The sequence below is a fragment of the Corapipo altera genome, unplaced genomic scaffold, assembly GCF_003945725.1.
Source record: "Corapipo altera isolate COAL_440 unplaced genomic scaffold, ASM394572v1 50, whole genome shotgun sequence".
NCBI lineage: Eukaryota > Metazoa > Chordata > Aves > Passeriformes > Pipridae > Corapipo > Corapipo altera.
The window spans coordinates 10902680-10974358 of NW_020884889.1; the positions used below are offsets into that span (position 1 = coordinate 10902680).

General features: G+C 40.9%; 3 protein-coding genes across 6 annotated transcripts in view; 1 reads left to right on the forward strand and 2 right to left on the reverse strand.

Moving 5' to 3' along the window:
• Positions 1-2769: 2769 nt before the first annotated feature.
• SCG3 (secretogranin III) lies at positions 2770-31488 on the forward strand. Of its 2 annotated transcripts, none has more exons than XM_027644436.1 (12): positions 2770-2980; positions 3677-3729; positions 4280-4325; positions 4420-4635; positions 5694-5836; positions 7026-7187; positions 7509-7686; positions 9532-9648; positions 21122-21205; positions 21794-21922; positions 23951-24019; positions 28194-31488. In XM_027644436.1, exons 1-12 carry the CDS (start codon positions 2896-2898, stop codon positions 28310-28312), a joined length of 1401 nt encoding a protein of 466 aa, XP_027500237.1. In that variant the 5' UTR covers positions 2770-2895; the 3' UTR covers positions 28313-31488. The 2 variants fall into 2 exon arrangements, with proteins under 2 accessions (XP_027500237.1, XP_027500236.1); XM_027644435.1 differs by having other exon boundaries at positions 2771-2980; positions 23951-24031.
• Positions 31489-34778: 3290 nt separating this feature from the next.
• Positions 34779-47374, reverse strand: LYSMD2 (LysM domain containing 2). 2 transcript variants are annotated; one of them, XM_027644507.1, is made up of 3 exons: positions 47018-47374; positions 41655-41992; positions 34779-35573 (listed from the first exon to the last, which is right to left on the reverse strand). In XM_027644507.1, exons 1-3 carry the CDS (start codon positions 47213-47215, stop codon positions 35522-35524), a joined length of 588 nt encoding a protein of 195 aa, XP_027500308.1. In that variant the 5' UTR covers positions 47216-47374; the 3' UTR covers positions 34779-35521. The 2 variants fall into 2 exon arrangements, with proteins under 2 accessions (XP_027500308.1, XP_027500309.1); XM_027644508.1 differs by lacking the exon at positions 41655-41992 and having other exon boundaries at positions 47018-47323.
• Positions 47375-71377: 24003 nt separating this feature from the next.
• Positions 71378-71679, reverse strand: part of LOC113947672 (tropomodulin-2) — a 33709-nt gene continuing 33407 nt past the window's right edge. For both annotated transcript variants that reach the window (XM_027644493.1, XM_027644492.1), the window contains exon 10: positions 71378-71679. This exon is cut by the window's right edge and continues 3161 nt beyond it. The gene's annotated coding sequence lies outside the window, so the exon portion shown is untranslated.

Consider the following 71679-nt stretch of genomic DNA (forward strand, 5'->3'; position numbering starts at 1 on the left):
GTTTGGTTTTCTCCTGCTTTCATCTGCCTACTGTTTTCATCAGCTAGATGAAAAACCTTGAAGTGTGGTTATAAAACAACTGCAAAAATAGCACTGAAAGGCTGATTTTCAGTTATTTCTCTAGGCTTGATATCAACTGCTCTCACCACAGTAAGAAACATTCTAATTGTCATTCCTGCAAGTTCTCCTTGGCATCTGATAGCCAAGTGGTACTCTTTCTGGCTCATGAATCATCACTGCAAATAAATTAGTTCTAGAATAGAAAATAGGTTGATTCTGTATGAGCCAAAATAGAATCCAAAATAGAAGAGCTTATGCTCTGCACCAAATTGTCTCTGTGCTGGGCAGAGGAGTGTATAGTAGTAGATGATAGAAATGATGCCAAATGAAAACAGATGTAACGAGAAACAAAGACAGCACTTTTACCCATTTTTTTCTCTGATGATTAAACCTATTTTGTCATAATTAGCAGAGATTTTGTGTTATCTGTCACATGTCACACAAGCTCACCAGGGCCCTAGTGAGGAGCTCAGTGCCAAAGCAGAGCGGGGCAGGGCAGGTGTGCTCTGTGCTCACAGCTGTGTCTGTGAGTGCGTTGCCTCTCTGTGTTCTCCATGAACAGGGAAAGGGGTCATGTCCAAGGTTTTAGTGATGGTGTTGCCGGTTTCCAATTCTCTTCTCTCCCCACCATGTGTCCAAGCCCTTACAGAGTCCTTCTGCATCACTCCTTGTTAGAGAGGCTTGGCAAAGCAGGAGCTGATTTAGTGCTAAGGAAATAAACTATGGATCTGGGAAATAGTATGGAAAAGATTTCACAGAAATAGAAACATTTAGCACGTAAACAGAAGTATATCCTGCAAAACAAACACATTTGAACACAATAAGATGTATCATTACACAAAAAGCCACATGGAGACATATCACATAAACAGGTGTATTTTTGACCTGCACCTTCTTTGTGCTGTTGTATCCAATGAGAGTTCCTTTTCTGATCTCATGGCTTTACAGCTACCTTGATTCCAGCAAGGTTAAAATACATTTATTGCTTTTGTATTGTACAGAACTTTTGTTCAAATGACTGAACGGGCAGAGTCTTAGCACTGGATGCACATTTACAATGCGTTGTGGGAAGTGTTTGAGTGGAATAGAAGTAAATACCAGGAAGGGTAAATGGAGAGAAAGTGCACATTTTTGTAGCATTGATAACATTGAACAGGCAATGAACCATTGAATCAATACCAAAATAGGATAGAATATAAAGCCACATTGAAGTAAGAATTGATCTTTTGATTTGTCTATATCAGCAGTATCCTGTAGTTTTGAATTCCTGCTGCTGTACATACACATCTGCTAAAGATGGCAGGGGAAAAGGTTACCCTATGCTTCCTTGTAGAAGCTGCCCATCTTCTGTGCTTCTAAGGTGAGGGAAGGTTTTGGTTAATATAATAGTTTTCCTTGTAAGTTACCAAGCAAGCTATTTTTTTCTTATGTACAACACAATGCTTGAAATGTTTTTATCCAAAATACCCTGTAATTCCTAACTCTGGTACAGCTCCAAGAATAGAAGCCTGATGATAGGTAAGGATTCTGGGGTTATCAGCACATTTCTGAGAGTTATTTTCATTGCTCTGGATCTGTGGAAGACTAATTTATAGAAGTGAGTCTGATGTAAGGTAGAGCACTATTTCATCTAAATTATATGCAAAGGCTTGACTATGAAATAGTGGTTGCTAACAGGGGGCAAAAAAGCAATTTTTTTAGTGCTTGTGGTCCAGTTAATTATCATTCTCCTACTTTTTTTGTGTGTTCTCCACAGCTTATACTACAGTAATATTATATATTGATAAGGGATTGAACAGTTCCACTGAGTTCCTGGCTCTAAGCTGAGAAAGCTCTGATCCTTTCCATCTCTTCAAATAGTGTTTAGCCATTTTTTTGACAGTTAGCAAGCACTGAGATTTCTAATATTCAAGTGTTTTCATCTGCCCACTGCATGTATGCATTTGTGACTACAAAACCATGAGGTCTTTTCTGAAGAAAAACCACCGTGATTTATTTTGGAAGCAGACCCTGTAGTTCTGAAGAGCTACCACTGCGATCCTTTGTTCTGCCGTGAAACGGCAAAAATGTCTTCCCCCGAGCCCTAGGGATTTGCTGGTGTTCTGTGCTTGCAAGAGCTAAACTTTAATATTGAAAACGTTGAGAATTATTGTCTTTTAATGATGCTTATCGTCATTTGCGCTACTGCCTTTTTTTAACCCTAAATTTTAAAAGAGTGAGACGTGCTATGATTAAACTTGTGATGTCCTCTCTTCGTAGTGAAAAGAAGATGATGATGAAGATTGATGACGGTGCCTTTGCTGGAAAGGGATGAAATAGATGGAAGTGATTCACAGGCCTCCCCTGAGGGGACGAATTCCACCCCTCCGGCTCCAAGCGCGGGTGCAGCGCAGCCCTTGGGGGCTGATGGCGCTGCCGGGGGTGGTCGCGCCGGGCGGGTGTTGCCACAGCCGGTGGCCGGAGCTCGTTCCCGGAGCCCTGCCCGCCCCTCTCCGCGCACCCCCCGGGTGCCCCACAGCCCCCCGGGTGCCCCACAGCCCCCCGGGTGCCCCACAGCCCCCCAGGTGCCCCACAGCCCCAGGGCCGCCCTGCCCGGCCCCGGCCCGGAGCTCAGGGCCGCGGGAGCCGCGCATGCTCCGCGCCCGGCCCGCCCCCGTCTCCTCCCCGCGCCCGGGGCCGGCGGCGGGGCCGGGCTCGACCATTTCTGCGGGCGCGGGGACGCGGGGCCGAGCCCCGGGCAGCGCCTTCCCCGAGCTTCAGCACCGCGGGCCGGACAGCGCCCGCCGGCCCGAGCGGCTCCCGCGGGGCCCCGCCGAGGGCCTCGATCCCCGCACGATGTTCCTCCGGCTGGCGGTCGCGGTGCAGGTGCTGTCGCTGCTGGCGAGCCGCGCTCACGGCTTCCCCAGACCCGCGGGCAAAGGTGAGCGCCTGCCCCTCAGAACCCTCTCCGCGGGTCTGCGGGTGCGGGAAGTTCTGCGGGTGCGGGAAGTTCTGCGGGATGTAGAGGGAGGGGAGAGAAAACTTTCCTTCCACTCGGAGAAAAGCGACGAGGTCCTAAAGGGACAAAATTCCCTACTCTGATCGCTGAAGTTGCAATCTGATATTAAAGTGAAGGGATAGGTGCTGGTAGAGGGAAAAGCTCTGAATTTTTTCAGTCTTCTCCAAGCAGTGTTTTCATCCGTTCTGCTGCAGCGTCTGCACGAGTCTTTCTTGCTCCCTGTCTCCCCCGCTATTCTGGATGGAAGAGATTTTTAATCTCTTGGTTGTGCCAATCCGATTATTGCTATTTTAGTCGATCTCTTCCAGCATTTTTCCCCAATTCGTGAGTTTTCTCATCAGAAAGAGGTTTCTGAGTCTGTATCTCTATATCTTGTGCAGACCTTCTCCCTCTGCCCCAATCACGGTTTATTTAAATGTTTGACTTTTTAATTGTGTTCTCATTCTTCTAGGAACACTGATTTTTTTTTTTTTTTTTTTTTTTTTGCAAGAACCAGCAGTTGTATCCTATTTAAGACACTGGTTTTTATGGGAGAAAACTATAAATTAAGAAAAAATGTGCCTTTTGTAGTTGCATGTATCATATAACTGAGTATATACATGTGTGTGTTTGTTCTAGATAAAGCTATACACAACAGACAATTAAGTGTAGAAAGACCTTTGGAGGAACAGGTGAGTGAAAGAAAAGATATTTACAATGGTTTTTTTATTATGGTATTCCCATAATATTTTGAGCCTTTCAAGTACCAAATCCCTGAATATCCCTGAGTTAAAAGTAGATATGTCAGAAAAGTGATTGTTTATGGTGTTGAATACAAAATATAGTTTCAATAATTTTTAAAAACTGGGATATGGAGTTTCACTGTCCAGCATTCCAAAAGCAGATTGTTAGCTCCAACAGCTCACAGGTGTGCCACCCCTTTGTATTGACATCCTGTGGGAATAAAGCATGAGCTTGGAATGAAGAAGGAAAATGTAACTGGCATTTGTCTTAAAATGGGAAGTTTGTTGCAGCTTCTTGTAGTGTGTGATTCTGATCAGAGATGGGGGGTACTGACAGAAAGTGCCAAGTGCTTAATCCTGTTCTACTTATTCAGGCAAACTTCTTAATAAGAGTGAAAACCAGACACTAAGGCTTCTACTGGTATTGATAAATTAGGAGATCACACATTTTATTTCTTCTGCCTGTTCTTGTTTTATTTGTTTTATTTTTGTGTATTAGATTGCTGAAGCTGAGGCAGACAGGAATAGGAAAACAGCTCCCACAGGTAAAATATCTTTCCTGGTTTTATAGCAATATTCGTAATGGTATTCAAAGAGGTATAAGGTTTTATGTTATGTGTGCATTGATATATTTTCCAGAAAATAAGCCAGAGTTCAGGAATTATTCCTTTGTTGATGACCTGAACCTGCTAAAATCAGTAGCAGAAAGAGAGAGGAATGAAAAGGAGAGGGAGTCAATTAGAAGCTCTTTGTACGAACAGCAACTGGCCGTTGATGATGCAGACTCCACCAAGAACCGCAGGCTAGTGGATGACTATGACTCCACTAAAAGTGGGCTGGATTATAAATTCCAAGGTATTCTATAATCATCTTTCAGTGACTTCTAGGTTAGACTTCTCTTGCAAAGTGACTGCTGTCATGAATGTTGTACTCAGCACCAAACGCGAGCTCTGTGTGTTACTGGAGTGCAGTTTCAATTATTTCCAGTTGTGGAAGCTTTTTGTATTGCAATTAGGTTTTGAAACACAGTACAAAAGAATTGCTGTTGCTTTTCAGTCTTCTTCCTTGGAGGAAAATCTAACTGTGTAATTTGTATTATGTGTTTTAGTAATTTAGATTTGATGGAAGGAAAATGGGACATATTTTTAAATGAAACAATATTTATTCTGGTTTGAGAGGAAGAAGCACCTTTACATGCAGCTAAATCACATATATTTATTCCAAATGTTACGTGCAGTGTTAGATAATTCTCCTCATCATAAAACTAAAAGAAATTACCAAAGGCAAAAAAATACTTACCTTTGCTACAGGAGTGTTTAATTGATTTGTAGTTCAAGTGAGTCCTCTGAGAGTTGTAAGCAGCATTTAACTCAGGATATTTTTAATTATATCAAAGTATCCTGTTCACAGATCAAAGCTTACTCATCATGTTCTCTCTCCCATTGTCATTATGATATTATTTGCCATAAGTCATGATTACATAATTAAAAGTTTATTTTCTTAAATTCAAACAAGAAGATCATGTACATGATTTGATTTCATGATTTGATTTCATCTAAGTGGCCATACAATGAAATTAGATACCAGGAAGGCACATATAAGTGTATATGGGAGCAGTGCTCTCTCATTCTTACAATTTTTTCTATAAAGAGGAGAGTATGCTGCTAATATTCATCTCAGCTTTTTTGACAGAGTCAGAAAGATATTTTTCAGATGTGGAAAATGGACACAAAGAACTTTTCACTGTGACTGATGTAATGGCTTGCAAAGTGGGTATCAAAGTATAGTCCTAGTGTGTCTAAAAAGTGCAGCTTTGTTCTGAAGAGAAGAAGACGTGGGCAGATATTTTTACAAGATGTTTAATCCAAATGAGTTAGGATAGTCAGCACACAGTTAAACTATAATCCTTTCAGATGATCCAGATGGCCTCCATCAATTAGATGGCACTCCTTTGACTGCTGAAGACATTGTTCAAAAAATTGCTGCAAGAATTTATGAGGAAAATGACAGAGGAGTGTTTGACAAGATTGTTTCAAAACTTCTAAATCTGGGGCTAGTAAGTATCTTGTTAATACTTATTAATAACACTGTAAATATTCATTTAGCAGTGTTGTGGGTTGGTTTAATGCTCTTTTAAAAAACAATTTGGACAAACACTGTGTGTAATACTGACTTGAGTGAAAATGAATGGGATTCAGGCTCTAGGAAAATTTCTGTATTCATTTGGGCACACTGGTTTAGTTCTGCAATAACATTGTTGTTCCTGTGATGGCTTTGCAACAAAATAGGCCAAACTGCAGAATGTTTCTGATGCTGAGAAAACATTCACTGATTGTACTCCTCCCATGTCTGCCCTCATTTTTACTTTAACTTCTCTTCCGATTTTCACTGAATTCTTTTGTATTATTAATTTCTATATTTAAGGGGGAAAGGTCTGAGCTCATTCCTATCCACCTACTTATTAGTGTCATCAGCAAACATATAATGTTGCTGGTTTGTTGAGGATATATTATGTTACTGATTTGTAGCAAGACTGGATTTGTCTCTGACCTCTGGATGTCTCAATGGCTTTAGCCATGGCCATATGGGATTCTTGTATCTTAAAGTATTGACCTGATGTTTTCTGCACTAGATTTTGCAGTTAGCTATTGCATGCTGCACCCCACTGATTACAGAGGGAGCTGTGGGACAGATGCATGGTAGAGTTCTTTTTCAAGAGGCAGCTGTTACAAAGCAAAGACAAAACATTTTGATGATGCCATAGAAAGCTATTTGCTTTTTTCCCCTTCTAAATCACTGTATGTAGATGTACATAGATGTGTTGCAGAACACACATACTTTATATACACAAACATGTACACACATGTAGGGGGGTATGACACACTTGCAGTTCAATCTTTCAAGCTACACTCCATTGTGTTAAGCCCTAAACAGATTTGTTTTCCTGTTGAAGGCTGTATCTGTGGATGGGTGGGTTTTATGTACACACAACGTATTTGGTGTGTGTTTCTATGTGTGTATATATGCATGTGTGGGTGTGTTTATATAAATATAGCATGTATATATGTCTATATATATACATGTATACACACACATTGGTGAAGATACCACACCTAATTTGCTTGTGCTTTTTGTGAAGCAAACATATTTAAAGCAATCTATTTGCAAAGCTAGGGTTTTATATTGATGTTTCATCTAGGAGAAGCACAGTATTCTATGAGTACTTTGCACAAATATTTCAACAGATCACAGAGAGTCAGGCCTATACCCTGGAGGATGAAGTGGCAGAGGTTTTACAACAGCTAATTGCAAATGAAGCAAAGGAACGTGAGAAGGAGTCTGAAGATTTTGATTACACTGCAAGCAGAGCAGACAGTGATCCAAAGGAAAAGCAACAGGAAAGAATGGTAATTTCTTAGCTAATGATTTTGTCTTCCTTGCCAAATGGTACTAGTAAACCAATACACTGCTTTCTTTAGGGAATAATTAATTCAATCTGGAAACTAAAGGTGTTCTTAAAGAAATTCTGTTAGACACAAAATGAACCATGAGTTACTTTGGGGCTTAAGCCAGACATCAAATTGAAATAACTTTGACAAAATAGTATAGCCTTCACCTTGCAATTAGGAATATGTTACCATGAGGCTATGACACAATTTCTTGCTCTAGTAACTCTCTCACCAAAAGCAATGTGCTTATGGATATCTTTTTTTATATCTTTTGTGGAGACACCAAGCAAATCTTATCAGGATAGTATCATTAATGGAGAGATTGATGACACACTGGATAACACATGGTCATCATCTAATATCTTGGAAAGAAGAAATGAGCTGCCTTCTGAAGATAATTTTGAAGACCTCCAATACTTTCCAAATTTTTACACACTATTAAAAAGTCTTAACTCAGGTGAGCTTGTCATGTATTTACAGAATTATTTAGGAAAAAAGAAAATTAAGATTGTCTGTGTTTTCTCTTTCCCCTTTCCCACAAATTCCCTAGTTGCAAGACCACGTGCTCTGAAAATGTTCTCTAAGATGTATAGCAGAAACTAATTTGATTAGTAATTTTGATGGCAAAACATTGGGAGGAACAGCACTCAGAACTGCAAAGAGTATGACCTAGGCAGCCCTTCCCATCTTGTGCTGTGTGATTCAGGAGTCCTGAATTCTTTTCATTCCTGTAAGAACATGGTGAAAAACTGGCAAACTGTTTTCTCCAGAGATCATTCCAGTAACATCTGAGTCTTCCAAGCCAACAGAGGTACAAGTAAGCCACAGCAGAATCCTCACAGTGATGGTACCAGTAAATGAGTCTGAGCCTTCCAGCCTTTTCACAAACCACAGGTTTGCTGTTTATTGCAGTGAAAGCTCTGCACGTCTCTCCCTATTCCGGTGCTGGACATCACTGCCTTCCAGTCATTGCAGGCAGGACTGTGGCACCTTGCCACAGCCCTTTGTCAGCACCCACTCTCTGCAGCCACGCACACACACACACATATATTTATTTTTGTGTGTATGTGTGTTTATTGTGTAGATTCCCTGTCCTGCAGAAGCCTTAATATTGCTTCAAACTGTCCCCATAAACACCTGAGCAGAGAGCTAAAATGAAAAACCTGAGGGCATATTTTGCTCAAGTCCAACCCACAGACTTCATATTCTTCCTGTTCTTTTCATTTTCCCATGGTGGTTTTGCATGCTAGCTCTTCTCCTTTTTCTGCTCACAAAGCAGAAAGGCATGTTGGGTTTAGCAGGTTATCAAGCAAATCGAGCCAGGTCCCACTGGCTGCACATCCCTGCCTTGCCTCCTGCTTTATGCTGTTCACCTGTCGGGTCGTATCAAGCTGGAGGAGAGGGATTCACTTGCATCCTACAGCTGTGTGTTAAATTGCAGGCAGCAATAAAAAGCCTGTTCAGCAGCTCTCAGAGTGGCTGGCCCTCTGCCAAGGCTGGGAGTGTGTTTCTGGCTGTCCCTGACTGACAGTGCCCCTGGCTCTGTTAGGTCCTTCTGTGATAACCTGGGGAGTGGGGACAGCTTTTGCAACTGTGTAATGGGGCAGTTTCATGCTGCTATTGCAGAAATTGCAGTAACATTGTTCAGCTAAACAAAGGTATTGTTCAGGTAAACACAGTGGTAAAAGCAAAGCTAAGAAGCAGGTAAGCATGGGCAAGAATGGATTTTTATAATAGAAAATAATTGTTTGTATCACTTCCTGAAGTCATGATCCTCTCAACCATGTAATATTACGTTGTCCCAGTACATGAGTCATGGACTTGTGCGTGGTAACAATCTCATTTGAAACACTTTATATTTTTATCATTGAACCCATGGATCTTGTAGGAGAAAGGATCTCTGAACTCATACAGAGCCAGACTGCTCTACAAAATAGTTCACAAACAAATAAAAGAAAGATGAAAGAAACTGTAGAAAACTCTACCCTCTGATCAGCAATTTGGACTGTCAGGTCACTTCATCTCAGTGTGTTTAGTGTTCTTAGCTGTAAAATGGAATGACACAGCCCTTCAAGACACAAAGCTGTAAAGAAGAACTAAAGCCTGAAGCTTTAAAGTATATTCAGCTGTGCTTTGCAGGAACAGTTTATGTGTAAGTTCTCTTTGCTAATCCAGCACAGCATTTTCTCTTTCAGTGAGTAGTAGGTCATTCTTTATGCAGGAAGTTTGCACAGTTTGCAGAACTGAGTTTTCCCAAGTTGCCTGAAGTCTCTGACTAATTTTGCTTCATCCCCTCACACAGAGACAGAGACAAAAGAGAAAGAGACCTTGATAACTATCATGAAAACCCTGATTGATTTTGTGAAGATGATGGTTAAATATGGAACAATCACACCAGAAGAAGGAGTTTCCTATCTGGGTGAGAATGCTATTTTCTTACTCTAACAACAGTGATAACTATCTTCTCATCTTCCTTGCTCTTATAAAACCTGCTTCAGCTTTGTTCATTCTAAATGTTTTAAAGCTGTACTTCTAAATGATTGATTATTCACTATAGCATGTTTAATTCTATACTGCTTTAATATTTCCCTCTAATGAAGGGAAGGTAATTTATGTGGTATGTATATAGAGGATTATTACAGTTTCACACCTGTGAAGCACAATTGATTTCAATGACTTTATGTCAGGGTAAGATCAGGGTTTTCTGTGTTCTGTTGAGGTGAATCAGGCATCTGCATTTTCCAAAGACAATCCAGCACTTGTAGGTAGCCAGAATAGATGGGACCTAATGCTATGGTTGTCTACCAAGTAAAACTCCTTCCATCTATGAAAAGTGTTACATTTTGGCACAGGAGTAGATTTTGAAACACTCTTTCCTGGATCCATTTTAGAGTCTGTGGCTATGTAGGTATTGTAAAATCGTTGTAATTTCCTGAAGAGAGAATTTGGAACAGCCTGGTTTTGTTCTTGGTTTGGTTTGGTTTGGTTTGTGTCTCACACACCTTTCCTGGCTTTGACAAACTCTCATCCATTTACTGTTGGTAGCCTTTCCATGTAAACAAGCAGACCTAAAGAAGAAGGGCTCATCTGCATAAACTCTGCACAGTCCTTTCATTTTTCTGAAGTGTTCCTGGTCTGGCTTAGTCTGAAAAGTTTTTGTTTACATCAGGGTGATGTCTCAGCTTCATAAATCAACCTGTCACAGAGACAGAACTGGCAATGATCTTTCATGGCTTCTCCAGGCTTGTCTGATCTGAGCCATTGCAGATACATGATTGATGGATGCAACTGTAACTGTACAGATTGATTATCACTTACTTGGCTACAAAAGATCCAGTGCATCATGACTCACATCCAGTACATGATTGTACTTCCTCTCCAAAGAATTCATTATTTCTCTGACCAAGACTATCCTTTTATTTTCTATGAGAAGTCCTTGAATTTTGGAATACTTGGACAAGTTATGCTACAGTTCAGCTCTTTATTTCTCTGTCTTCCTGTGCATTTAAAGAAAGATGCACATAAAGAAATGGTGGATTTTAAGCACAGTTTTTTCAGTGTCATTCTACAAATGAGGATAGTATGACTTGAGCAGATATTGCCCTCACTGATAGTGTTGTGCCAAAACTTAATAGGCCACATTCATCCCTGACACAAGGCCACTCAGATAATGGAATTACACTAGGGATGCATTTTTCCTACTAAAATTCAGAGCAGTTGTTCACATTGGCTTTACTTTGAGTAAATAAATACTGTAACCCTGGAAACAAATTACCATGATGACATAGTACAGAAGGCAGGGATTAGGTTAAGAGTTTCAGAGGTCTGATTTAGTCTGGATTTAAAGTAAGACTATCAACTGATGTATCCAGACTCTGCCTTGCAAATGAGTGATTTATGCAGAGATGGATTTTTTGCTCTATCAAAGGAACTTACTGTAGTGGAAAAAGCTTTCTCATAGGTCTCAAGTTGCTTCTGTGGTATTCTTTTTTTAGACTTGCTGTTGAGAAATTACTTTAAAGCTGACCTTCATTTATTGAACTGATATTCTCAAATACTCAAGGAGAGCATCCACAGGAGCTTGTTAGCTTCTTGCACTATCCTTGAGCATGGCAGCAATTTCATTGCCACTCTTATTCAACTAAAAGTTATATACACTAAGTAATACTTAGATATGTACTGTGTATCTTGGTGCAGGTTGGGTCAGGGAATTGATGCTCAGCTGTGTTTACTTATAGCAGATAAGGGAATTAGTATGAATATGTCTCAGAGAGAAGAATTAATTTTAAAAATTGGCAGCTTTTTGTTGTTCTCTCAGTCCAAAATCAGTGAGCAGATTCCATGCTAGTTGATGGAAAATACCTATTGGGTCAATGCAGATGGATTGTATCCTCTTGCCATTTTATTAAAGTAGGAAACTGCCTAAGTTGATTTTTCCCACTCTGTGTCTGAAGCCGTGCATAAGCTATGTCTGTGAATTATACATTCAAAAAAATAAATCATTCATTGAATCAAGTCACAGGCCTTTTTGCCTTTCACAGGGGTGCAGAGACAGTGAATTTGAATGCATATACCAGTAACAGCTGGCTTGGGATTTGGAAACCACAGCATTATGTCATCATTGTATCTTACTCCAGGGGAAAGTATTTTCCTGCTGCAGTGACTGATGTTATTAGGTTTAGCTTAAGGTTACAAAGGATCTAGCTGCAGTGTGGTGCAGGAAAAGCACCGATGCACACACATGAAAACACAAGGAATAAGTTCATTTTTTAATACGCATATTCAATATTACATAATAGATATTTAGAAGCTTTCCATATGCTAAATGTAATCTGTAGCAGAACACTGGAAGCCAAAACCAACATATTCATATATATGAAAGACAAGGAGAAATAATGCCTACATTTCCCAGTATGTTTTCAGAAAGTATAGCTCTGGAAGCATTAAAGAGAGACCCTAACAAACTGATATAAAATGTGTGTTCAGCTGAAATGCATCAAATTTGATAATTTCCCTGCTGTGGCAAAATGCCACTATCTTCAATCACTATTTACTTTCTTAGCTATGAATGCTGTATCTTGATGTACAGGGAGCAAATCCTACTGTGGAGTGGAAGTCTCATGTTTCTAGCCTGCTTAAAGGCTTTCAGAAATCTTTCTAGAAAACCCATCCACCCTTTGAAGATTGAAAGCTGCTTTAAAATCACTTTTGCAATTAAAAGAATGGACAAGCATTATTGGTACAGAAAGCATAAGGTAATAAGTCATGACACAGGATCACAGTTACACAGGTGGCTTATGAATGAGATCCAACTGTGGTATCAGTTTACCCAACTTTGGGTTTGTTGTCAGGATCCAGCAAACTCTGCCCAAACAGCTGAACTCCCCTTGTTTGTCCCAGCCTGCTGGAGGCACAGACTGTTATCACTGAACAGGCTGAGTGTTGGGAAGGACTCAGGACAGTTACTGAAATGATGTGGCTGTTGGCAAGGGTGCAGTGACAGAGTGGAATGGAAGAGTTGGAATAACTCCACATAGTGACCAGCAGAAAGCAGCAAGAGGCTTTCAGATAAGTTATGACTGATTCAGCATAAAATATTTCATTACTCATGGCATCCATACACCATTTATGTTGCATAAATAGCTGATACTGATACATAACTAGCTGATACTCCATGCAGAACTGAAAGGACTGTGTCCTTCACGGTGCTGAGTGCTTGAAGGGAAAAAGTGCTGTTTGAGCCAATAGCAAAACTCACTTTGGTTTCAGCAGAGCGGAATAAGCCATGCATTGCACAGATACTTGTACTGTCTGAGTGTTAGGTTGTGAATAATATCCTACCTCATTTTCCTTCTGTCTATTGTGTAATGTCATGGTGGAGATTCACTCTGATAGCTTTTCTATCAGAGCCATCTATCAATCTATCATACACCAGATAAATATTAAGGAGAAGCTTCATCTACACCACACAAAGAAGAGGAATTTTTTTGTGTGACAAGTGACTTTTCCTATGTATGCCAGACTATATAGCTAGTTTTAAAATGAAAGCATATCAGTCCACTACCATCCTGGTAAAAGCTATATTTTTAGTAATTATGTAAAGTAAACAATAGTTTTTTAATGCGTTTATTTTAATAATATTGTTGTTGGCTTAGAAACAGGAACAAATGTTTTCTGCCAGTTTGTTCAGATACATTTGAAAATCTTTTCCACTAATAAGATTTTTAGAACCATTCTAGGAAATACTTGTCATTAGAGGCTTGTGGACCATAACAAAAATAGCGTTTTCAGAGATGATGGAAAAATTCTTAAGAGGCACCAGTGTATGTATATGAATTCTTTTTACACAGTCCATTAATTACATTCTCCTGCTGTGCTCTGCTTACAAGAGTAGATTAGTAGCATATTTACCCACTGCCAACCCAACCAAATGAAAGTTATGTTATCCAATGAACTATTACCCTAGAATTGCAAATTAGTTACATGCACATTGTAATCTTGTGTGGAGTTCTCATTTATTGACTAGTACATGCAGCACAAACTTTTGCCATCAGTACTTCTCTATCTCACAGATACCATAGAAATCTTGGCCATGATACTGTATAAAGTGTGTATTTTATCACATCTTATGATTGAGTTTGGTAATTTTGTTTTCAGTTTCTAAATCAGAGCTTCTGTATCTTCTATAACTGGAAAAGAGAAAGGGACAAAGGGCTGGGAAGAAAATTAAGTTTAAAAACTCTGTAGCCTTGCTCTCTCTGAAGGGAATCCCACTTTTCACCTCCTTGCAGTAAAGCATTTAGATTCCTGGAGCCACAGTGTACCACACACAGCCCACAGCAGACTGGCTGGGGAGCAAATCCCCCTTTATTTGGGAGGGAAACAGAGAAATGGCTCCAGCTGATCAGTGTGCAGTGTTTGAGTCACAACTGCCTTCCTCCATAGACCAAACCAAAGCCACCTCTCACACCTCCTCCCTTTGGCTCTGACTCACTGTCAGAATCCACACTGTCCCCCGTGACTGAGTAGGAGGTTGTGTTGGTTAGAAATGAGCATGAACAGATGTCTCTGTTTACCTTTTCCACCCCCATATCATTTGTTCTTCGTGGACAACAGGAAAGAAGAGCAAACTGCAGGGGACATAAGGAATAGGGAGATGGATGGGTCATTGGTGAACTCTGGCCGAGGTATATGAACACTCATCACTTTGGTCCTTTTCTAAAGAACTGTTGGGATATTGTTTTGCTATGATACTCTTTTAGGCAGACTGAGGCTGCATGAAAAAAGTCAGGTGAAACAGAAGAGGCGGAAAGTCTCCTATTTGGATTTTTAATATGTCCCTGCCTCTCCCTGCTAAGGAATATGAAATAGCTGTTCTTCCTCTTGTGCTCATGCCGTGGTGTCTTCCACAGCTCCACTTGTGGTGAAGGCAAAGCTCTGCAATTTCCTCATTACAAGTCAGTGCATAGTAGACACAATCTGGCCTTTTCTTGGGAGAGGAGAACTCGTTTGAATAGTGTGATAATGCCTGAAGTTCTCATCAGCACAGATGCTGCAGGCCAAAGGTCTGATCCTGCTATTTGTTTAGTCAGCCAAGAACAGGCACAGAGCCAGGAGTGTGAGGCAAAGAGCAGATCACAGCCCAGACTGGCATCATCTTTCCCCTCCTCACTGTGACCATAAGCTGCTGCTCCCTGATACAGACTGGGATTTCAAAGGGCTGAGGGAAGGTGAGGCTAAAGCAGTGCCAGAGGCTACAAGTGGCATATGAACAGTGTCATGTGGACTTTTTATTCTCCCCTTCATTTTGACCTGAGTGATGAAGGGCACTGACAGTACTTCATACAGGGAACCTTTCATGCATAACACCTTCTTTTTCTTTTTTAAAATTATTTTTTTTTCAGAGGGCTCTTTCTTGCTACTGTAGGTTTTCTTCATAAGCATTAGAATATTTAACAACATTTTCCCTATCTGAATTTCCCTTTGGTGATTTTCCTTGCCCAGTATTACTTTATCATATGACTGATGCATACAGCTGCCAGTGGGAGTTATTTAATTCCAGGCAGCTCTCTTTTCTCTGCTATTTATTTTGTATCTGATGAACTAAGGTCACACAGATGCCAGTATACTGTACTATATCTGAAAAGCACAAATCAGGGGCACCTCAGATGATGAGAGTGAGCTGAATACTGAGGAGCAGCAGTGATAATAGAAAGTATATGTGAACAGTTAAACTCAAGATGAATTTGCATGGGGGTAAGATAAAAGGATATGGGGACAGAGAGTGTGCAAAGATAGGGAAGACTCTAATCTAGGAATTGTGTTGGCTGCACACCCCAGTGCAGCTTGAGCTTTTCTTTAGTAGCCTCATCCATGTCTGTCCCATGCTACTTTTGCATTTGCATAAACGTGTGAATGTGGGTTCCCCCCCCACTTAGATTTTATTTCCTATTTTCCCCCATTCAGACTCTCACTGCATAGAAAAACAAATAGGTAGCTATGGCAGCTGATCTCACAAGTCCTAAGAAGCAGGACACTACACACTGCAATAAATTGGGCATCACCTGAGGGTGACAGTATGTGTGAGAGCACAGTTTTATCAGTATCCATAGGCTCTAAATCTTCTCAGATATGATTTGGAAGAGATCCAGTAGGTTTAGTATCACTAATTGTTTTTCCCACCACATTACATGACTATCAAATCTTGTGTTCATGAACCAAAAAAAATTTTACAGTTCATTCCTTTGCTTATCACTGTCTACCTTTTAAATTTGCAGCTATTTCTTGCAAACAAATTGCCTCTTCTTCCATTTCCCTTCACTGCCTCTTATATGCTTTCCAAACTGGATACTTAGTAAGAAATCTCCATCTTCTCATAGTGTCTGTTTTGACAGGTGCATTCCTTAGTTCCTGAAAATCTAGCTTTTGCATCCTACCAGGTGATTTATGTTTCTAAAGGAGGGCAATGCTTTTATATTTTTGCACTGTATTTAATAGCTGCATAAAATCCCCTACTTTCTGAATTCAATATGTCTCTGTTGACAGCTGAGCACAGAGCCCATAAGTTCTGATTTGAGATGATTTTGTGGGTGCAGGGTAAAGAGGGTGTCACTGAACTTTCAAAACTGAGCTACATCCCACTCCTGCAGGAGAGGCGGCTCTGTGCTGCTTCAGTCCCAAACCATCATGTTATAAAGGGGATGCTATCAAAACATGTAAAATGTGTGCACAGGCCATGTAGCAGCTTCAGGATGGGAAAGGATTAGGAAAGAACTGCACCACACAGCTCTAGCAGACCTGGAATAATGCAAAGGAAACACCTGTAGAATATTAAAAGGATAACTCTGAGAAATAGTCCAGGAGGTAGGGAATTTAATAAGGATAATAAAGGAGACATGGTCAGAGCTTTCTTTACCTCAAAACACATCTATTTAATTATGTTTTGCTTTTGGAGTTGCTTTTAACCTGATTGCTAAGTGATACTGCTGCTGTTTTAATTCCAAGTCAGTCTGACCATCTTGCCTGTAATCCATTTACAAGTAATGCCATGACCTGGAGTTTGTCACCTGACATGTCATTCCTCATGGCAGCAGTAGATTTCAGACACACCATCTCAACAAATCAGTCAAACAGGAAGATTCAGAAAGGAAATGCCGTATCTTGACATGTAAGCCAGTGAGTTAGAGAGGAGCAGGAGGTTTGCAAGGCTCAGACCCATCTCTATTTCCACAATGGAGGGATTTCTCCTGTTCAGCACAGTTTAGCAGTTTATGTGACATATGCATGATATGTATATGAGCTGACTAAAAGTCTGACTCTGCTTTTGGCTACACTGCTGAAAATCCAGCAGATATTGACAGTTCTTGGACCTGCTATCATGTAAAGTAAAAGGCAGATTTGTCCAAAGAACTAATCAGTTATGCTCTTCCCACAGAATAGTCACAAGCAAATGCTGTATTGTCCTGACATTTTTCACAGATGGAAAAAGGCCTTGCAAACTCTTCAGGATCATCTACTGCAGGAGACAGAAGAGCCCTGGGAGAACTGATTTTTTTAATGCCTGCAATGTGTGCATCTCACACAAGCAGTCATCAGCACAAAGCTTTGCAGCTGAAGCAGTTGTAGTGTATGAACTCATTAAGTAAACTAATTTTTTCGCTGTCATTAAGATTGATCTCAGGTACCTTGATGATCCCTTTTCTGCTTTAATAAACAGTCTTTTTATGCTGTATGGAAACGGAACAGCAAAGCAGGCCTTTCTGTGGAAGTTGAATGACATAAAATCTCAGCTTCAGTCAGTTTGATGAGGATAGAATGTGAAACTGCCTCCCGGGTACAAGACAATTATACAGAAGAAAAAAACCTTTGCAGGAAAATTTACAAGAGTCTGGAAAACACCATGAATGTATCAACAGAGAAGAGTCCATTTCAGGCTTCCATTACCAATTCCATTAAATACTCAAATGTTTATGTTAGTTTCTGCCCCTCTAATAAGAAGAAAGTAATTTAAATTGTAATATTTTTTTCATGTAGTATCTTTTCCCATGGATTTAGAGGGTATTGCCACAGTGCATTCTCCCAGAGATAAACATTCTGCTTTTATGCAGTTCAAATTTTTGGATATCCATCTTAGAGGACTTCAGAGTTTCAAAAGTGCTGGGAATTTGCATTTTCGGATGCAATTAAGAGGATCTATCAGTGTGTAGAAACTGGGCCTAGAATGCCTCAGAATGCCTACTCAAAATAGGAGCCCTCCTGCAGCATGAGTGCTTTAGTGAGTCATCCCAGATCAAAGAGCAAGTTAGAAAGTGAGGCAAGGCAGAAACCAGATCTCCTGACTCCGGGTGTCTGGTTCCAGTGATGAGATTATCCCGCTCCGGGAAAGCGGCCGCCAGAGTAGTGACCTATTTACCAACGTAGGTCACTTCCATTAGCTCAGTGGTTATAGTTCTGTTGTTTTAATTAGTGCCATTTCAGATAAGTGGCCATCTCTGTGGAAAGGTCAGTACCTTTCTAAACTCTTCCTCTGTACAAATGACATTGCTAGGGAAACAACACCGGAGAAGTAATCAATTCTTGTTAGACCTCCGAACATGACATGCAGTTGCTAAGCTGCTGGCCAGGCACATCTCAGTTGAGGAGATGACTCACTCCATCAGTGTATCTCAGAGCAAACATTGTTCAGCCCTGGCCTAGCCACACATGACAAGTACAAACATGTTTTGAAACAATACCAGCTGTTAAAGCATTAATTCTGAAGCGGTGGAAAGGGCAATAAATCCTGTTCAGGAAGAACTGGGACTCTGTGGTAATATCCTCTCTAAGAAATTTATGTAGGTACACCAAACAATCCCCACAAACATGGAGAGGCCCACAGAATTAACCTCTCTCTGTCACAGAGGAAATATGTCTGCTTATAAACCTTCAGATCCATGTTGATGTGCCACCCAGCCAGCAAGGCAGCTTCGCCATTTCTCCTGTAAAGTGTAGTCCTTGTTAAAAGGTTTGTCATGTCAATTTGTCCATATCTTTACTGACAAAAAGAGAGCTTTGAAAATGGAACACAGTTGATACCATGTTCAGTCTGGCTTCAGTGGCAAAGCTCAGATCATTAGTGGTCAATGCTGCCTTATTACACTTCATGTCTGCACGTGGCTGGAAAGGAAGACTGCACTGACAGAGGAGTCAGAGTGAACTCAAATAAAATTGTGAGCCAGATCAAAAGGCTCAGAGAAACTGTAGAACTCCTGATGCGATTTATAGAAGTGACTAAATAATGGAGAAGTATAAATCCTGTTGCCTTCAGTAGCACAGGCTGTATGTGGATATGTGCACAACTTTTAAACAATTTATCAACATAAGAAAAAATTTGGAAATATCAGTATGCAGACATTGAAATCTAAAGTTGTCAAGGCAGGTTATAAATCTACCTTGTGGTGAAGTCTTTCTGTTTTCTGCTAATAGAAACTGACTGCAGCAGTGCCTAAATGCAGACACTTTAAAGAAAGAACATGAAAGGCACTTATGAGTCAACGCACTTATGTATGTGTGACATTTTAAACTTTTAAATACTTCTATTTCTTTTAAAATACTATATTTAGACTTAAAATTAGGCCTAATTTAATAGATTTTGCCGGATTAAACTCTAAAATCAGTGACATTTTTGCATTTGCATGAATTAGTGAAGGAGAATAATCTATTCACTTGAGTTTACAAAGGGTTTTTAAGTTCTTGACTGTATAATCTTATCCTGAAAACTGTGCCTCTTGCAACAGAGAAATCCTTATATTCTTGTTGAAATACTAGTATGGTACTGATTCAGGATAAAAAAATAGAATCTTAAGCTCAGCTGAAAGGAATGTTTATGGTCCTTTCCATAAGCTTTGGATCAAGTGATTAGTGAGGCATCAATACCACCACTATAATTCTAGCTTGTTTTTTTCTTCATCAGTATGTCTGATCCAGCTTGCAACACAGCCCAGACCTGTTTTGTTTAGGACATATGGCAGGGTCAGGAATCACATTAAAAGGATACATACCAAAATGAAAAGAGTTGTCACAAAAACACCATCATGTGATGTAGAATTGAGAGGGTGCACTCAGGCAGGGTGCCAGCAAATACTGCTTTCATTTTAATTTTATGTAAATAACATAGTATAGAGGACTCAGGCAGACAGGATTATGTGATTTCTCATCAGATGTCAGGCACAATTGCTTCTGCTGATCTGCCATGAAGAGAAATATGTTTGCTAAAAAGCTAGTTTTTAGGTATCAGTGCTGTGTATCTTTCTGAGGAAAAAGTATCCTCCCAACTGATGGATAAAATGTTGGCATTACACAGAGAATATGATCTAAAATTTTTACTAGCCCTATTATGTCTATTCTGTCACAGTTCCCACATCTCATACTGAATATTTTAGCTGTTCATATAAAAGGAATTTTGATATTTCAAAACCAAGTCTCTCAAAAATACCCACCAAGTAGCTGATATGCATCAACTTTTGAATCCATGTTTAACTGAAGCTTTAAAAAGCTGATAAAGGGAAGGAAAATTCTACACCGTGTCCATAATATGACTGAGGAAATATGGCAGATACTATGATGATCTGTATTTTGAATATCTACTGTGGTATCAAAAGGACTTTTTTCCCACATAAGCATACAATATTGATGTCTGAAACATCCATCTTTATGAAGAGATGCTTTTACTTTCAAATTAGATGAGTTCAGCCCTGAAATTTTCATAGAAATACATTTTCTAGTCTTCTAGAGCTGTATACATGGCTACAACAGTCCAGTGAGTTTTCAGGTAAATGCTTGACTTCAGCAACTTTGGAAAATATTTGTTTTAATCGCTTCAATTTACATATTTATTTCATCTAAGTATGATTTTTAAACATCTTATTAGACTTCTTTTCCAATGAAACCACATAAAATCCAGACATATAAGCAGTTTGGGATAGAGTTTTTCCAGCAGGATGAAGCACATATTTCATAGTCTTGCATTCTTTGTGAAGTTAATTAAAGCCTTTCATTGCTTTCATCAGAATAAATTGCTACAGATAGTTATCTGTAGTTGGTGACTTACGTGACTGGAATACAGAATATATATGCACATTTTTACTGTCTTTATGAATATTGCTGTATTTGGTGCACCTATTGTCATGATTCAGTTATTATTTTTTTTAAATAAGATTGATCAATATTCCATATAGCTATTTGTTTGTTCATTTACTATTGGCTCTGTATTAATCCTTCAGAGGCAAGGGTGAAGGCTGTTCTTTTAGGTTTCTTACCACTCAGACTGGTGCTGGGGAGAATACAGTATAGATTCTGCATCTTATCCACTGAAGAATAACTGGGGTTTGTTTTTGTCTTGCCTTGCTTTCCAGAAAACTTAGATACAATGATAGCTGAGCAGACAAAGAAGAAGCTTGAGAACCCTTCCACTAAAACCAGAACAAAACTAACAGCAGGTACCTATTCTACAATTTTCTCTCCTGGAATAACACATTTTTTTAATCTATTCAGTTGAAAGTATGCTAATTGATGTAGCATCCAGACTACTGGTTAAAGCTACAATCCCTCAAGGACCTATAGCCAAACTTGGTTTTCTAAACACATAACAAGAGAGAAATTTTCACTTAATTGTCCAGACTTTGAGAAGTATACTCACTGTCTTTTTCTTCAGTGGAGTCTGTACATTACACATATACAAAAGCTTTTCGTAAGAATGAAAAAACGTTATTTGTCAACTTTGGATCTAGTGAATGTAAATTTCATATAATCTTTCTCTGCACAAAGAAATGTGCCTTTATGAACTATGTATCATTGCATCGTAGTCACCTGTGTTCAGCCACTGTTTGTAAGAGCAGAAACAGACATTCCAGTTTCCAGAGGTCTGGAGCAGAGATGACCTTCAGAAACCACTTTGAGACAGACTCCAGTGAGGCTCTTCCTCAATCATCAGTCAAAATGTTTTACTTACCAAAGATTGTTGGTGTGATTGAGAAATGCTTTTGGTACATTTGATACAAAATTGTTTCCTCTTGTCATTTCTTTAGACAAGAGTAGTGAAGAAGCAGACAGTACAAAGGAAGAAGCAGCTAAAATGGAAAAGGAATACGAAGTTTCAAAGGATTCTACAAAAAATGAAGGACAAAATGCAGCAGGAAACAGTGAAGAGTCCGGAGGTACAAAATAGCCATTGCTTTTCCTACTGTGTCTGCTCCAAGTGATTGGAGTCTTTTCCTATCTTTGGTGTTGTTTTTCCTTTGTGTTAGCATAAATATCTTCAGCTTATAGTCACTGGGAGTCAGCACACAACAGCTTGATTCAGAAGTGTACTTATTTGCCCAGTTTTAAACATATGACACCATATCCCTTGCTAAGCAAGACCATAATCTTTCACAAAATTCATAGTCCTTTGTGAGAACAATATGAAATACAGATTGACACAGTAGTGCAGAGAGATTTTTGCTTCTTTGCAAGTGTGCTTTTTAGTGAAATCGGATGATCAGAATATTCAATAATCTGAGTGGGCCCAGTGATTTCTATAGTTTGTGTTAGAACAAACTGGTACTGGAAGGTACTGGAAAGTTCTGCAGTGACAGAATTTGCATTGTTCACTGCCAGAGGTTAAGGGTTATCAGCAATTAATCTGTTTTACATAACTTTGATACCTGTTACAGTAAGTTAGTGTCTCCCTAAGCAAACATAGCACAGTAGTACTGCTACTATACCAGTTGCCTCAGCATGACACATAATGCCAAGTGCTAAATTAGACTGTGCTAAAGTCGCTTGGGTGCAAATCAGCCACTATATCTCAAAACAAATCTGCAGAGGACATTGTGCCTCCTTATTGTGCTGAACTTTTGAAGGAGAATGTTTGTTAGTGCAGAAACCTTTTGGTGAGTTCTTATTGCTAAGGATCCAGCAGAAGCATCTATGTTGGCTAAACAAAATTGCTTATAATCTATTTTGCACCAATGCTGTTTAATGCTCATACTTTTTGTAATGCCTGTGTGTCCACTGCAGCCTGCTCAGCCATGAATGGCAGAATGAAGGCTGCAGTAGACTGTAGAGCATTGGCAGCTGGGTCAGTCCTGTGGGCAGTGCAGCCACTCACAGATGGAAGGTGGCATTTTTTCCAGCAGGTCATTTTTTTGAGCATAGAAGAGGAAAATTTCTCAAGATGGTTGTCTGATTTCACAGGAAAAAAAAGTTGTCTCAATACCTGTGGGAAGTGATAAATAACACATTTTGCTTGTCTGTGAAGACTTGTCTTTCCAGTTTGATTCAGGTTATTTTCCTTTACCTTCAGCCCAATAGCTTTTTAGAAATGTTAATTGGATAAATATTTAGTTCTTTGTATCATCATGCAATGCCCTTTGCTCTTTCACAGAGTAACTTACTATAAAGTTACTGCACTCCCAGCTCAAAAAGTATGATATATCTAATACTGTATCCATTTAGTAATAGAAGCAGACATGCATAGTTGGCACTATAGTAATCTTCCACATGCTAATCACACTAGGTTTTTATTCCTGATAAATGTAAGAACATTACATCAATAAAGCTCCAGTCAAGTTAAGAATTCAAAATCCATTAGCTGGAATATTTCCTTAGGGGCTTTATTAGGTAATCCTTGAACTAATTCTGTCCTGTGTGCTTTCTGGTCCAAAAATAGCCATCACTTTAAAATTTCAGCTATAACAAGGAGTTATCATGGTAATGTTAATACATTCCTTTTCTCAGTAAATGTAGTAGCTGCATTTCCACTTGTCTTTCAAAATTTTGAAATTTGTTTGCCATGGGCTGTTAGCATTACTGTATGGAAGAGTTTTGATACTCAAAGCTCTCAGTTTTAATTAATTCCTTGCTATCTCAACAGCTTCATCTTTGCCGAACAATAATGATGATCAAAAAGCTACAGGCTGCCTTTAATCCACACAGGCAGTTTGTGTGGATACCACCAAAAGCTATGTATAAAGATCAAAAAAAGCCACAATCCTAAATTTGTGTATGACTAATCTTGCACAGACCAAACCTTCTAGCTGTCTGTGGGAATTTTGCCTGACTAAGTTTGACAGGACTCAGCTTTTAAACAGAAACTAAGAATAGTTTTAATCTGCCTTTGCTGTGACCACCTTCACCCAGTTAAGCAAGCTGCATCAATCATTGATGTAAGTGCCTGAATTCTCTCTCATCCTTTTCTCCAGGGAAATCTGAGGCATATTTGGAAGCAATCAGGAAGAACATAGAATGGCTGAAAAAACACAATAAACAAGGTAACAAGGAAGGTATGCAGCGAAAGGCCTTGACATTGGGGTGGGCACCATATACATTACAAAGCACGTCATTTATATTGTGATGTATGACTTAGCATTATGTTATAAGTTAAAAAATAGTGATGTGAAACTAAGCTTGTCTGTGGTGGTAGTTAGTGTGTTAAAGTTAAATAAATGTCAATGTTAAATCAATGAATGAAAATAGTAGACTAAGGCAGATTAATGTAAGCTGGCTTGAATGGCTGCTGGCCACAAAACACAGAGACCTGGTGGTCTGCCAGTGTGGCAGGTTTGTCTAGTGCTTCATTTCCTATTTCAACATGCCTTTTAATTATGATTTTATAAGTGATAGGAATGTATTTTAAGCATCTGGATGTGTCTAGAAGAGCTCAGTGCATCTGGCTAACATGCCTTCGTAAACAGCAATGTACTTTGTTTCATAACCAGGAATAGTTAAGATACAAATTTATGTCACAATGTAATACGTTGGATTACAGCCCGAGTCAACTCGAATGACTTGTAGCTCACACGCAAAGCTGTGCAGAAGGGAGCAGAGATTGAAGCAGCTGCACGGGGTGTGCTCACCAGCTGTCCCATCGTTTGACTCCTCCCCGGAGGCAGGGCTGTGTGAGCACTGGAGGCAGGAGATAACAGAACAGCAGCAGGATTTCTCGCTTATTTTTCACAGATCTTTATTTATCCATACCAGTTCTTCCCTCAAGATCTTACATAAAACCAGCCTCCTGTCCCTTTTCTCTGCCATGGCTGTGTGTTCTGCCATCAGCCTCTCTGGAAGTGAAGGCTCCTAGCCAAGGGACCCATCCCTGGGCTATGACTGGCGCCTGGTGAGAAGGATCCTTCTTTGCACCAGCCAAGCAGAGGGTGATCTGAGATGAGATTAGCCCTGGGTAATCTAGCCATCCTCTCTGTGTGTTGAAGTGTATATGAATTACATTTCAGACATGAGTGCATGCCTACGGCCCAACACAGGCATTGTCCTATACAGAAACTGTAATAGGAAGGACTTGTAAAAAAAATTTCCACCTCTAAAATCATTTCCCCACAATGGCAGTGATGACAATTAGCAGCAGGCACACATATTTGCTCAAGAGTTTGCCTGCCAATTCTAATAAATGGTTCTGTTTAGCAGTGTATTCATTATGGTAATTAGATCTCAGTCATGTGTGATTATATCCCACATACTGACTGGGCAGCCCCTTGCTCCTCTTCATAGTAACCTTACCTCTGCACTGCTGCAGTCTGAAAATGGCTGTGACTGCAGATCAATAGCATTTTATCTGCTTGTGACTGCATTAAGATATACATTTCTGTTTAGATGGATTTTCATTTGCACTAAAATATCTTTATTGTCCCCTGGCAATGGAAATGAGTCTTAAAGTGAGTGTAAGTTATGACAAAATTAGAATAGTGTTCTTACTCTTCTGATACATCATCTTTATTGTACCTTTCCATAGTTTTTATTTTTGTAAAATGCTACTTCAGGTCCCCTGGGCTGATGTTAAAAGAAGTGCAGTCAGGGTAAGATTATCTAACCATGAATGCATTGCACTGTGTTTCTTTGGTACAAGATGAGGTGGTATTGGTGTGCTCATCAATCATTTCTCCACTTCCAGCTACCACCTGGGAGCTGGCAGAAAAGTAATTTTCAAAGTAATTCATGTATTAAAATGGCCAGTCTTTCCCACCCCCACTCACGGGTTGGTTTACTCACTGAATATACTTGAAGAGGTTTAGATTTTCTTCAGGCAAATGTTTGTAGATCCTTATCTTTGTATGAATTTCAGTAGAAATTATTGTTTGTTCAATGACTAATAAGCCTGGAAATGTTAATTTACATTTCCCCAGTTTAAAAATATCAATTTTCTATTAAGGAGGCTGGTAAACTTGAGGGGCTGGGATGATCTAAAGAGAAACATCAAAAGCCTGGATTTTGGGCTGATGGCCTTTTGTGTCCAAAGTTTGGGTTGCATATTTTCAATCTATGGGCTCTGTGGGCCTGTCCCTTGTATCTCCCAGACCTGGCTTGATGACTGAAATGCTTTTCAAGAGGAGCTCCTCTCCAGTGTAAACCAGCTTCCCACAGTAGCTGCTGGGTGTTCTATTGCAGTTGGACTCCAAAGCACAGAAATGAGGCATTTAACTAATACATGTGGATTTTTTACCAAATACTCAGGCAGGTTATAGTTTCATAACACTGATAGTAGCCACTTGGGAATGAAAGTAAATTCTGTAATCAATTGCAATGGCAAATGGCTTGATTTGAACATGCAAATAAGACCTCACTTCATTTACTGTAGCTGTTTCACAGCTCAATGAAATGCTGCAGCTGTTGCGGTGAATATAACCCAAAGCTGATTTTTCTAATTACAATAGGTTGTAAATAAGTATTAGAAATTAGAGGTTATAAATTTCTAGGAAAAAAAAATCAAATTAGATTGCAATGAGATATATAACAAATTAGCCAGAATTGGATAATATTATAGTGGTTGTAATCCTGTACAGAATGTTTAGTAATTAAACATTCACATTTCCACATAATGATTTGGAGTTATAAATAGTATTCTAGATGTAAAATAAGCTCAGGGATTTTAATGTGAATAATGTGGATATCATATTAATTTAGTGTTTATTCTTCCATTCATTTCCATTCCTTGATAGCTTTCACCAGGGACCCTCATTCTGTCAACATGAATGAAATCTCAGAACCTCATTATGAAATTGCTGGGTACTATTTGTCCCTATTACTCACACAGGCTGGAGAGACAAGCAGGTTACATTCTCTTAAGTAATGACAGTAGCAGACCAGACAAGAAATCCTGGCCTCAGTACAGTGAATGGCAAAATTCCTGTTAACTCAGACATGGAAAGACACCTCTGCAGGAGTGGGGAATTTTGAATATCAATTTTCTGTATTACTCATCTGAAATTGCCTTATACTGTTGTAAAAATGATTGCAGGCATCAATTTGCTTCATAATGTCTTTCTATTTCTATCCAGTTTTGGTCACTGACCTCTAAAAAGACAGGAAGTCATTATTGTCTATTTTGTTAAGAATGTACAGTTGGAAAGAAGGTCCTTCCACGTATTGCTGTATGATGTTATACTTTGGACTACATTCCAAAATCACTATGAATGCATTCTGAAAGCTCTGTCTGTGAATAAGTAATTTATACTGAAAATATCAGAGTGTATCTGTTCTCGTGAAAGATACTCATTCATTTAACTTAGTATGAACCCTTAAAACATTGCAGTTCTTCGGGTTCTAACAAATTAACTTCTGATTCTATCAAATTAACTTTTGATTCTAACAAATTAAGCTTTACATTTTATGCAGCAAATTAGGTAGCTAACTGAAACTTTATTGTGTTTATATGTGAATATACTGAATCTGTTGCCAGAGTTACAATTGCACAATACATTACTCATTTATTTTATTTGAAAGGTTGCTTTGCAGTAGAATTCTTTTCATGCAAAACAGTGATGTGTTCCAGCATGGGAAAAGTCTATTTAACACATATGGTGTGAATCTGGCTGTATAGATGCACTCATCCACTGGAAAAGGAGAAAGGATCTTTCAGTACTCTATTGCAGAGTCTATTTGTCAGTCAAAACCTAACACTAACACTGTCACAAAGACTGCTCACTGCAGTATTTTTCAAGCCAGAATATTATGTTCTCTATCAAGGTAAATGTATTGAGCTATTTTCAGGAAGTTGGTTTCTTGAATTTTCACTACAGTGTTTGTAGTAAGTGGGAATTTTACTAGGATTTCAATAAGAAATAGTCCATTTAATATTTTCTTTTGATTCTGTGACAGCTGTGAAAATAATTGGGTTCTAACAATAGGTTTTGCTCTGCAGACTAGAACATCAAATCTCTGGACCAGAAAATATTCTTACTTTAGCATTTGACAGCAATCAATCAAGAGCAAGAGATGATTATTCCTCTTGAACACTAAAAGCACTATGATGTGTAAAAACACTTTGTGCAGGTGTTTTGTGTTTATTTATTGTTTTCACAAGCTGCTCTTAGAGCAAATTTTCTTCATGTTTGATCAAGTGCATTTGTTGGATAAACTTTGCAATGACATTTCTGTTAGGTGAAGCACTATAATGGCAATGACTCATTGTGCAAATGAATTCTTATTTTTCAGACTATGATCTTTCAAAGCTGAGGGAATTCATTGATCAGCAAGCTGATGCTTATGTGGACAAGGGCATCCTGGACAAGGAGGAGGCCGATGTAATTAAACGCATCTATGGCAGCCTGTAAAAGTTAGTGGCTGCCAGACATGTAGAAAACTAGTCTAGTTTCCCCCACTCCTGGCTCGGTGACTTATGATCTGTTAATTTGAGGATATCATTAGAAATGCTCTGTTTACATTGTACTGACAACTTTCTAGACAGCAATGAAGAGCTGTAGTGTTCCATTCACCCTCTGCATCCTGTATTTTCCTACAGTCACAAGTCAACCCTAAACACCAAATTCTGACAGTGAATTTCTATTGGATAGGGTCAATATTTCTGTAATGCTCTCTTTGATTTATTATTTGTGTTTGGTTTACTTTTGTAGATCAACCAATCGTTTCTGATGGAAAGTTCTTTTAATGCTACATCTTTTTGCTCACACTCAACAAGCTTTCTATAGATACAACTATGTAAAGGGCATTATTAGAAAATAGTTCATAGTTCTCTAAATAAAATATTTGAAAATTATTTACCTATTAAAGTTTTTATTAATCTTAATATTATTTATATTCAGAAATTTTGTGTTTAAATCTTAATATCTTTTTTTTGATCCTTTTTTATTTCTTTATGTAGTATCCTGTAATTTGGACTGTAGTGTCCTTAGCTAACTGATAAATCTTTGACATTACCATTGCCTTTCATATTACAGAGCTGTATTCTCTCCTTCAGCATGTATGAACATTCTCTTTGGTGCACCATTCGATGACTGTGCATGCATAATTAGTTGAATTCCTGATGTGAGTATCCTGATAGCAAGTGTAAATAGCTGTTACTTTCTCTAAAGAAAAAAAAAGGAAAGCAATTCAAGTTATTTTGCATGGAAAGGGAAGTTTGCAACTAGAGATGTTTTTAGGAACATGGGCCTTGCTTTTCAGAAAGACTTAAAGAATCTATCATATCTCACTATCTCTGAATATCAAGGCTGTGGTCTCTTTGCTGACCTCTGCTCTGTGTTGAGCAGTATCATCTTGTAAATTTTCTTTTTTTTTTTTTTGCCTATATATATGTTGTCATTAGCCAAAAATCTGGTACTTCCCAATGAAAAAGGAAAACAAAAATGTCACTCTCATTCTTCTTCCTGAACTTACAAAGTTTTGGAAGAATGGCTTATGGGGTCTTTTGTCTTTAAGTGAATGGATAATTTTATATATGAAGAACTCATAAAACAAGATCAAAGGTAAGGAAGTTTTTAGAAAGGGAGATTTTAAACTGAGTTCCAGAAGATGTAAGTCCTGAGACTTATCACCTGCAGCAGTTATTTGTGTAAATGAACTCCAGGAAAACCCTGTTCTCTTTACTTACAGATTCTTCATTGATAGTTGAGGTTATCCCTCTCTGATTTTTTAAAAAACACCTTATGATATCTCTGAGATTAATACAGTTAAAAAATGTCAGCTGATGCACAGGTTGGAATCTGCCTGCAGTGAAGGGAGATAACTGACTTACAGCACTGCCTGCACAGCACAAACTTCTCTAAATGTTAAAACACTTCCTTGGGTCATTTCCCTTCTCATTTTCTTAGCATAGCTGGAGATTAGGGAGGAAGAGATTTGAGCAATGCAGTAAACTCTGGAATCCCTGAAAAACATAAATTATCAACTGATTATTGATAAATTATCAATTGATGACCAATATGAAGTGAATGTGATGGTAGTGAGGTATAACAGCATAACTCTTTGCAAACTGATGACACATAAGCCAGTGAATGGTTTCTGGCAGACACAGAGTACGTCACTGGCTGCTCACACACATCCTGATATGAATCACTGAACTGCAGTATCAGTCACTAATGGTGATTTATTTTTTTAAGGCAAAAGCTGTACCCAAAAACATAGTCAATATAAGCTTCCTCTTTAAAAAATAGTCCCTTAGGAAATCTAGAGAAAATAATTAGGGAAAAGAATTCTTGTTGTTTTGAATCAGTGTATTTGTTCTCATCCAAACCTTCTAATTTGTTTATTGTTATTTGCTGATGTTCCCAAAGATCCAAATTTCTTGTCCCTGTGGATCTCAATTGTGTTCTGCAACAGCTTGTGACTTATTTTCTTATGTGACTATCACACAGGAAAAGCAGACTGATTCACAAATATGGATTTTTGAAAGAAATCAGGAGAATGGTAACTAACTAACTGTAGACCTTTAAAGCAGTGACCAAGGATCTGCACGTGAAAAAACAAAAAAGGACAAACTTTTCTTCCCCAATGGTTATTTTAAAAAAGACCCCAAATTTTCTTCTCCTGTCAATATAATGAGTAATATAATAATATTTTCCATTTTCATTGTAAGTTAGTTTCTTATTTTGGTCTCTCATGAGTCTGGTACTAACAGGAAGATATCAGTTAGTGACCTGTGATTATGAACAGTATGTGTCCACGAAAAGGGTGGTGCCATATTTGTTAATCTCTCAGTTTTGCAAATTCTATAACTTCAACAAAGTATCAATGACATAATTTAGAGGAAAAAATGTCCCAACAGTGGGCACGACCTGATTGTACTTCAGAGTATGCATGTTCTTGGACTGTTCTTACACTGCTGCTGTGCATCACTTGGGGTACACACTTAGATAATTGGACCAACCTGATGAGTAGCTGAGAACAGGGAAGCCTCTGATGGATAAACCAGCAATCCCAGCTATGGTTCCTCAAATTAGATTCGCTTCCCAGCCTGCCCAAGCCCACTAAACTTGTTATTTGAATGCTTCACATAGTGGTTTCATTGCTGGTACATTGGATGAACATCTATCAGTACATCACACCTTTCAGAACTAGACAGTGAAAACCCAGCCAGCCTGATGAATCACCCTGCATTTTTAAGGGGCTGTGACTTGTGCTAAATAAAATCAAACCAAGTGACGCAAGTTTCAACCTGCACTACAGATTAGTCCTTGTTTTTCTGGGAACACTTCGAGCACATTAGGACTGGACATCCCCTGCTGATGTGTTTAGTCCATAATTAGTAAATCTAATTATTGCATTCTTCCTGATGAGAAAGGTATCTTCAACACCTGCATGTCTCTGGTTCTAAACTGACAAAAATCAGTTTCTGTGTTGTTTATATCTCTGCTGGATCCTTCAGAAATCCTTCACTCTTAAATTATCACTGAAAATGTAACAAGTACAATATATATGGTATTCACCTTTTGAGCTTTTCTAATAGACTATTGTTTCTGATACTGTACTTTATTAAACACTTTACAAGCTACATTAGTGTGCTGGTTTTGGCTGGGATAGAGTTTATTTTCTCCATAGTAGCCAACATATGTTTTGGATTTGTGCTGGAAACACAAATGTGTTGATAACACAGAGATGTTTTAGTTTCTGCTGAGCAGAGCTCACACTGAGCCTTTTGTGCTCCTCACCCCACCCCACCAGCGAGGAGGCTGGGGGTACACAAGAAGCTGGGACACAGCTGGCACAGGTGACCCCTACTGACCCCAGGGATATCCCAGACCATGTGGCACCATGCTCAGTGTATAAAGCTGGGGAAGAAGGAGGAAGGGGGTGGGACATTGGGAGTGATGATGTTTGTCTTCCCAAATAACCGTTACTTGGGATGGGGCCCTGCTTTCCTGGGGATGGCTGAACACCTGCCTGCCCATGGGAAGTGGTGAATGAATCCCTTGTTTTCCTTTGCTTGTGTGCACAGCTTTTGCATTACCTCTTAAACTGGCTTTATCTCAACATGTGAGTTTTCTCACTTTCACCCTTCTATTCGTCTCCTCCATCCCACAGCAGGGGAGTGAGTGAGTGCCTGCGTGGGGCTGAGTTGCCAGCTGAGGTTAAACCACAACAAGCAGTACAAGGTTGCTGTTGTGTGCTAAGGAGAATGCATCTCTTCTATCCACTGCCCAGCTTTTTTTAAGCTATCCTGCACCATGGAGCAACAGGAGTTCATCTCAATGCAGGGAGGGGTGGGACACCACAGGGATGCCCTTCTGAGAAGGCTGGGTGCAACTACAGAACCTGGTGGCTGAGTTAGCTGGATTTACAGGGGTTTAGTAGCCTCCAGCCACATTACAATTGAGTCCCAAGTGTAAACTTTTTATGAGGTATGTCCCACATATTTCATTTGAAAAGATCCAAGTCCAAGCATGCCCAGATTTTGACTTTTCAAGCTTTGATTGAAGAAATATGTAAAAACAAAACTTCAAACATGCAGGTTCCTCACCACAAAATAGCTGCAAAACATAGAATTTTATCTGCACTAAGTGCTTCACTTTTGCCTGAAATTGCCCTGTTCCAGCCATAAACCACACCTTGCAGGATTGGTAGAAATATAGAAACAAAGAATGAAGCTACAAGTGTACCAGGCATAAAAGCAGAGTGGGAGGCAAAATATACGTGGTAACTAATACAAATACATAAAAAGTACAGGCAAATATGTCACTTTGTTAAATAATAACATGAAAATGTGGATTAAGGTATTAAAACATTAGTTATTTCAGAGTCTTAACTCTTTTTAAGAGTAGTAAAGCTCCACCTTGAATCACTCTGAGTGTATTGCAGACGATTTCCAGGCAGTTTCCTCTTGCCTGCCCAGCTCTCCCTGGGCCCAGCCGCCGGCAGCCATGATGAGTCGCCAGTGAAGGAAAGCAATTCCTAAAAATATTTTACCTCTACTTAAAAAATGGGCAGTTGGTCTCCATATTTCCCCGAGGGATTATGACACACCACATCTATCTACCGGAAAACCTGTACTCTTTGCCCACGCTGTGAGGGGCTGCCAGGACACAGAATCTGTGCAATTGGTGCTCAAGGAAAAGCTGGAGTGCCCTCAGGTGAGGAGACCCAGCCGCCTGTGGGCTCATCAGGGCTCAGCTGAACCAAAGGCTCATCAGAACTCCTACCCTGCCCACAAAGAGCAGACGGGCCCAGGGCAAAGGAGAGTGGCTGCTGGTAAACAGGACTGGAAGAGCCAAAGATGGAGTGGAAGTAAAAGCTGGGGCTTCTCTGCCCAGCCCTGAGCGCTTGGGGCACATGAAGGACATCTAATGGGAAGTGAGGAGTGGAGACCTGCGCTGGGGCGGCACCAAGGCAGGGCTCTTACAGGTGTCCTTTGTGGTGGGCAGTGACAGCCCAGAAACTCTCCCTGCAGGAGGATGGTGTGTGGCACGGGTGGGTTGGATGTCTCTACTGGTTTTGCACCGAATGCCGTGTTGTGTGCCGGTGTGGAGGGGCTTCCAGGGAACAGAGATGCTGTGGATTATCAGGACGCTGCTGGGCCGAAATCTGCCGTGTGGCTGCTGTGTCTGAGGGGTCAGGTGTGTGCTCAAGGGGCCCTGGTGTGTTCAGGCTGGCAGAGCTGCTTCCTCCCTTCCTTCCCTTCTGTATGGCTTTCTCAGTCAGGGAAAATAGGCGTATGTGGTGTGAGGGACTGTTTGTCCTGAAGGCTCTGCAGCCCACTGGGAGGGCCAGAGTGAAGCGTCACTGCCAGGAGCTCAGTCGGCGCTGGGCAGGAGGGGCAGCACTCGCTGTGCCAGGACAGCTGCGCTTCTGACCTGCTCAGCAAAGCACCCTGGTCCTGTGTGTGCTGGATGGGTGGGGTATCACAATAGCAGGCCCTTGGTAGAAAAGGATTAAATTTTTCTGTAGGATTATAAAATGTAACTGGGCTTGAAGCTAGGGTTCCCTCTGGAAAAGCAGTTCATTCTTGGTTTCATGATGTCCTGAAATTAACTGACAACAATAGAAGTTACTACCCTGTGAGGAATAAATAAAAATCCCAATTTAAGAAAGATACAAGACTTAAAACTAATTAACCAGTCTCTTCAAGAAAAATCAGTGCTTCCTTTTATTCACTCTGGGCTTTCTCTGTTCTCGTTAATTTGTGTGCCACTGCAGACCTCCTCTTTAGGACCAGAGCTGGAGTTGATCTGAATGAGCCTGCTTGGATCTGAGCTCCTGCCAGCTCTAGGGAAATACCAATTCCTGCCAAGCTTGGAATTTTTACTTCTGGTTTTCGTGAATCAATGAAACTTTCTATATTGTTTCTCTCTTAATGTACTGCAAAAGGGTTTTGCTTTGAGGGAATGATAAATTATATTGATGAGCAGAAAGATAGGAAACTGCATCTGTCACAGTGGGGATCCAGCAAGTTTTTAATGATGGGAGTTTTGTGAAGTTTATTGAATACTTGAGGAAAAAATTTAGGATGCCTAATAAGAAGTTGCTAATACACTAACTTTGGAGCAAAGAGTGAATGCAGGCTGCATTCTGCCTTCCTGAGCTTCAGGTGAGGTCTACCTGCAGACTTGAACACTGGCATTTCTTCTCAGAACAGGCTTGTCAGGGTGGCTCTTAATAGTTTTCATTTCTTATCCTAATAGTTTTCTTGACTGCACAATTAGAGAAAATAGCTCTTACAGGTCTCATTGAGGAGGGTGAGTTATATGGTAAAAGTAAAGGACACTATTTACCCTGATATTAGTATCTAGTAGTTCATATAACTAGACAAACCATTCTTCACACAAAACAGGCTAGGACCAAGCTCACTGCATTATGAACAGACACATCGGTATTTTTGTATTTTATTAAATTAAACCCACACAAAATATAACTGCACACAAGAACACACATCTGATATTCCAATGTCATATCTCACAAAGAAAAATCTCTGGCTGTAACTCGTCCCTTGTATTAGCAGAAATCCAATTTGCAAACAGTTGTTTAACCATAAAGGCTTTAACTCATCAAAGCAAGTTGAATTCCCCTTTCTAGGAATACATCATAACCACACACAGACACACACACAGAGTTCAGAGGCAAGTTCTGCAGCCCTGAAGTAGACAAAACTTTCACAGCAAACTTGCCTATGTTTGCAGAATAAGTAAATTCCTATTACTTTCATAGTTTGTCATTTACAAGCAAACTTTAATATTTTTAAATACTTAAAACAAATTTCACTTTAACAATTATTTACAAAATCTTTACTAAAGATCAACATCCTGCATAAAGGTGACCTCAAGGATATATTGTTGCTACCATGCTACAGTTTGCACTGAAGGGGTAGAAAGGCCATTACTAGTTTTGGAAGGCTTAAACCCTTTGTTGATATAGCATAAGGACATTAACCTATGGAAGGCAGAAGAGGTCATCATTTCAGTGCAATTACCATCATGACTTCTTTTAAGTACATCAAGATGATGAGTCCAAAAGACTTGGGTTTTGAATTATTGACTGTTTAGTTCTTTAAGAACTGATTTCATGGGAAGTTTTCAGGCCATCACATCTGTCTTCTACTGGTGATATGAAGAAGTTGCATAGGGACCTTCCTCATCCTCCTCCTCTCTAAAAAGAAAATGATCATAATCATCAGGTCAGGAACATACCATGTCTCAACAGTGAAGCTGTAATGAAAATGCAGGTAACCAGTTTTCCTAATGGATCAAATTAAGCAAAGCCAGCCTTGCCCAACAGGAATACTTGCAGTATAATACTGTTAATTACACATCTCTAGAGTTCCTACTATGTTTAAAGAACAGAATGCTGAACACAAGTAAAGCTGTGTAAGTTCAACAACATCAGAAAGTACTATTCTTGACACTACATTGCCAAATGAATAAGAAATACTGTAAAGGATAAAAAAGTGGAGGGCATAATGGAATTCCTGTACTATTGCTCTCAATTTCTTATTTTACAAAATAAGTTTAGTTAGAGGTTTGTTTCAACCTTTTGAATGGCAGGGGTATAGATGGACCAAATGAAGCAAGAACAGGAGCTGTAGCTGGATCTGTGTCTTGCTGCTGCAAGGGCATTCCTTGAGTGGGCTCCCTCATTGTTGCTCCTGAGCATCAATCACCATGGAGAATCATCACTTGGATTTTCTTAGGAAAAATAGTTCTCCCAAAGTGTTATTGTTAATGCAATGACTGGACAACGGTAAATAGTGTTGCTGTTAAAACATCCTCAGGAAAAATCAGTCTGCCTGCTATTTACTTGATTGCCTTTAAAAAAAAAGTGGTTATGTAAGGCTATTGCAGTGCAGCATCCAGTACTAATTCAAGCATGCCACGTTCTCCAAAGATCACTGTTTTGTACTACTGTAGCTCCAAAATTTTGTTCCTGAGAGTGTTTTGGTGAGAACAGAAAGACTTTAAAATTGCTACACTGTGAGCTTCTAAGGATTACTTTTAATATTGTATCTGCCTTCATACAAAGGTACAGTTATTCCAATAGTCTAATAATGATATGAGGTAAAAATTAAATATTTCAATATCAAAACCCTAATTGTGTTTTCCCTAATAACTTTTAAACATGATTATTTATCTACAACTGAAATTTCATACAGCCCCCCAAAACAGAATCAGAGAGAAGAACTCTACAAACTAACCAAGCAGCTGAGTAATTTGCACTCATTTTCCCAGCAAAAGTATTATCTTAAGCCTAAGGCATAATATTTCTTTTGCCTTGAAGCAATCTTTTCAAAAAGAGAAACCTCGAAAAACCCAAGTTTTGGATGAAACTGGTAGTTATTGCAGGGATGTGTGGTTACAGTGGTACTGTGAACAGATTTTTAGCCATTCTTACAAATACATCTGTTTACATTAGTGATGCTGCAGAACCAGTATCAAGGATGATCTTAAGATACAGATGACATGTGTACAACATTTAAGTAGCATCCTTCCTTACATAATCAATGCTGCATACAAAACTTCCAGGAAATACTATCATTTGTAGATACTTTCCATGACACCTGGCATGACAGTAAGGTAAGGAAGCAAACAATTCATGTTTAGTTGAATAAGCACTAAAAACACTTCAGACCTGTAAGTTCTCCCAAGACAACACATCTTAAAATGTTTTTCAGAACTGAAACCTACCCACATACCAGACTTGTAAGACTGGACTGCAGGACTGTAAAATTCAACCATAACTACTTGGCTGAAGCTAAATATTTCAAAAAGTGTATTCTGAAGCTCTGCTATATGCTCTTCTGGGGCACTGTGTTTCTAGCCACATATGCCTGGAACTTAGTTACAAGTAGCAGTCTCCTGTTAGTTTGTGTGAGGGTGAAGAAGAACTACTACATTTTCAGAGCTCAGACTGTCCAGTGGGGGAGAATTTATTTTCTATGCTCCACACTGGAAATGACTTTGTACTGCTTAGCTTTGTTACCTTTCTCCTTTCAGGAGAATAAAATGTGGCAGTGTTACAGCAAATTACCTTCCTTCCAATCAAAGGCTAATAGAATCAGCCTTTCAATCATTCTTCTTGAAAGCCTTAATGTAGGAATAATATACATAATGACATGGCAACAGCCAAACACTGAACTGAAATGAGCTGCAGTTGATTATGGGTGAATATAGACAACTGAAGAACTGAAATACTGATGTTATATTAGCAGGTCTTCAGACATCCAAGTAACAAAAGCATTGTCTAGGCTCTTTGTCCCCACTTCCCTTGTGCAATGTGCACTATGGGCTCTTAGATGTCAGCAGAGGGCAGAAGGCACTGGGGTTACAGCTAGTTTTGAGGGGCTTCTGTGCATGGCAGGGACATAAAAACTATATAGTAGGTTGTTATGCTTGAACTGAGGCAAAGCAGTGACTGGCTGTAAGGTGCAAAATACATTTCTGACCATGGCTTGGAACTGCTGCTGCAGCTGCCAGCAAGGGTGGGCAAGAACACCTTCTGCCCTTCTGTCCCAGGCTGCAGGACTAGCCCATGAGAGGTCTGCAACACTACTCCAAACCACAGTAGTGGCCAGGGAATATTACTAATGTAGATCTTAGAACCATGCATAGCAAGTACAACTCTGTTCTGATGGCTTAAGAACAAGCTGAGCTTTATATAAAATAAAATCTTATGTGGCCCACAGGCACCAACATGGCAGAGTGTATCTGCTTCATGACCAAACAATTTTCTTTACTTGTAAGACGCCTAAAATAGCAGAGTGGTAAGTCACTGCAACATTCTCCTTCAGGGAATGGAAAAGGAACAGCACAGCATTAAAACACTGCAGTGCTGTCCCCTCCCATTTGCTGTCTCCACTTTGCCCAGTAGGATACAGGGGCTGAAAGAAATCTCCCCCAAGCTGTGGCATGTATCAGGCACAATCAACCACTTCTGTAAGGGCAAGCACACCTGAGTGTGAACAAATAAACTCAAATGCTTGGATGCTTCTAGAACGCACAATTAAACAAGGCAGCAATCTGAGCTGTGAGTTAACAGGCTTCAACACCCTACTCTTTCCTCTGTTCAGGTCAAGGCAACTGAGCAGGTGACAGTATATGGTTCTGTTCCTCTGCTGACACCAGTTATATCAGCTCATATAACCAACAGTGATTAGAGTGGCTCTACTCAGTTACAAAGTTTTCAAAATGAGCCACTAAAAGGCAAATGCAGAAAGATGTGACCTGTCCCACAAGCATAGCATATGGCCTCAGTGTTCTGGTCTACCACAGTACCACTCTAAAATCTTAAGGACTTGCATAAGACATCTGGTGTTCAACTACCTGAGACAAAAAGCATAACTAAACTTATTTTCAGTTTTGACACCCTGAAGTATGCATAACAGCATTTGGGGCTGTTAGGAAGATGAAGCACCACCATATCTTCTATTATGTTGCTTTTATTTCACATGTGGATAAAACTGAGTATTCTTCCCTAATATGCAAATACATGAGTTAGCAACATATGCTACAAACAACTATATTAATCCTTTCACCTTTCTTTTGGCCTATTATAAAAACACTGCTCAAAGCAAAAAGGTTTTATTGCTTGAACTGCATCTTGCATATGCATGATTAGTGATTCATTAGCTAATGATTTCTTATTCAATGAAACTCTAGTAAAAGTAGTATTGCATGTAGATCTATCCATGTGCTTACATAAACTGTAACAGTGAATGGCAGCTGGCACAAACTCAGTGGATCACATTCTATAACCTTTAATGCTTATCTACGTGCACAGCTATTACAGTTTAGTATGTAGTCTAAATCTGCAACTATGTGCTCCTCAACATTTCTACCGAAAAACAAGAGGTTTTAGCTGGAAAGTAGCTGACTTTAGAGGTTAATATACTTTATTCCTTTGAAAACACTTAAAGGAGTGACTTCAAGAGTTGTAATTAAACAATGTAATTCACCTTAAGCTGCTTTTGTAGCACAAGGCAGTTTCTGACTATAAAACAGCCTTGTGTGGTTTAATCTGAGTCAGTGCATGCATGCACATGCATTCTTGGCAATTTAAGGGCGATCAAAGTAAAGAGCAATTAAACAGACGTTGTGGTTCTCACAATCAGTCAGATCAGGCTCACTGTAGGGTGAGAAATTGTGGCTCTTTAAGTTCTCAAACGGATAGTCTGCTTCTGCTTGCAGTTGCCTTAGTTTCATATCACTTTTGGTGGCAGCAGATTAACTTCAGGTGCTCCTTTGTTACTCTCAGACACTGAAACACGGCAGTGTTGGCACACGTCACATTCTAAGCAGGCTTTGACAAGGCAACCCTAATACAGAAGGCCAGAGCAGCTGGAAACAGCACTTTAACTTCATAAATGGCTTTCACTCTAATAGAAAACTTGCATATTCATATGGTTGTTTTACTATCCTGGCTCTCCATTTTTCAAAGGCTTCCTGCTCCAAGCAAGGGACAAGAAAGGTCTCGGCAGGAAGGAGAACAGGTGCCTCCTGGGACGTGGCTGGGACACAGTAAGGAATGCTGCCACCTTCCAGTCTGGGTCCAGAAACACCACTGATGGTACAGAGCTGAAAAGTATCTCCGAGGCTTTTGGCAATGGTCTCTCTCTACTCCTGCTGCCTGCAAGGAATAAATGTTCACTTTGGTCCTCTGCCCCTTCCTGTCTGACTGTAAAGGGGTCTGTCCTTTCCAACTGTGTTGGAGAGGACAAGGCAGGGATGGCTTTTGTGGGCCATGACTGAAAGCCAGATGTGCTGGGGTAGAAGGGAACATTGTGAAGACTTCGTCAGATGCACAGGAAGCTATTTCTCTTCAGAAGCTTTGGGTAACATCCTGCTCAGCATGGAGCCTGTAGCTCTGTATCTCATGTGTCCTGTAGCATCCTGACCAACAAAAATTGTGCTCTGTGCATAACTAACAAAATTCTCTGCTAAATCTGAACAGGAGGTAGAAAAGTAGCTCATTCTCCTGTATACATTATTTCTTAGGAGGAAATGTGGTACCAGGCCCCCATTTCCCAAGCTGTACTTAAGCAGTACAGGAAATGGATATTAGTAGGAGCACTGCACTATTTGTGTGATGTTGCTTTCACTGTATTGGCTCTGCTCACAGGGCAGCAAGGTCTGAGTGAATTTCCTTCTGTAAATTAGCATGTTATTGTGTTGAAGTGATGTTAAAATAATTGCCTTTCTGTGGCAGGGACTGTGGTTTCCTGTCACACAGTTTAACTGCTGGGTCAACACCTCTAGTCTGTGTTAGGTACATACATCTAATGATCTGAAAGTCAGCAGCAGCACATTTTGATAGATGCTCTACGTGGCTTCATATGTAACAATGGAAGTGGATGAGTTTGAACAGAGAAGGTTCTGACCTCCAACAACAATTTTTCCTGAAAGGTTACTTTCTGCTTAGTGTGAAAAGTATGTTGCTTGCAATATCAGTGCTCTGCAGTCACACCTTTTATTGTCATGGGAAAGGCCACCTCAGCATCCCCCACTGAGGTGATTTCTGAGGAGAATAAACAGGCAGGGAGCCAGCCCAAGAGGTTGCTTGTGACCAGGCTGAGGAAGCTTGTCCCAGGGACATGGAGAACAAACACTACTGAAGTCCACTCTTGCTCTTAGTCCTTCTGTGCTCTCCATGGGATACCTACATATGTGAGGGGATAACCACTGTGGCAGACAGGACAGAAAATACTACTTTTTCTATGAGTGAATGTAGAAGAAATATTGAAGAAAAGATGACATCTGCACAGGTGGATCCACAAAGGGAGAGACTGCACAGGGAAAGGTGATAGGATAGCTTAACTGAAACGGCATTATGGAGCATATTTACACAATAATGAGGCAATTTGGGACAGAAGAAAAATGAAATCATGCCTTGCTGTACACATTCAGCTTCCACATAGGCCTACTGAAAACTATGGTTTTGCTTAAGTAGTTGCCCTCTTAGACAGCAAGGCATCTTGGAGAACGCTGCCCTTCCAGCTTTTATGAAATATTATTGCTATTCTCTAACCATGTATTGTGAGGCAGCCTTTTTAACTGTCATATCAAGGCACCTGCTAATGCTGTGCTTTCAATGTATCTGGTGCGTGATAATAGCAGAGAGTTGTTGTTGACAAACTAAAGCTGCAGATGCTGTCTGAGAGGCCCCACACAGAGGGTCCAGCCCAGTCTAAAATGCCTTCAGGGTGAGATTAACATGCTTAATACCAAAAGAGGCATTTACCTGACATTGTCATCTTTTAGTTTTCTGGCTGCTTGTTTGGATAACTTAATCTGCAAGTCCAATCTCTGTAGGAAATCTTTGGCAGATAATTCTTCTGGTGCAGTGGGCTGACTGTCAGGCTCTTGAGGACTGGGAGAAGAACTACTTTCTTCCTGAACTGTTACTAGTCCTTCATCACAAGAAGGGGAGCTGTCAACAGTTTCATTCTCAGGAGACTCCAGTGAACTAAGTCCATTGAACAGTAATGGTTTCTCTGATACAACAGGAATATTCAGGGTTTTCCTCAGAAATATACAGTCATTAGTGAACAGTTTATTTGCCCTCTTTATTTGTTCCATCTGAAAAAGATAGGAAAAATGTAAGTTATTAGGTTTTGGCAAAGTATAAAGTACTAACTTTCTGAAGTAGTACAATACCCTTTAGTTATAATAAATCTATACTTTCTTTGCAGCAGCAATGACTTCAGGAAAGAGTCTGTTTGCATTCAAAGTGATTTCAGAGTGCATGCTCTGTTTTAGCCTTGCTAACATCCTAGCTTCTTTCATGTAGACTTGACTCCAAAATAGTGCTTTTTCTAAAGTCTTGCACTACCTGAAGATGCTTTTCTTGAACAGTCTTCTAGTCTCTATACAGGCTCACATGAACAACCTGCCAAAGAATAAAAATTCTGTTGCAAAAGTACTGCTGATTTGGATTTATATTACAGTAAGGCTCAGAACTGCTAGCAGCTGCTGCAGGTGAACCCTCTGGTAAAACCATGCAGAACCCAAATAAGGGGCAATGAAGTTACCCTGAGGATTCTAGGACATGTTAGTTACGAACAGTGACCAACACAAGTCCTGGAAGAGCAGTAAATGCCTCATCCTGGGTATTCCCCCCAGCTGATGTAACACATTCAGACTTCAGATGAAGTCCTGATTTTCAGTGAGGAGTCAGGCAGTGAAAAGAATGGGGGACTCTTGAACACTGTCATGCAGCTGCACAGACCAGTGGCTGCATTTGTTCAGTAAATTGAATCTGCAGCACCTTCAACAGCAGCCTCACGTGTGTGATAATGTGCCTGGTAACAGCCACCACATGCCTGCTACATACTTTTTATGCTACTTTTACCCAAGATTGCCTGTACTAATGAGTGGGTTGTGACAGAAGCAACCTTCTTTCTCAGCATGCTAATGCATAAAACCCCCTTGTTCTATAGTTAATCTGAGAAGCTATTATAAATTCCATTGATTTACAGGCGAAGGAAAGCTCCCAGTAAATGTTTATACTGTGTCCTTACTAAAAATGTTTAAGTTCTAACTCATCAAAATTTCTCTTCTAAGTCAACAAACTAACTTCCTGTTTCTCAACTGCAAGCTTTTAAAAAGCACAGAAATCTGAATCCATGATTATGTGACTTTATGCTTTAGTCATAACCTGAATTCATGATTTCATTAGTGAAAGTTCTAAGCAGAAAAAAAAAAAATTACCATTCTGGTCCCCTGGTGACTGTAATAAGCAGAAAATCCCCAGTCACTACAGTACTGGAATGATAAATGCCCTCTAAATAAAACTTGCTTGAAAATAAGTATAAAGAGAACAGAAAAAAACTGAAAAAAACCTTGTGCTTTCATTAGAACTGTTAATTATTTTTACTGAACTACATGGAGCTAAAGTGAATAAGAATAAAGACTGTAAGGAGTCTTGCTGCTAGCATAATCACTCAGAGCTGAGTGTTCCAAGTACTAGCCACTTGCTGCTTCAAAGTCTGAGTATCTAGAGTTCAGTGCTCAGATGATGAGAAAATTGCTCCATCATCTTATCCTTGTCAGTCTCTCAAACTTTGGCACTACTTGGAGTCCTTCCCAACTGCAAAAGAAAAGACCACTTGCAGAACTCAAATCAGCTACTCTATGCACTGTACACCTGTACTGTGCACTAAAAGTATCTGCTGCAGTGCTGTTATAGGACTGGTGTCCTGCATGGATGCATTTGCTTGGGTCCTGGAAACCTGATGAAATCTTTCTCCCTAAAAGTAAATAGGATTCTCTCTAGGAAGGACAGGTGTATGGGAAGGTATTGAAAACAGTGCAGTAAAGCTCAGCAGGAAGCAATTTCTACCCGTTACATATAAAAAAAAAATGTATTCTCTGGTTAAAGATAACCCCAACCTGTTGATGCAGATGGCTAAAATGATGAAATGCTTAGATTTAATAATCCCTTTCAAAAACTGAATAGCTAACATCTGGTGACTCATAGTAAGCTACTACAAGTAAGAGGAGCTCTCTACTCTACCAGCTGTTGAAGTTTGGAAGCTGTTTTCAGTTAGGCTCATACAGTAGAGGGTAAAAGTTCTCTCCCAAGCTGAGCACCATCTGAAGGGCAAAAAGGAAGTTTCACCTGATTTAGTCATGAGACCTTATAATGGCCCTAGTGTAAATGGCAACTGTTAGGATTTCTAAAAGCTGTCTGTCTGGATGGGAGTCAAAAATGTTTAAAATACTAGCTGGAGCTATTCTCTAATACAATACAGAAGCTGAAAACTGAGATATTTACTGCAGGGGAGTTGGAAGGTGATGCTTTGATAGCTGATAAATAATGCACTGGTACTGCTATTCTCTCTCCTACTTCACTGTAATTCTACCTCTGGTTATTTCTTACTAAAGTACCACCTCATGGCATTTGGAAGACTGTGTACCTCTGAACTGAGTAACAGTGAAATGGAAAGTACTTGGTTCTAAAAAGAACATCCCTCAGCCTTGAGCAGGTTAATTCATATGTGCAATATATAACTCCTAAAGTCAGTATGACACTCATAGGCGTATGGAGAACAGAATTTAACAAGAGCTTTCTTTTTTTAGTGCTAGGAAGACTGAACTTGGGTCTGTTAGCTACAGATCTATCACAGTGAAAGAGCAAAAGCTGTAGCACGTGCTTAATATTTTAACTGAACCTGCACTAATGCATAAACTGGTGCTGAACTAAGTAATTAAAACTGCTTCTACTGACAATGAAACATAGTCCTCTTTCTTCTCCCCTCAAAAGAGATACAGCACTTGCACTGAACCATAAATATGATACTAAACATGAATTCCCAGTGTTAATTTACCCAGAAGGAAGATATAAAGAAGCCAAGTTGTAAAGATTAATAGCCAGTATCTGGGGGATGGGGTGAAGAGCAGAGCATGAGGCCAAACAAAGCACACTGATCTCTCTCCCTCAACATGACATTTTCATCTGTCCTGCACTGTCTCTGCCAAGTCATGCCAAAGCAGGCACTGGACAGGATGTCTCTTGCTACAAAGTAACTCCCAGAGAGGAAAACCACAGGGGAAACTTCTAAAAACAGTGATACTGGAGGCAAGGGCAGCCAAAGATAATTCTGATGTTTTCATTACAGCAACTCCCACTCCTAGCCAAGGATACATGATGCAGGAAGCAAATGGAACGACTCTTTAGGGGAAGTGAGTCCTTGTCATTGTGTGAAACCACGATGTTCTTCATTTTGCTAAAAGCAAACATGTTTGCATACATTCCTAGCCTGGGTTGAAACCCATTAAAACAGAAACACAATGGCTAATTTCACCAAACTTGGCACTGCTCTTAGGGACATTTCATATCAGATTAACCTTTCTCAACTGAAGTCTATAATGATGCAGCTCTGGTTTCTTAAGCACAATACTTACCAACACTAAATTGAGTAATCAATGACATGCTGGGGAAAAAACCCTAACATTTATACTTCAAATGCATCATCAACACAGCAAAAGCTTATTAAACCCATACTATAAACAAAGTTTATGGTTCATAACTTAAAGTTATTTGTACAGGTTTGATCCACAACTTCACTTTAGCTGAAAGGGGGTTTTAAATTGTTTAGAAATTACTTTTTCTCTGGAAAACTACTCTTTTAGTAATCTGTTTATATTTTTCACTTCTGAATGAGGAATAACATGGCTAAATCATTTAGGCCACAGACTTTATCCATAATGGAAAGTGCTGCCAAAAACAAAAAAGAAATCAAACATCCAATGTGCTGCTTTGCCTTCTTAGTGAGCAAAACTTCATTTTAATGTGGACCAGTGTAAACCCAAAGTGTCATTAGCCCCATTGCCAAAAAGAATTGGTCAAAAGTGGCGTAATCTTTCAAAAGGGAAGAGAAATAGCCTTTTAACCCGTTCCACAACAAAGGCTGAATGCTATTAAGGTGATAGAAGGCTTTAGTAGATCTTGCAGACCAAGAGAAGGAAAAGAAACCGTTCCAGTCAGAGCCTATTAGTTTGGGACTGTATTGTATCTCTTCTAGAAAGAGCCAACTGGAAGGTGCTGGTTGCAGCTGATGTGTGACACTGACTGTGTACCAGTGCCATGCTCATCAGCTGCTTGGCCCCAAGCAATTCTGCATATTGGGACTACTGAAGATGCATATCAGTATAAGGGCCCCAAAAAAGCAGAGATGAAGGCAGGGTAGGTGAACTCTGCTCTGTCAGGAATGGTAGTGCTGGTAGACCCTACTGGACTCTGCATGTCCTCAGCTGCCATAAGCCTTTCAGCATTTTTCTCAGAATTAAACTTTCTTTCTCCATAGAAAGTAAGCAGAAAAGCAACACTTTCAAACCAGTGGCACTTGTGCCTCACCTCTGGGCTGGGAGGCAGATCACAAGGGAAGAATGTTTAGCCCTGAAGCTACCAGAAGAAATTCTTTCCCCTTGTCACAGCCTATGCGTCAAGCTCAAAATAATGATTCTCTTCAAGATAAATTTAATTTCTTTTTTAATCTGAAGTGAGTGTAGTAATGAATAGTTGCGTGGGTATAGGTTTCCTGGTGGAAGCAAGTGTGTCTCCTTTCCCAGGGACCTCTGTCCCACCCCGGGATCCCGGTGTTTGTCAGTCTGGAGCCGTGTCCTGGCCGGGCAGTGCGAACTTCAGCCCTTCGCCGGGTGCTGACCCCTCTGAGCAGGCCATGAACTCAAATGTCATCATTTCAAATACCGAAACTAAAGCCAGTGTCGTACCAGGGGGAGAACACCATTTTCTGCCCGCTGTGGGTGTGAAATGCTCTAAGGGACAAGTTGCTGTCCTCTCCCGGCTCGAGGTCCCACCACTGCTGCGGAGCCGGGCTGCGAGGGTGCTGAGGCGCGGGCTGCCCAGGGATGCTCAGCTTCCAGGGATGCTCTGCACTCCCCATCCCTGGAAGCGCTCAAGGCCTGGCTGGATGGGGCTCTGAACAACCTGGCCTGGTGGAAGGCATCCCTGCCCAGGGCAGGGGGATTGGAACTGGCTGATCTTCATGCTCCCTTCCAACCCAAACCATTCCATGGCTCCAAGCGCCGCTCCGGGCCCCGCCGCCCCTGTGTCGGCGCCAGCGGCGCTCCCTCCCTTACCGTGACGCCGTACTTGAGGGCGATGCCCTGCAGCGTGTCCCCGGCGCTCAGCCGGTGCTCCACGTATCGCTCTGCCAGCGGGGCCGCCACGCTGGCCGTGCTGCCGTACGAGCGGGCCTTGGTGCGGGCCAGCCGCTGCGACAGCTCGGCCTCCGACTCGGGCCCGCCCGGCGGCTCCTGGCGCAGCGCCTCGGCCATGCTCCCACCCCGCGCTCAGCGCCCGCGGCCCCGCGGCCCCTCCACCCCGGGCATCGCCCCGGCACCGCCACCGGCCCGGCCCGGCGGCACCGCAGGACACGGCCCCGGCCCGGCCCGGAGGAGGCCCCGGCGCGGCCCCGCCCGGCGGGGAGAGGCCGCATGCGCGGGGCAGCGCCCGCCCAGCGGCCGGGCCGAGAGGGAGGAGTGGGGCGAGGGCAGCGAGTGTGAGGGGCTGGCCTGGGCTGGGCGGGCTGCGTCACTCTGCAGAAACCCTCCAGAGGAAGTTACAGTTCCTTTTTGCACGTTTGTGAAGGGGCCAGCACAGAGCGCTGCGGCTGTGGAGACTCCAGCCCGCTGGAGTCTCAGTAATGCGGATTTTGTCATTGAGTCTGAGATGCGAAGAGAGAGTAAAAAGGAGTGGTTTCGGGCATAAGTGCGCAAATATGAAAGTGTAATTGTACCAGAATGGTTTGGGTTGGAAGGGGACCTTGAAAATCGCTTTGTTCCAACGCCCCTGCCGTAGGGAGGGACACCTTCAACTAGGCGGGGTTGCTCAGAGCCCCGTTCCACCTGGCCTTGAACAGCTCCAGGGATGGGGCATCCACAACTTCCCTTGGCAAACTGTTCCAGTGCCTCCCCACCCTCCACCCGCCTGTGCCTCACCCACCACTACAGTAAAGAATTTTTTCCTAATATCTGATCTAAACCTACTCTCTTTCAATTTGAACCCATTCCCCCTTGTCCTGTCACTACGTGATCTTGCCCCATCTTTCCTGTAAGGTCCCGTCAGGTATTGGAATAACATTTTATATTAAAAATAATGTAATGACAGTGTTTTAAGTGGGTATGTCCCATCAAGAAACCTGTGTAAGTTTTCTTGGAAAGCTGATCCATTATTGCTGAACTGGAGCTTTCTAAGAAAAACTCTGTGTTACGTACAGATGGTGCACATTTGTACATCCTGTACAGGCATGATATGTACCAAAATACCAAGAAGTGTCCAAAGTAACCTGCTCTAGGTGCCTGTGTTCGGGGCTATTGGACAAGATCCCCCTCAAAGGTCACTTCCAAACTCAGCCAGGCTGGGATTCTGGGAAGTGTGTGGATGGAACACCTATTGTGGTGTAAGTTTATTTTTTTTTCTGGGAAGTCCTAGAAGGATAGACCTCTCTCTTAAACCTAAGCAAAAAAGATGTGCATGTCATAACCTCAGCACTTCTCAGCACAGTATGTATTCACATAAGTGTTTCCAAAAATAAAATGCTTCAACTGACATAATATCTAATTGTGGGAATTTTAGATTATGTTCAGTGGGTGACTCATGGAGCTGTTAGGAATACAGTGCAAAAATCCAGGCCGAGCTCATAAACGTTGCTACTCTGGCCACAGGTTTCCAGGCATAAATTAGGAAAATACAAAAGCTGCCCTGCAAGATGCACGAGTTGCTGATAAGGAATGACACATCAGCACCCCATTATCACATGAGAAGCCAATGAGACAATCATGAACAGAGGAACTTTAAGCAATGCATAGACAGATCAGGGAAGTACAAGAGACTCTATAAACTGATGGCAAGAAAAGGTTCACTTTAATTTTTATGCAGTCTACAACAGATTTGGGAAGCAGGAGGCTCCCCTAGGGATGTGCAATTGAGTTTATATCAACTATAGAAGGAGATCACTCAACTGTGACGCCTCAGTGCTTTCAATTCCTTGTGAAGCAACTTGATCTGCTGAACTGGATCAGCAGTTCAGCCGTGACCCACCTAGCAAAAGAGCTGAGCTGTGGGTCAGCATTTATTAAAAATGTTACTGTGTGTACAGTGTGGAGCCATGGATCAGCTGCAGCCTTACGGCTGATTAATGGAAGCTGCAAACATCTGGATGCCTGCCTAGAGCTGGAATAACTCAGAGGAGTTACTTCAGCTAAAGTGGCTTTTAGTAAAGGGGAGCTGCAGTTCAATAAAATGGAAATGTTGTGTAACATTAGTGATACAATGAGTTGAACATGCAATATCAATTAGTTTGAAAACGTACTTGAAAGGTGCACTAATATTAGACAGTATTATTCCCTCTAATGTTATATTAAACTCTATTTATATGCCAAGTGTGTGCAATACACTTTAAATCAGCTGTCACAACTCCAAGAACAGCAGAAGCACCCCTTGCATTAGTATAAAGATACCATGGATATTTTAATGTTGAAAGATTTATTTTAGTAATAAACCTTTTCAAGGATATATGAGGGGTTTTTTCTTCTGGAGTTGCTGGACTGTCTTTTCCTTGCATCAGCAAATTGTGGGGATGCTTGTTTATTATCTCAAAATCCATATTATAGCCAGAGAGACATTCGGATCCTGGGATATTGCCAAGATACTTGATCTGATTAGCTGTCTGCCTTTTTTCTACATGAAGTGAATACCTTCTGAACCAAACATTTAGTTAGAAATTTGAGCCAGAACTTAAATTAGTTAACCCATCTTTTACCTGTATCTTTAATATGCATTCAAAATGAATTACAGAAGAAACTAGAAGTGTCTTGCTAATAACACTTCATTTTTAAGGAAGAAAATTGCATTATGTGGTGTCTAGGCTACTGAAATATCTTCATGGATTGGTCTGTGAAATAGTAGCTTCCCTGGGGTGTATTGGCCCTGAGTTGTGAGTTGTTAGCCTCCTGTCTGATCTTGGTAGAATCTGGAGCTCACTTGCTTCCCAGTGTCTCACTAAAAAGGGCTGGAGTTGGTGTGGTGTGTACTGGCATTGTGCCAACACTGCCAGCTGGGTGGGCTGCTCTGTGACAGACTCCAGACCAGTGAACAAGCTCCTCTGGCAGCCCCCAGGAGGGAAGGACTTGTAGTGCTTACCTACCCCTCAAGGTGTGAGCATTCAATATCACAACATCAAACTTGCCACATTAGAAACAGTCCCTGCTATAACTGGGATTCTCAGTTCCCTGGAGCAATATTCCCCCTCCTGATCTCTGAATCAGCAGCTTATTGGCCTATGTGGGTATTTCCTGATATGCACAGTGGTTACATGGCAATTAGTTTGAGTTTATTGGTTTAATGGCTGATAATGACCTTCCCTGTTCAAGGAGTCTCTTGGCACTACTGACTCCCCTTCCTTTCTTCTTGTTCTTTTCTCTTTGCTGTTTCCTTATTACTGCATCTGTGACCTCTTTCCCCACAGTAGCTTCCAGTTTCAAGGAGCTGTACTTGCCCAAACTCGTTTCTTGCTTTAAAATCAGTAGTGCAAGCATTGAAGTCATGTAACTGGGAGTTGGATTTGACACTCATCAGACTCACATGGGACAGAGGAGTTCACTCCTCTGAGTCATTGTCCCAAGGGTGGCTGCAGACATTGTAGCGTCTGTTACTCACTTTGCCTTTGGGAGGTTATTGCTGCAGCTATAGTAGCTAGAAACATACTTCTAGAAATTAAAGCTTTAATCTCATAAAACTCAACTAAGCTTTATGGAGTGCTTGCCTGACCCAAGAGTTCCTTAGAGCTGAATCTGGAGAAGACAAAGTCCCTCTCTGCATTTTTTTTTCCTTGGGGACATGTTCAGACCTAGTTAATACTAGTTTTACATTCTTACATAGAATCATTGTACAAGAATTGGATAATGACAGAAATGATGCATGGGAGCTAATATTATCATATTTACTCATGCAGCAGTGGTTAAAGGTAATTCTAATTAATTTTTCAGTTCAGGAATTGTCACTGCCTCTTCTGTCTTTCTGAACTTGTTCTGAGGGTGAGAGCAACATTTCAGTAATGTTGCATGATAAATCTTCTAAATAACCACAGTATTTGAGTCTGGACTACTTCTAGTTAGTATTGGATATCTAGCTGCCATTTTATCATTGAAAATCATTCATATCTAGATCAGTAAGTGGACCATGATCTTGATTTATTTTAGATATTATATGGTCAACAGATTACAGTCAGCAATCTTCTATAATAAAGATCAGTACCAAGTCAGTCTGGTTAAGGTGGGCATATGATTTAGTGGCAAAGTAAGTAGGGAAGAGAATGCCTTCTGGCTAAATAATCATTCTGTTAATGGTCACAGCTATTCATCACCTACTTTGCCAGTAAAGAAACTCAGACTTGCTTAGTAAAGGATTAAATGTAACAGCCAGCATTTCCTAACTTTGATGTTTATGATGATCCACGCCAGGGACATTACCATTTATAATAGTTGTACTGATGTAGAACAAGGATGTTTTAATTTGAGGAACAATAAAAAAGCTATCCTTGTGGGCTATATGTGTGGGCAGATTTGCAGTAATTAGGATAGAACAGGGAAAAAGAAGGCTACCCTCTGGTAATGAGCCGTGCATCAAGCTAAACCGTCCACCTCTGCTCATGTGTTGCAACCTCTGACAAAAAAGAAGATGTAATGTAGGACAAAGATCAGAGACAAAACTTGCCTTTTAAGAATAATAGCCCTGGGTTCTTCAATTAATTGCAGCAAAGAGAGAGGGTCCTACATGAATTTCAAAAGGAAAGTAGGATCATCTGAACTGATGAACGTTCCTTAAGCTGTGCACATCTTCCTCATCAAAATAATCCCATTATTAAGCAGGAGCAGCTGGGAGCCATTATTAATATTTAACACTCCTAGCAGGGGTTACTGTGGGTTTCTATATTAAGGTTACAAGACAATGTTGCAATATCATATGCTCTGGGTTTGCATTCTCAGAGCTCTTTTCGGCTTTGTATAAAGCGCCAGTGAAGTTTTATTTATTCCTCTTCCCTACCATTTGCGGAGGCTAAATATTTTTCTAATCGGGATTGTAGTGCGTGATTATCCATTCTTCACTACCTCCAGTTTTGCTTATACGTCACCTGCTGACTTGGTAATGTGTGTTGCAAGTCCCATCCTGGTAGAAGCAATCTTGCACAGGAAAGGATGAAACTAGTTTGGGTCTCATAGCAAGGCCTGGCTTGTGCTATCACAGGTGTGTTCTGTTTCCTCCAACCATGTGGTTTTTGGTGTGACCTCCTGGAGAGTGATGATACCACTCAGCCTCTTCTTCCTAACCACATCTTTTGACTGATACTTGTTTTCTACCTGTGCATGTTTTAAGGGCAGGTAGTTATTGAGCAATTCACAGTTGTTTTCACTGAAAATAGGTGGACCAAATATGCAAGATGGAATCACTGTGTTCTGCACATCTGCACCTGAGGGGCACCATCCATGGATGTATTAGACCTTGGGAATGGGGCCAGCAGGCAGTGCCAAGCACAACATGGGGACATGGCAGACAGAGAGTTTCTGCTGACATTGCTTTGGAGGAGTGTGGGACAAGCTCTCCAGTGGCTCCTCAGGGACAGCCTCTGGCCTCCAGGCTTTCTTTTTGCTCATTTTTTTGTTTTTACCCATTTTATTTTTTATCAACTTTTTTTCCTTGAAGTCATAAAATCCTTGAAATCAAGCTCTTTCTGGTTAATAAATTATCAGGCGGTGAAGTCAACAGTACAGGAGGAGGAAGCATTTGGAGCATCATCATCATATATATCCTTTAACAACATAAACTATATAAAACACTATGAAACAGTTGTTTGGAAGGTGCCCTGGGACAGTATCTGCTCTCCTTCAATGACTTCTGGATTAAATGTATTGAGTTTAGAACTAAAATGTCAGGCTATAGCCTTCCTTAAATTCATGCCTTGCTGATCATGTGTGCAACCTGAGATTATGTGTGGCAGATGGCTGGGTGTTGATTAACTTCATAATGCCTCAATAGCACGGTCCCTTTTACACTGTTTATCCAACATATTAGTGACAGGGGATATTGGCAACACATCTTTTACGTCCTAAGCTGGCTTATAGATTTGCAGGTGGAGGTGCCTTGTGTTACTTAACTGTTGTTTGTGTAAACCCTGCTGCAAGATGACGGCAGCACATCATGCTCATTTTGGAGAAGGGGAGGAGTGAAAAATACTGCTGAAAACATGGAGGTAAATATGAGTGAGAACAGGCAACTTTCTGAGTGACTCCTTTATCATTGGACCTCATGATACAATAGTTGATTTCAATTTCCAGGCTGAAATTAATGTCAAATTGGAATATTAGCCATTGCAGAATACTTCTGATTTTAAATGTGTTTTTGATTTAGCTTCTGTGTGTTTCTATTCACATTGCCTGAACTGTCCATGTAACAGCTGCTTCCCATGCACCTACAGCCCAGCTAAAGCTGGATTTGCAGGATCCTCACCACTATTGCACTCTGCTATCACTGCTGAGCCTTCTGGTGCCAAGTTAAAAATAGTGTCTTCCTGTTCCTGCTAAATTCAAATTCACTGCAATTAACCTCTGCTTTAGCCTCTTTTAATTAAAAAAGCAATGAATACAGTAAGTCTGGATGTAACAAGGATGTTAATGGCACCTTCACTGATGTGTAAACCCAATAATGAGCATAAGAAAAACATCTCTGTTGTTTGGGAGAACTGTGCAGAACAGCCAGAGGGATGGCAATAAGGAAGTGACTTGTCTTCACCCCATTATGTCTGTGAGTGGCTTTTTTCCTGGCTGGAGAATATTTTATTGGAAAATCTGTAAACAGGTGATTCACCCCTAGAAATAGTTTATTCATACAGATTTAAAAATAAATAAAATCAATATTTATTCATCAGTGAGTGTTTTTTCTTTAAGTATCATTATGCACCTCATTTTGCCAAAATAGTTCCAGTCACATCTCTGTCTAAAGCCAAAGGGAACTTTCTTCATTAAGTGAAGAACCATAGAAAAAAAGACTGCTTTACTTATATATGTTATTACAATTCCCTTTTTAAGCTTATTTTTACCAACAGTTTTGTATAACCTGTTCTAACAGGTTGAGAATGACTTCTTTATTTTATACATGCCTTTAGATTTTTTTTTAGCTCGGGAAGACTTAAAAAAATAATCAAACAACTGTTTTAAGCCTTCCTTCAATCTAAGGATTCAGTTCAATAGCAATCAACTAGTGATTTCAAAGAGCTCTGTCCTTTATCAAAGTGTACCTCAAACTGCTTCAATAGGAAATCCAAAGAAGCTGTCCAGAAATTCCCCAAGAACATGAATGAAGTCATCTGATGTGCAAAAATCCAGATCAGAATATCAAGCTTGTCATCTCCATGTTTACCTATTAGACTATACTTATTCTTCCTTTTCACCTGCTTATTGATCCTATTTCTCTTAACTGTCCATCAGTCCTCATCCTGTATTTCCATCCTTTTGTTGCCTTTTCTCCTTCTTCAGGTTGGACCTGGCTTCATCTAAGGAGCTGAAGTAATCTAGGACAGAATCTGGGCTGCCAGTAGACTTGGTCTGTCATCTAGACTCTGGTTTGCTTCAATCTGTGGAGTCACTGGGGTGATTAAGAGCGTAACTTTGCAAATCTTCAGCCGCCTGCAGACATCCCAACAGTCCCCTGCCCACTTGAAAGACAAGTTAGGAGAAGCATATGGGTGCTTGCTTTTGCAGCATGTGCTCGCAGGGTATTCATGTGTCTGAGGAAAAAGAGCAGTGCTTCAAAATAAGGGGGAGAGGGCTCTGTTTGTGAATATTTTCCTTCGAGGTAAAACAAAGTTTAACTCTTGTTTGGGAAAGAGTAACTCAAAGGAGGTTTTTGCTGTGAGTCACTTCTGAAATTACCTGTCTTCACTGAGTGCAGAGGCTGCCTCAAACTACAGCATCCCCAGGCCTGAGGGTGGTGGCCCTTGTGACACTCCTCTGAGAGCAGCCTGTCCTCCGTAGAAAGGAAGGCTGCTCTGGAATAAGAAGACAAAACAATGACAAGGATGCATTTGAAGCTGTGTAGCAACTTTCTATTCCAAGACTTCTCTTTGCCTTCATAACAAAGTTTACTAGTGTTTATTTTCTTCCTGTGGGTACATATTAATATGACCTAATTGGCCCTGTAGCTCATATTGTCATTCAGTGTCCAAAACTGGAGTATGTTTTTGCCTGGTATTATTTTTAGCCAGTGTAAATAGGGCACTAAACCTACAGCATTCATTTTATTACAGGCTTCTCGCTTCGGTTGGTTGGCCTTAGAAGTATTACAATGCTCTTATTGGAAGTGAGAAGGTGATGATGGACCAAGTAGGTCATTGTTTTGTATCCTGATAGTTTCTAGGTGCTGTTCCTTCGCTTTTAAAGTGACAATTGTACAAGAACTTTCTGTGATCTGATAGAAGACAGTTGGCTGATCTGAGTGGAAACTAACTTTTTCCCTTTCTCAGGTAAATTTTTCCATTGGAGGAGGGTGAGAGACTAGAATGTGGGTGTGTCTACCTTTCTTTTTGGTAGCTAAGACGTATGCAAACTAAACCATACATATCTGCACAGTCTCTGCTCAGATTTATCTGGCATTGACCTCATATTTCTTCACTGCTTACACTTCAGTACTCTGCCACTGTTTAAATACGTACAGAAAGCTTTGAGATCAGCCTGCAAACAAAATCCCCGTGGTGAGCTAGAACAGTCCGGCAGTTTGGCGTCCTTCATTTTCGTTCCCTCTCCTTTTCTTTACTGAAATGCTGCCCTCGAGTGGCGACCAGCTGATTGATCCCAGCTGGAGGTCTCCAAGCTGTTAGTCCTGCCTGGCCGGTGCCCTGCATGCCCCTTTGGGAGGTAAATGTTCCTGGTGTCCGGGTACCTCGAGCACAGTGAGGCTCCAGAATCAGCAGCCAGCTGAAGGCACCTGCTCAGCCTGTTCTGTGCAGTAACTGATCTGAAGTTTCCAAGCAATGCTATGACACAGCAGCTTGAACTCCCTGGCACCAACAGGGTCCTCAGCTTTTACAAGAAAATGGAGAACTGTGATTCTGAAGGAAATGTAATCATTCAAGATGTTAATCTGACCAGAAGACCTCTAAATTTAATTTATATGAATATTTCTTCCAATAACTCCATCTGTTGTGCTGTTTCTCTACGTTAGTTCAAGGTTTTAACGTAGAAACTGTTTACAGAAGAGTGTCTGTGACAGGGTAAAGATCTCTCAGCTTGTCTGAGCAGTATCTCCACTGTACTCTCTGTCCTGTATGAAGGTATCCTCTGAATGAGCTCCAGAGCACCCCAACAGTGTATTAAGTTAGAATATAAGATGAGAGGTTAATAAAAGGATAAAGTTGGCTTGTGGGAAAGCAGCTTGGGGCATTACTGCTTTGAGTTTTTCTCTGTGTGTCTATGCCAGGGGTTACAGCCTTTAAAGCAGCGTTGCTAGAAGCATAAGGATGCTGGCTCCTCAGCCAGTAAGTCATGGCTTAGTGTACTGGTATAACTCAGATGGTTGTTTTTCTGGGCCACTGAAAAGTGTGTCAGTTTGTGACTTGTTTTACCTGCAAGGTAAAAAGCAAAAACAAAAATGAGGAAGGTTTTTTATGTGAAGGGAGCTGTGTCTTTTGGGAGGACTTTGTTCTTAGCATTCCCAGGGTATTTGAAGAGTACTCCATGTTTCCATGCTTCACTGTAGACCGATTGTCCAAAGGGATATATAATCCTACCTGTATGTAATTAACTCTTCTGGCAAGTACCAAGTGTGTCCTGTTGGGAATAGTCTCATGTTCTCATCTTTTCAAAAAGACAGAACATACTGCTTTTCTTATGTACTGTAAAATTCTATCAACCTGCGCAATATGCAAATACCATAATTTCTTCCTTCATTAACACACCTAATTAGGGACAGACTTGGTTGTTCAAGCATCAGTACAGTTTGCAGTCTCAAAGTGAGTACATAAAGTCATGTACTTTCAGATGCAGAGTCCTTTCTAGGGAGTCCTTCAGGACTGGTTATTTAAGTGCCCGAGTCTCTCCTACTTTCCCATTCCTTCAGAATCCCTTTAGGTTCCAGCTTGAGTGATTTTTCAGCTAGTTTCCCCCCCTGCTGCTCAGTCCTCATCCTATGAAGTACTTGCTGCAATGACCAGCTAATTCTTGCTCACTGTCCTTTGGGTGATTAGTCTTGGCAATAGCTGTACCTATGTGTCTATGGATATATGGGTGTATGAAGGCCTCTGAGAGCCTCTGTGTGAAATATCTATGTCAAATATTGTCAGTAAAATTGTCTCCTTGATGACTTGGCTCAGCTGAAGACTGCCTGTACTGAAAAGCTCTCTCAGAAATGATTTACATCTCTATTTCTAGTTGCTGAGAGCTCCTTAATTAAGATGCTGGTACAAGCCATAAGATGTGATTTTTTTCAAATGATCATAATAGCACCTCATCTACTTTTACCCAGCACTATCTGAAATCCCATCAAAACAGAGTAAAGTGTGGGAAGACTATCTGGGACAGTATTACCACAGGCAAGAATACAGCAAGGAAATGCCCAGAATATTATGGTAGTAAACCAGGTAAGTATTAGTTCATGCTCTGAATTTGCAAACAAGAATGGCAGACTTGCAAGCTGATGTTACAGGCAGCTGACTCTAGAGTGGAAGTTAGTAAGCTCGAGTGCTTGAAGCAGTGATTATCTCTAATATTAAACCAGTGAGATGCTAAATGTCAGTGCCTGGGCTGTACCTATATAGAGGTCTGGACAATGATAGTTCCTGGAAACAGTTACTCTTCACTGGACTTGCAAATGAAAGTAGCCAGCTGGCCAGAGCTGCAACTAAAGGAGACAGAGTCTCTCTTTCAGCTAGACTGTACTAGTTACATTAGATTTCACATTTATTTACAATAAACAAGAATACATTTTGATACATTTAATCCATTCAGGTGAAACCTGACTTGAATAGGAACCCACTGATTTGCTTGCTGCTTACATCAAATAATCTTTGCTTCCCTTGAATTTCAAATTTGGTCTTGTATCCTTGAAAAGATAACTGGAATGGAAATTAAGGGAGAAAAATGGAGAACATCAGTTAAGTAGGAATGCTTGCTCCCTTCAATTCAATGCAGAAAAGCTTTTTTTCTTCATTTTCCTGGCTGAAATACTCCATATACTTTTGGCTTTAGTTTCCAAGCTCAGTCCAGCATCCATTTTTTACCGTGCAGTGAATGTGTGTATGATACTAACTAGACATGGCAGCTCTTTTCTAAAATAGACCATTCCAATCTGTCACTTTATTCTTTGGCACCAGGGATTTTCATTTTCCTGAGATGAACTCCGCTGCTGGCCATCAACCTGAGTGGAAGAATTGCAGAACAAACTGCTGCCAACAGCTAATTCACCTGAACAGAGCAGTGTGTGAGGCCTGCCTTGTCCTGTGAGAGTCCTGTCACTTGTAGCAGCTCAACAAATATTTTCAAGATGGCAAGTGAGCCAATGGGAGGAATCACCTGAAAGAGCCCAGACATTTTATGCAAATACCTGTGCTGTTGTTAGTCATACAAATTTGCTGGAACTTGCCTCACATCAGCTTTCCTGTTAAGCAATTATTTCAAGCTGCTCTGAATCACTTCCTAACTCCATGCGTGTGAAGAACCTGAAAAGGTATCTTCAGTTTCTCAGGATCCGTCTTCTGATGCTTCCTGGTGAGCATCCCTGGCAGGTTTTTCATTTAGGAAGCAATCATGGAATTAATTAGCATTTAGTATCAAGGTTGACTTTCTTGTAAAATTATATAAACCCCCAAAGTATACTTGTTGGTTACACTGGTCACGGCTGTCATGTTGCATTTCTCCATCAAAAAATGCATTGTGGTCACTAACATGTCACCACTAAGTGATGCCTCTGTTTATTGTGTACTGCTCAGTATCTTGCTTCTAGAAAAGGATGCCAGATAAAAAAGGAAAGAAAAGGTGAAGGACATAAGAGGTAAAGGAATGTCATCAGCAGAGCAAGGGGATCTTGACCTTGTTTGTAGAAAACATGGAGCTCACTCACCTCTGCAGCTCCATAGCTGGGAACAGAAGCTCAAGGACTTCAAGCACATGTCAGTGGTAGAGTCAGAGCAGCCATCTGGAGCCAGGGGCTCTGCAAAGCTGTGTCTGTGCCTCTCCAGTGACTTTGTAAGAAAAAAAAAAAAAGGTTATTTTCATGCTTTGGGCCTCATCGTGTTTGGATGCTGAGGGATTAGGATGTCTTTGTGGGATGGGTATTCAGACCCTTTTGTTGCCTCTGTTCTCTTCTGCAGCACAATGTGAGATAATGTGAATCTGCAAAAAGAGCTGGCTAGAGTCCATGTATTTAGTTGTATAGATCAAACTCTGCAAGTATTTAATGCATGAACTGAGGAACAAGAAGTACTGAATATATTATTCTCTTAAGTGATGTGACCTAGTTGCCATCTGCCTTCATTACTTACTGTTTTAATTGTCTGTCAGGGTAAGAGGTTAATTTTCCTTCATTAAAATAGCATTTCATACTAACAGTACATTTCTGCTCACTCATGTGACTGATTAGCATGAAATGTAAAGTGAGCACAAAATATGCAAGAAAGAAAGAACTTCTTTAGAATAGAATATTACATATTAATTGCTCTTTTGGTTGATGGAGATGTCTGTTCATGTAATCAGTCCAAGTGAGTGCTGAGAAATACATGAAATCTAAGGAAAAAAAGGCTGCTAAAACCCTGTTTCTTGCATGTAACTATGGATATCAAGTGGCTCTGAGGGCATAATTTTTTTGAAGTTGTAGGCTTTTCACCTGTCAAGTGCACTTACTCATCTCTGTGAATATTTGTAAAAATGGCTTGAACAGCATGGAAACTCTTGTAGTAAACAATTATATGCCTCCTAGGGCAATAATGAGTGCTTTAAAAATTAGCAACAGTAGTTCTGAGATGCTGGCTGTGAATTAGATTCTAAAAATGGAATCTTATTTCGCAGTTTTGAATAGGAAAAATCTGAGTTTGAACAAGAGCTAGGTTTTTTTTGTTGGTTTTTTTTTGGTGTTTTTGTTGTTGTTGTTGTTGTTTAACTGGCAAGAATAACGTCCTTGAATGAAAAGGTGGTGTGAACCACACTTCAGCTGCCTTGGTTATGCAAAGGTTCTTCAGCCTGTTCTACTGAAATAAATTAATAGATGTTTAATCGTCCTGTGAATTAGGATCATTATTTTAGTGTAGTCATAATTACAAAGGAAAATGGTAATCACTGAGATTGGATTATGCAGTGACCTTTTAAATCCATGGTTGTTTGCAGCTATTAGACCTCCTTCAAAGTAGGAGTTGGAAAGCACTTTTAGTTGTGGGCCTCTTGGAAATAGTTTAAATGTTTCTGTCCAAAAAATAACTACTTTCCCCCAAAAATGCTAATTTCTAGTTACTGATTTTTTTAATTCTTCATGTAATCCACACCATGAATACACACGATGTTCTCTAATGCCTCAGTGTCTGGAAAAAAAAAAACAGGTTTCAGCTTTTGTTTATAAACTTGTAAACTTCTTTTCCTTTCTTCTTGGTTAAAATGACTTGATATTTTGGTTTGGTATTTATGTTCAATCTAAAAGTGGAAACAAGAAACCCAAGCTCTTTTAGGCAGATCTTTCTCCCCAGGGGGACTGCAGCTGCTTGTGAGTTGTAGTTCAGTGGGTGTGAAGGTGCTGGTCACCTGTGTGGGATTTCTGTGGGGAACACACTTGCAAACAAAGAAGAGTTTGTGTGGAGGGCAATGTGTGGGATTTCTGTGGGGAATACACTTGCAAACAAAGAAGCATTTGTTTGGAGGGCAACGTGTGCCCAGGAGATGAGGAGTCCTTGCTCTGCTGCAGAGGCTGAGTGAGATCCCTGGGCACTCTGTCCCACCTGGGCACTGCTCCAGTCTGACTGCAGGGGCTGTCAGAGGTTCCTGGGCTGGAGGTCACTGGAGAGACCAGAATACACAAAGGTAAATGCATCTGATATTCTGTATATTGGGTGCAATGGAGCCAGACATGTGTTTGTAATTTTGAACTCTGAAATAGAAATAATAAACCTGCTGGTTTAGTTTCTAATCTTTGTGCAATAGTAACTAACTTTTGCTTGATATGTGGGCTCTGCATGGCACACTGGGGCCTCCCACTCAGCTGAGGCTGCCAGGCTCTGTAAATTATAAAGAGCTGTTACAAATGCACATGCATCTTTAGAGCTAGTTTTGTAGCTTTTTATTGACCCCAGTGATTATCTAAGCTACAGTGAGAGCACTACCTGAGCTGTTCCAGTGCAGGGCTTAGACTCATCTTCTTAAAAGCCTTTTTATGAATCATAACTCTTTCTGTCCTTGAATAACTTAAAATATAACAGCATTGCAAATCTCAAGATTAACTGTCCAAACCTCTTAATGATGGTTGGTTTTGATGCACATCTGAGGAAGCAGGTACCATTACTCATCCTCACTTGGATTATATCCCTAGGTCCATTTTGTAACATCCTGTAGTTCTGTCACGAACTCCTGACCTGTTCTGTAAACAGGCAGGCTTCTGTTGTTGAATGTTAAATGTAGCAAACAAGTAAATCAAGTAGAATGTGTACTCAGAGCTGACATTTCAAAGGTGAAGCCTATGAGGTTTAGACTAAGATTGAATTTATTTTTACAAAAGTGATTACACCAAAACTTACTTGAACTGGACGACGTCATGCCATACTGGTAATTCACCCCCTTTTCTAACTGCACTCTCTAATCAGGAATTCTCTTAGCAGATGTTTTTCTTGCAAGGATTTCTGCTCATCATCTCTATTACCAATATATTATCTTTGCACAAAATCTACCTTAGCTTCACTGACAGACCGTAAAGTTTCATTTCAGGGTATCAGCTATTACATTAGTAAGTCAGTGTTGGTCTCTCACGTTGTCTGTATTCTCTCAGGCTCTCTAGTCCTCATAAACCCACATCTTGGCAGAGTAGCAGTATTTCCTTACAGAGACCCGAGTCGTCCTTGCGTGTGGGTTTGTTTTGTGTGATTACATCTGGTTTGGGGACGAGGCTGCTGTTATTTCAGCTGTGCCATTACACAGAGCAGCGTAGTTGCTCCTGGTTGGTGGTTTCTCTTTATGCTGAATTTCAGAAGGCTCGGGCCAGTCTGTCACCACAGACAGCATCAGGTTTTATCTGTTTTACTATTTCATCTCCTAACAAGAGCATGAACTCTGATTAGCCTGCGGTGTGACACATAAAAAGCTTTTGAGTCAGTCTGAACTGCATATGTAAATAGGATGAAATCAAAGCAATGAAGGTTCCATCATCTTTATTACAACTGGACTGGTCATTTTGAAAAGCAAGTTTGATCTTCCGTGGGTCATTCTGGTAACAATCCCTGTAAATAGGTCAGTTCTCCCTTGTTAGCAACCTCCCTGTGTCTCAGGTATGAAGTGAAGGACAAGAAAATACCCTCTAATTGCAGAGAATATTTTATTAGTCATGTTTCTCCCCTGTACTTAAACAGGTTTTTCTCTAGTACTTATTCAAAAGAAAGTGATGTTCTGGAGAAAGAATGTGTCCTGCTTCTTCCTGAGTCAAAGTAAGTCCTCAGCACTTTAAACTTGCCTCAGGAATTTCTTCTGGGTAGTTTCATTCATTTTGTCCTTGTAAGGCAAGTTCATCGGGATCCCTAAACCTTGAGTGTCTTCTGTGAGACAGAGTCAATGGCATTTGAGGAGCACGGTAGAGGGGTAGTCCAAATGCTGATTTACATCACTTGGTCCTGAGATTAAAATAGGGAGGTCTTCACAAGTCAGAGCTTTAGCTAAAGGTTTAGCTGTATCTGGAGGCTTTTGTGTTATCTACATTATGGGCAAAGCACTTTAGACTTTGAACCTTGAAGCTGAATTGTAAAGTCTTGAAAGAAAAGAGCTGTGTTTGTATCCCCCACACTGCCAATCCTTTCTTACTGTGGACATCTGGCAATTAGGGGGACAATGCTGGTCTCATTCTTCTGCTTCCAATTGCACACCTGGTATGTATTAGCAGTACCATTTATTTTTAAACCTATTTTACATGTGTAAAGCAGACATCATCTTGAGTGCCTTTAGTTACAGAGAAAATGGAGATTCTCAATGCAATGCCATTTACTGCTGTTAGCAAATCTGCAGCCCCTTGCCTAGCAGCATAAAAATGGTTGGGAGCAGCAGGCATTGCATGGAAAGGTAGTGCAATGAGTTAGTGAGGAAATTTGGGCTCTGTAATAAGACTAGAGACATCTTTTGTTCATGTGTCTGAAGATGGGATGAGGATCAGTGACCACATGCATATAGTTGTGGTATATGCAATGACCTTGTCGTTAAGAACAGATTATCCATCTTTCAACTGTTAGAAATAGTCATCACTGAGTAGCCAGTGCTGAAAGGCTGTAATGGAAGCTGTGCCAAGGCTGTGTACTCAGGGAAGGGTGGTGTTGCTCCACTCAGCTGAGCACAAGGTACAGCTGAACAGCTCTAAACTTACAATGGGTAAGTGTTGTTCTTGCTGTGCAGTGACTTACAGATGAGTTTAAAAATGCTTAAATCAGACCTATGAGAATGTAGATTTTCACATCTCAAAAAAAAAAAGGCAAATTGCTTCATGTATTAATTTTATTGTTTTCTGAGTATTTTTTTGTCTTCCTTGCACACTTAGTTATTTAGTCCATAGAACTCACAGGGCTGGTCTGTTCCTACAGGCTGTGAATTTCAGTTCCTCATCATTAAAAGGGGATCATTACAGTGCCTGTTGTATACCTTGTCCCAAGCTGATTTTTCTTTTTTAAAAAATTACTTTTAGCATCCCCTCTGGATTCATGTCTTCTCACATTACATGCTGTGTCTGGAATTTCCTTTGTTATAAAGCATTTCAAAAAAAAGTATGAGGGTTAGCCTTCCTGTTGCCTTTGATTTTGTGTCTTTTTTTTTTTTTTTGTGAATGATTGCTAGTATAGACTTTCACCTAATACTGAAACAGCAAGAAACTCCCAATATTTCTAACTATGTCCTCAGTTACTACTCTGTACTACAGTGGTTTCTAGCCTATGATCTTTGGATTTCTGAAGGTTATTGACCTGCTGTCCATCTGCCAGGAGATGCAAACCTGTTTGTGGTAGGTCTCAGTCATCCCACAGTGAGGAGAGGGGACAAAGCCTGACCTCTTCCTCCCATGATCAACAATACAACCAAGGGAATGCTTGGCAGCTTCTGATGACAAGTGTAGGTTTTCCTCCCTTGCTCTGACGCTGAAGGACTTTCTCAGTGTTAGAGGCTGACAGATGCTGGCAGAGAACTTTGGTCTTCTGGTGATGAGCACGTGGCTCTAGGCAGATCTACCTGGTGTCCATCACCTTGGAAGTGCCCTTCCTTGGGGCAGCTAGCCAACTGCACCCAGCCCTGTTTCATCAGTGCTCCTTGCAGCTCAGGACTTTCCCCCATATGCTTTTTGGACCAACTGTAGTCTCAGCTGTTTGCTGTCTGTTTGGAGTCTTTCAGAGGCTTGCCTAGGGAGTGCAGTAAATATTACAACTGTGGGAGAAAGGAAGGAGCAAGAGTCAAGCCATTAATTAAAGGCTGCCTAGTCTGAGTAACCCCGTGGTTAGAGCACAGTTGCCATGGCAGCACTGCCCCTGGATGCTCCAGCCTGAATCACGCTCCTCCTGCTCCCTGTGCCGTGCTGGGGTGCCTGGCTGCCGGTGTGCAGGGAGGGTGACGCTGCTCTCACTCCTTCCCAGACAAGGAGCCAAGGCTTAGTGGCTCACGGCACAGATCAGAGGGAAAGAAGCATTACTGCAGCCCAAGTGAGATCCACTGAAAACCAAATGCATGACTAATAGCTGAATCTTCACTGACAGGCTGGTGGATCAAGATCTGTAGAAAAGTACTACAAAGAATATCAAGGGACATCTACTTTTAATGTTCTGTTTGGTGACTGGGAAAAAAGCATTGAACGTATCTGTGGCTCAGTTTCCACCTCTGTAGTGCGTGAAGGATATGTGCAGTAGTGCCTGTTTGAGCACTTTTCAATGTTTACACCAAAACTGTTTGGCAAAATGCAGTGAACTATGATTTATTAATGATTTGAAGACGGTCCAGAAATTGAAATGTCACTTGTACCAGTCAAAGGTGAGTGCAGGTGATAGCCAGCCCTTTTAAAGCAGGTAATTACAAAGACTTGTTTTAAAGTGTAAAGTTGACATTGCAGGGGGTGTTCTGAACATCAGTATCCTGAGGGGTAGTCATTAATGCCCAGTTTAGAGAAATATATAAAGACACATCACCCCAGCAATATTTATGTGCTTAAGGTATTCCTCAGTTTTGCAAAAGCAGTGCATTTATAATTAGGCCCACACATTCAGCCCAGATCTCCTCCTGCCTCCCTTCCCTCTTCAGTTAACCATAAGTAACTTGTTTGTCATCCTGTGACTTCTCTGTTACTGGAGGCAAACCTGCTGTACCCTGTGCCCCTGGCAGAGCAGCCATCAGAACTGACCTACCTAAAGCCATGGTGGGAGAGAGGGGAGCTGTGCCGTGCAGGGCACTCCACTGAATGCCAGCACTTGTGAAACTTGCTGAGGGTAACGTCATTTATCTTTGCAGTAAATTGATGTTAACTAATAGTAGGTGACTGTGGTGTTTCCAGCACAGTGCTTGTGTTTTCTCTGTTAAAACCCAGTGAAATAAACCCTGTTTTGTGACAATGAGCAGACAAGGATGAGCAGTAATTTGCTGCTTGCTTAGGCTGTCCTTCACAGTGTAGGAATACTGTTCGTGTTCTGTGCTGCAGATAAGAGAGGATTTCCAAATATAGCCCAGCCTAACAGCCCTGCTTATTCTGAACTCCACCAGGTAGACACAGTCTGCTTAGGCACCATCAGCACACTGACAGTGCTGGGCATGGTCTGAGGGAAAGCAGTTGAAAAGTGCTTGCTGACTCCACTGGTGATGAGGTTAAACTCTGGCTGTCAGTGCCAGATCCATTGGAGCTGGTGTGAGTGTTATACTGCGTGAACCCTTGTGGTATCTAAATTCTTTTGGAGGTAAATCTCTCTTTAAGTTCAGGGCAGCTTTATTCAGGGGAGGAGATTCAAAGGGTCATCCAGAGGGCTGATTAGCTTGGCATGGGTTTAAACATTTTCAAGTAAATTAGCCTGCTGAGATTTCTTTGTTAAGTTCCAAGCAGAACAAATGATTGAGCTCAATGTGAACATCCGGAAAAGGATGCAGAGGGTTGGTGCCAATGCTTTTTTAGTATCTCTGGCAGACCTTATGTGCCAAACTGCATATGTGTCCAGAGGTAAACTTAATCACCAGCTCTGAGCTGATTCCCTCCACCCAGCTGAGCTGACGGAGACCTCAGGCTTTTCACCTCCTCTGTAGCAGGTGGATTTTACATTCAGCACATGGAAAATATCTGCATATGTCACACCTAATTCATTCCTGTCATTGCATCACTTACTCTCTGGAACACAGTTCTAGTGTCAACATTTTTCTTTTATTCTATATGATGCAAGGACTTGGCCTGATTAAATTATAGGCTGGGTCGTGGCACACAATTTAAGGATATCAGATACACAAGAGGCCAGACTAGGTGGCCCCATGGTCCCTGTCGTGGAAAAATGAGACCCAGGGGAATCATTACAAAGCACTAAGCAGTTTCAAAGCAGCAAATTTGAAAGGGCAAAGCTGTGACTCATGGGCAAAGCTGTGACCTGTCCCACCAGGTGATCAAACACCCACATGGCCTTTGTGAGGGCTTACATGGCACTGGTATGAGTGACATAGCTGAATGTTCCAATCACTGGTGCACCAGTGGAAAAACAATAAGCAAAACCTTTTGCAAGTGTCCTCTTGAACACCTAGGTCTCCTTGGATATTCTTGCAGTGATTCATTCTGACTCCAAACTATCAAGACAGCCCAGTGAGCCCTTCATTGACCAGCCAGAGTCCCCAGGGATTGCTGCCACTCTCGGCACTGGCTGTTTGCAGGTTTGAGTCCCTGCTGACTCCTCAGCATGCAGGATCCTGCTGCTTCTCCTTGGAAATAATTTTCCATTGTACAAATACTAAAAGTAACTTGTTATGACTTGTTCATTTAATCACGGAGTCAGTTCGAAAGCCTCAAAAGAGTGAAGGGAAATCATATTTTTAATTGGATTTTCTCACTGGTACCGGAATAGAATAGGAAATAACTGGAAGATATTAAGAACAGCTGTCTCATTTTAATGAAAAATGTATACAAAGTGAAAGCAAATGCATTTTTATTTAAATGTCATCACATATTTTTGTTTAAACCTTCAGTCTTTCTCATCATGGTAATGATCTTTCAAACCCCGTGAATCTCTAGTGCTGGAAGGGACTCCAGCTCTTGGCAGGTGGCATAACCACTTATGTCCCTGCTGGCTGGATTTGTCACAGCTGCTGAGCACTTCTGTCCACTTATGACAATCAAACTTCCATTTCCCTTCTGTCAGGCACTCTAGTTTTTATCCACGAATGCATATGAGATCAGTACTCTACAAAAAAGGGGGCAACTTAAATGTGAGGTAGCCAGGTCCAGCTTCAGTAAAAGTGCTCTTGACTTTATTCCAGGCTCAGAAGAGATGCCATAAACTTCTCTTTGGTGCACTGAAGATGTCACAGTAGTTAACCTGGATCAACCAGCACATTTGGAGTGTAAAGGCAGAGGGAGCTTAACTGCAGCTTTAATCAGCAGCCACAGAGCAATTGGTTCTGCAGAACAAAATTTTAAGGAGATTCTTCTGAGGGGCTATCCTTATTTTCTAGTGAGCTTGACACATTCGATGACACCTTTCTTCCCCCCAGCCCCAAGCAGCCTAAACACATGCAGGAAAAAATGCAGGAATGGAAGAGTGACTGTGCTGCCCGGTGCTGCTGCCGGCAGCAGGAAGGGGGGAGCCTCCAAGCAGCTCCTGTTCCTGAATGCAGTGTCATGTGAACTGTTATAATGACAAGAAAACACATTAAATCTCTAAGCAACTGAGTTAATGTCGGTGATGAACACCAGTGTGTGCAGTGTGCCAGCATTGCTGAGCACAAACTAACCAAGAATGCCAACACCCCAGTTCACCAGACACTTGTACACAATGACCTCCTTCTCCACCATCACCATCTGAAAGCTTCTCAAGATAATTTAGATAGATGATGAGTATATAATTTTTCAGAATTAGTGCAAGATTCTCAGGGCTGGGGAGTTCTTTATGTATAGTGTTCACCACCATAGATTGAGAATCTAGGCAGCTTTTAGATGACCTGCATCTGTGGTGGCAGCTGGGAAATAAACAACTTTGCAACTATGAAATGTTGCTTCCAGATTCTCTTCAATATATTGCCAATGCAGTAATCATCAGAAAAGACTGAGTGTGAAACAACACATGCAATTGCTTTATCTGAGTGCCTTGTTTTCTCCTCCCTTGCCCACTGAATGAGTCTACCTAATGCCAGGCTCAATAAAGTCAGGCAGCTGGCTATAAGAAACAAACAGTCCCTCATTAAGAGAGGCCCCTTGTGCTGCTTTTGTTTGTGCTCTTCTGCTTTACGAGAATGGACAAGAAAAGCATGAATATTTAAAGCACTTTCCTGTGGCTGGGAACCAGCTGAACACAATTCTGCTGGTTTTTCCACCCCCTTTCTCTTCCTCAAAGGCCATTAACAATTCTGCTCCATTCAGACAGATGTACATTTGCTATAGCTGAAACAGATCGTTGGTTTTAATGTGCAAATGCTGTCCTCTATTAAAATACCTAAAAAGTTGATTTGAGAGCTGCTCAGTTTTGTGGTTTCTGTCCAACAGCCTCATACCCAGCTGAGTCCTTGCCCTGTGGTTCCTCTCCCCAGCAGTCCTTGCTCTCCAGGAGCTGCATTTGCATGCCAGCCTGCTGCAGGTTTGGCAGCAGCTTGTATTGGGCAGAGGGCACAGGGCTCCTGGCTGTGACTAGAGAGACACACAAGCCAATAGAGCAGAGCTACTGCAATGTGGCAGGAGGTTCAGTCAGCTTGCACTCATTCTTTGATCTTGTATTAAAACTCCCCATATCACTCAAAATTGAGATTTTACTTCTGGGTAGATGCACAAGCGAGGGACCTTCTGCATGGCAGCAGCAGGAGATGGATGGGCAAGGGGTAAATGCAGTTGGTGCAGTTCAGGCTGTCACTCCATATCACATTCATGGGGAGACTGACCTGGCATTCCTTGCACAATGTGAAGCACCTGGGGTTTGCACTGCTGTCACTCAGGCTTGGGAGAGGATTGAACAGATCAGAATAGGAAAGATATGAAGATGGAAGGTGAATTAGAATAGTATATAACTCCTTGTAAGTTCATAGATTTTCAACTTTTTGCACACAAAATTTTCATTCTGAAAAAAAGTGAATGCAAGGGAAGAAGCTGATTCCTAAAATAAAGGTTCAGAGTGATAAGGTGGGATACAATATTTGTGTTCTTTGGCATATATTGCATTCATAGTCAAAATCCCAAGGGACTTTAACACAACCTCTGTAATAAAAGGGATGTAGGACCCAAAATCATTCTTTTTGTAAAAATTATGTAGAAGTAAAGCTGTATCTTGGAGATAGGAAATGGACTGTGTGACCTCATAAGCTTCTCTGCAGCTGTATTCTCTGATTCCCTTATGACTGAGGATCTGGGAGCTGTGCTGCATAGTTCCCATGAGCACTCCCTCTGATGTTAGGCTCTGCAAATCCCAGCAGAACCACATACTGGCACACAGATACCTCCTCTTCTTTCAATATGAGATTTCCTCATTTTCTTGGAAGAGCCTCAACCATTTATTGACATAGATGAGAGGAAAAGAAAGATATTGTGAGATTTCAGATTTAAAGTATTGACATAAGTAAAGGCAGTCTTCAAATGGGTAGAGAAGGTAATTTGTTCATTTGTGGGTTAACTGTGAACTTCTCTGGGGTTGTGGAGAGCAAATTGTCTATTGGGAGATGTTCTGACATTTCCTTTTCAATTATTCTTATGCATGTGTGGTTATGTGTATCTTGCAGCATCTTTGAACATGCAACATAGATTCTTAGGACCATCTAATTCAGGTCATGCCTTCAGGCACTCCACAGTGCACTTGAGTCCTTGAAGCTTTAGAGCTGTGCATACTGTGGAAGAAACTGGTGTAAGTTCTTGGTGTCAAATTCTAATGAGGTGCCATATGGAAAACTGCTGAGACACTGTGTGGAAAACAGAGGGCAGGAAATACAAAAACCTCTCTACCTGATGCTCACAGAAAGCCCACTTTGCAGGCTTTCCAAGTAGAAGCTAGCTGAGGAGGGGTAATTGGATATGATGTTTCTGCTATGTTTTGGATCCTGGTCAGACAATAGTGGTTTTTTATGCTTGCAACTGCACACAGTTAAACTGGATTCTAAATTTTGCAAAACAGTGAAATCTCTATCTTCCCTGAGTTAGTGATGAAGAAAACATGAAATCTAGTCTTTGGAGCCCCAATGGCAGCAGATTTCTATAAATTGCACTCATTTTATACTTCAAAAAAGACAGCAGCCTGCAGAGATCTGTTACTGTGCTGTCACGCAATTTCAAAATACATGCAGACTCATGTCCAGCTTTTCATCCACCAGTACTCCCAGGTCCTTCTCTGCAGGACTGTGCCCTTGGCCTTGTACAACCTCATGAGGTTCACAGGACCCTGGTTCTCCAGCTTGTCCAGGTCCCTCTGGAAGGCATCCTGTTCCTCACGTGTGTCAACCACATCACTCAGCTTGGTGTCATGTGCAAACCAGCTGAGAGTGAAGCTGTGCTGGCTGTCTCAATCACCAACCTGTTCTCCTTGTGCCTCAGTACAACTACTAGGAAGATCTGTTCCATGATCTTCCTGGGCACTGAGGTGAGGCTGGCAGGTCAATAGTTCCCAGGGTCCTCCTTTCTACCCTTTTTTAAAAGTAAGTTTCCCTTTTTTGAGTCACCAGGGATTTCACCTGATGGCCATGACTTTTCAAGAATCATGGAGAGTGGCTTGGCAACTACATCAGCCAATTCCCTCAGGACTCTGGGATGCATCTCACCAGGCCCCATAGACTGACATTTGTAAACCTGGGAGCTTCTGTTAAACCTGTGAGGAGCATCCAGGTTTCTCTGCTCCCAGTTGTGGTTCTGAGCACACAGTCATTGTTCACAAAGCTCCAGCACGTAATGTGGGGGGAAGAGAAGGTGAAACCTAGCAGGTAATCCAGATGAGTGAAAGCTGCAAGAGCCACAGTGGAGAAAGCTGCTTAATCTGATGTCACAGCATCAAGGGAGGCTTGATTCAAGGCACAAACCCATGAGAAACTGCAAAAGCCAAATCCTTTATGAAGATTTATTTAGAAAAACCACGATGCTGGGGAGTCACTGTTACATAGCGTGATAATTCTCTTCCTCTTGAGTAATATGCACCACACTGTGCGCATGCAATTGCTTTTGTTCCAGATAACATCTTCATCTATACATGTACACATACAGTCCTCAGTGCACACTACACTTCACATGTATGTTAGGACACGCACAAAGTTGAGCTTTTCCATGAAAAAACTGTATAAAAAATACGAACCAAACTGAAGCAGTCAACACGAGAAGCAATGTGCAAAAATAGTCAAAGTTACTCCTG

Coding starts and splice junctions, on each gene's coding strand:
- SCG3 (XM_027644435.1), top strand. CDS start 2,896: ATGTTCCTCCGGCTGGCGGTCGCGGTGCAGGTGCTGTCGCTGCTGGCG. Junction 2,981..3,676: donor CCCCAGACCCGCGGGCAAAG/GTGAGCGCCTGC, acceptor TGTTTGTTCTAG/ATAAAGCTATACACAACAGA. Junction 5,837..7,025: donor AACTTCTAAATCTGGGGCTA/GTAAGTATCTTG, acceptor ATATTTCAACAG/ATCACAGAGAGTCAGGCCTA.
- LYSMD2 (XM_027644507.1), bottom strand. CDS start 47,215: ATGGCCGAGGCGCTGCGCCAGGAGCCGCCGGGCGGGCCCGAGTCGGAG. Junction 41,993..47,017: donor CCCTCAAGTACGGCGTCACG/GTAAGGGAGGGA, acceptor TATCTTTTTCAG/ATGGAACAAATAAAGAGGGC. Junction 35,574..41,654: donor CTAAAAGATGACAATGTCAG/GTAAATGCCTCT, acceptor TTTTCTTTTTAG/AGAGGAGGAGGATGAGGAAG.